A 72,089-nucleotide genomic window follows, 5' to 3' on the forward strand; every position below is an offset into this window, starting at 1 on the left:
CCTCACTTTTAATGGATATTGCAATGAATTGATTTCGACATCCCAGAGAAGACGGTACAAACTTTCATATGCTCAGCAAGTAAAGCACTCGTGGTGCCCTAAGTAAAAGTCAACTCTTGCCAATAAGCTGCTTGTGACACTGTTTCTTCTTACCTTCTCGTTGTGTTGCGCAGTTCGAATACACAGGCGTTCATCCATTCATCCATTTACATGATCGATGCCGCAATAAAGGGGTTCTTCAACAAAAAATCAGCTACATTGTTGTTAGCATGATCCTAATCATATGATTGGATGGACAACATGTCAGTTCACATTGCAAAAACATTGATTGGTTGGAGGACGGCTCCCGGAAGTGGTCATAATTACCATGTATGTCTATTGAAGAGGGTAAGGCCTACGAGCCTCCAAGGTTTTGTATTTTAATCAACTAGCCCATGTCAACTCAAGTTTTTTTATTTGGGTTTTTCAGCTCATAGATATTGTTGTAATTTTTTTGTCACTCAAATATCACATGAATACACATTACAAATGGCAAAATGTATGCAATTGCAAGGACATTTTCATGAAAACTGCTAAAGTTTCTTTGAACCCCATCACAAAATGTGTAGAATTGCAGGAAATCAACTTTAAACCTGCAAAATTCTCTCCACCATCAAGAAGGGTGTGAACAGTTGGTGTCATGAACAGTGCTTGTGCCCATAGAAATAGATGTGCGTCATTTATCAGGATTCTGTTTTTCATCTGCCTCCTGAGGGATGCTGCTGCCTTTCTCTCCATGGTTTGATGATTCATTGGTCATTAAACAGTGGCCAGAACAGTGCTAACTAAAATAACTACAATAAGGTCCCTTTCATAATAAAGGTGATGATGGTGGCTATATTTCTCCATGAAATGATTGCATACAGAAAATATTGGACGTTTGGAAGGCATCTGCTGTAACAGGAATAAAACTATAAATTGTATGTCAGTCAAGACCATAGATGTGTTCGAATACCCATACAATATACTAAAAAATACTCAATTATATATTACATACTATATACTATTAGTTCATTTTTGTATAATGTAAATTAACGGTATCCTTTCAGTTGAGTGTACAAGCGCTTCATCTGTCTACTGGAAGTTGATGCTGTTGCTATGCAACCACGAGCTTGGTAGCATAACAAATGACTAGCAAGGCATTTTACAACTTTATTAACAATGTCCATTGAGAATGCATAACGACTATACCACTTTAAGAATGATGTGAATTTCAATGTATTAGTAGCTACATAACATTAGATAACTAGCTAACATACCGGTACATACTGCTATAATGATATGTTATGCGGTTTGTAAGGATAGCGTAGCTAACAAATTGTGTAACATAAAACATGTAACATAACTCATTTGAAAAGTCATTACTTTATTACACTGCTCAACATTTTCTTAACATTTATCATAATTGGTTAAAGCAATACATTTGTATCCGCTCTCGTCGGACTTCGGCTGCATATTTTCCACCATTTTTCTCAAATCAAATCCACGGCCATTTTCTGAATAATTGCATTATGGGGCCTAAAAGCATGGAAGTCGAGTCCACTGCTTGTCCCATAAGCATACTACATGTTCAATTTCCATCAAAAATAGTATGGTTAGTATGAGTATTCAAACACAACTTATGACTTTCTCTGTCATACCTTAGCAGGTGGCAAGCGTCCTTAGTTGAGAGAGCGAGAGAGAGAGAATCTTACACTGCCTCTGTGTGGTCATATTGTGTAATTACATGAGAGGTGACAGGGTCCCTATCTGCCTTCAAATGCATTCAATTCAATATGATACACATGAGGAAACCATTATAAACAACTATTGATTCATTTCCCTGCGACAGACCAGCATCCTGTCCTGTGGTTGTACTTGAACATCAAGCTGCATAATGCTACAGAAACAGGAGATAGGCTTACTACTTATTAAATTAAACTAAACTCATACTTACAGTGTTATTTTGAGCATTTGATATTGTTCTTGAACCCTATCGAAACTACATTTAATCACTACTTCCCAGATGGAAAAGCTGCCTCATATATTGGGACAATATGAGCTACTTTAGTCATCTTTAATATAAAAGGGGGAAATCCTAGACATTGTCTGTCACGGCTGGCTGAAGGACTGGACCAAGGTGCAGTAATTTATTTAAAAATGACGCCGACAAAACACGTGAAGCTATGTGCCCTGAACAAAATCAAAATGAACTTCCCACAAAACAGGTGGGGGAAAAGGGTACCTAAGTATGGTTCTCAATCAGAGACAACGATAGACAACTGTCCCTGATTGAGAACCATACCAGGCCAAGACATAGAAATACAAAACATAGAAAAAAGGACATAGAATGCCCACCCTAGTCACACCCTGGTCTAACCAAAATAGAGAATAAAAAGCCTCTCTATGGCCAAGGCGTGACATTGTCTTCAGTTATGATACCAACATCTTTAACCCCTCCAGGTTTGATGTTTTAACATTAACAACAGCAGCTTGAGACACATTGAGAGTTGAATCATTACAAAGATGGAGAATACCCAGCTAGCATATTTGGTTCCTTGGCAAATGTGCGCAACCGCAACATTCAAACGAGGCTACAAAGAAAAGTACTGGGACTGTGTTGACTTCAAAATCGGGGATGTGAGCTAGGTTTCTCTTCAAGCGTCGATCGACATGGTAATGGCTCTATAGTATTGGAGAAAAGTTGAAAAAACGGACCCTCCGTTACATCGTGACGCGTCATCCCGTAACGTACAGCACACATAAAGCAACTATTTCTGTCTTACAATCTCACTAGCACTTCTCTCATCCTTTAGAAACAAGAAATGGACAGTGACGGGGGTAAGGGGGGGATACATAGTCATTTTTTGCGTCATCAAAGCATGCGACCATCATTCTAAAAGCCTCTATTTACTTCTAAAATCACGTTTGCTCCGCCCTAAAAACCTGATTCAAATTCGACACAAACCTTCAAATAGGTATGTAAATGACACATTATATAAACTCTTTATAGTGTTTTATTTACATTTTAGAGGCAATAATAATAATAATATATGCCATTTAGCAGACGCTTTTATCCAAAGCGACTTACAGTCATGTGTGCATACATTCTACGTATGGGTGGTCCCGGGAATCGAACCCACTACCCTGGCGTTACAAGCGCCATGCTCTACCAACTGTGCTACAGAAGGACAATAAGGTGATAAGTTGGACAGATCAAGTGAAAAAAAGCTATTTTCCCACGCGACATCTCTCCTTCTCACTATCACGCATTAGTTTCACTACCCGCCATTTAAAAAAAAGACCCGACAGAAACGGGCAGCGTTTAGGTCATGTCATTTATTTTGTGTGTGTGCGTGTGCGTGTGTGTGTGTTTGTTGACAAAGCCTACAAGACAGGTAGCTGTCACGTTCTGACCTTTATTTCCTTTGTTTTGTATTTATTTAGTATGGTCAGGGCGTGAGTTGGGTGGGCAGTCTATGTTTGTTTTTCTATGATTTGGGTATTTCTATGTTTCGGCCTAGTATGGTTCTCAATCAGAGGCAGGTGTCATTAGTTGTCTCTGATTGAGAATCATACTTAGGTAGCCTGGGTCGCACTGTTTGTTTGTGGGTGATTGTCTATGTTGATGGCTTGTTTCAGCGCAGCTCACATTAGCTTCACGGTTGTTATTTTGTTTACTGTTTTTGTATAGTGTTTCAGTGTTCAGTTCTTTCTTTAATTAAACATTCAACATGAACACATATCACGCTGCATATTGGTCCTCCGATCCTTCTTGCCTCTCCTCTTCAGATGAAGAGGAGGACGACCGTGACAGAATCACCCACCCACCAAGGACCGAGCGGCGTGGTAAAGGACAGCGAGGACAGCAGCAGCAGCATCAACAACAGAGGCCAGCATCACAGGACTCCTGGACATGGGAGGAGATAGTGAATGGAGAGGGACCCTGGGCACAGGCTGGGGAATATCGCTGCCCCAAAGCAGAGCTGGAGGCAGCGAAAGCTGAGCGGCGGCGATATGAGGAGGCAGCACGGCAGCGCGACAGGTACGAGAGGCAGCCCCAAAAATGTTTTGGGGGGTGGCAGAAGAGGTGTGGTACTAAGCCAGGTAGCAGACCTGAGCTCACTCCTCGTGCTTATTATAAGCAGTGCATGACTGGTCAGGCACCGTGTTATGCGGTTAAGCGCACGGTGTCGCCAGTACGTGCCCAAAGCCCGGTGCGCTATAGGGCAGCCCCCCGAAAGTGCCATGCGAGTGTGGGCATCGAGCCAGGGCGTATGGTGCCTGCTCAGCGGGTCTGGTCGCCGGTACGCAGTTTTGGTCCAGGGTATCCTGCACCGGCTCTGCATGCTGTGTCTCCGGGGCGCTGGGAGGGTGCAGTGTGTCCTCTGCCTGCGCTCCGCTCGTGCTGGGCAAATGTGGGAGTGGAGCCTAAGGGAGAGGTGCGCGTAGTAAGCACTAGATCTCCCGTGCTTACCCACAGCCCGGTTCAACTTGTGCCTGCAATCAGGAGGGTCCGGGCTAGAGTAGTTGTCCAGCCTGGGGAAGTAGTGCCAAGGCTGCGCACCAGAGCTCCAGTGCTCCCCCACAGCCCAGTCCTTCAGGCTCCTCCTAACACCAAGCCTCCTGAAGGTCTCCTCAGCAGCGCCGGACAGGCGGGACCACCTGCAGGGAGGAGACAGAGAGACAGCCTGGTGCGTGGGGCTGCCACAGGAACCACCAGGCTGTCTCTCTGTCTCCTCCCTGCAGGTGGTCCCGCCTGTCCGGCGCTGCTGCCGGAGTCTCCCGCCTGTCCGGCGCTGCTGCCAGAGCCCCTCTGCCTCGAGCTTCTGCCCCTCTGTCCAGAGCTTCTGCCCCTCTGTCCAGAGCTTCTGCCCCTCTGTCCAGTGAGGTCATTGAGAAGTGTGGCCATGGTTAGTAAGAGACAATGGTGAAGTGGGGTCCGCGTCCCGCACCAGAGCCGCCACCGCGGACAGACGCCCACACAGACCCTCCCCTATAGGTTAAGGTTTTGCAGCCGGAGTCCGCACCTTTGGGAGAGGGGGGGTACTGTCACGTTCTGACCTTTATTTCCTTTGTTTTGTATTTATTTAGTATGGTCAGGGCGTGAGTTGGGTGTGCAGTCTGTTTGTTTTTCTATGATTTGGGTATTTCTATGTTTCGGCCTAGTATGGTTCTCAATCAGAGGCAGGTGGCATTAGTTGTCTCTGATTGAGAATCATACTTAGGTAGCCTGGGTTGCACTGTTTGTTTGTGGGTGATTGTCTATGTTGATGGCTTGTTTCAGCGCAGCTCACATTAGCTTCACGGTTGTTATTTTGTTTACTGTTTTTGTATAGTGATTCAGTGTTCAGTTCCTCCTTTAATTAAACATTCAACATGAACACATATCACGCTGCATATTGGTCCTCCGATCCTTCTCGCCTCTCCTCTTCAGATGAAGAGGAGGACGACCGTGACAGTAGCTTGTTAATGCCAACTGATATATTTAGCTTTATTTAGGTTTAGTTGTCTTAACAAAATGTTTGTTTGTTTTCAGGATGACATCTTCATCCCTGAAAATGTTTTCATCCTGGAGGAGAAATGTGTAATCCATGTTATTTCTAAGGCTATTGTTAGTTTCAAGTATATGCAGTGAATCTTGAATATAACTATAGCCTAATAGTTGCTTTCATTTTTTTCTACCAACAGGAAAGAACGGTTAGTACCGCATGCCAAACTGACCCCTGGGTGCCAGAGTGTTCCTGTGCTGCGGTGGAGAAGAGGTCCACCGAGACCATCACTAAAGAGCTCAGTGCCCAGCTAGATTGTGCTCACGACCATCAGTATACATCCAAGGCCTGCCCCTATACGCCACAGATGGAGCTGACAGAGAGTGAGATCAGTGAAGACCATAAAAGATTACTTTGAGGGAGCGGGCTGGTATTCCCGAAAATGGAGAAGAAACAGGCCATTCAACAGCGAATTGAAAGATACACCCATCCATAAAGGGAATCTGAGTGGAATTGTTTTTCCACCAATTGTATTTTTATACCCGTTTCAACCTTGTCCCCGTCCTGCTGTTTCGACTCTCTCTCTCTCGCTCTCTCTCAACCTATGAATGCTCAGCTATGAAAAGCCAACTGACATTTGCTCCTGAGGTGTTGAACTGTTGCACCCTCTGTGCTGGATACTGTCTGAGTGATGGGACATTTTTATAGTATCTGTAACATATTTTGGTGTGTTTAATCTCCATTTTAACTTCTTAAAGTGGCAATCAGCAGTATAAACAATAACAAAGTGCCTCCCTGCTCGTCTTTTGGTAAAAATCTGAGGGATTGAGAAATGTAACCACTCTCAATTTCATTGACAGCGCTATAGATGCAAGGACTGACCATGTACACAGTTCGCTTTGGATAAAGGCGTCTGCGAAATGGCGTATGTTATTAAAGTCTACTTTGATGAACAGCCAAAAAGCACATGAAATCTGATATTTTAAGCCACATTCCAAGTCTGATACAAATCTGATTCCCGGCCACGTGACCTACATCTGAACGGTCAAATCTGATTTATTTGTCCTCAAGAAGTGTTTTTTTTTACGGTTATTTGTCATATCTTGTTGCTCACTGGCTACCGTGTTCACAGTATGGCAAGAACATGTGGTAGCTTAATAGCTTGTTGATTGTTTACAAAGAAATGAGATCAACGTGCTAGAACGCTAAATGGCTGTTGAATGCTGTGGTTAGCCAAACATTATTTGTTTTGAAAGTTGGATCATCTTGTTCTTTGTGGCTTTAAAAGTGTTTTTACATAATTTTCTACATTAAAAAGCAACTGGGAAACATCCATGGCAGGCATTGCTGTCACCTTAGCTCGCTACATAACTTCTGAGCAATTGGAAGCACGAGCCTACACCACTGCGCACACACGTTGTTACTATGATAACGAGTTTAGCCATGTCAGCAAATGACTCTCTGAACAGACACACCTGATTTGGTGACTGGTAACTTTCTGTTTGTACAGTCAGTAGTCCAAAACTGATTTGAAAAACAAAACTGATTTGAGCATTAAGGCTTGCAGTGTGTACAAGTCTTAAGAGCTTTTCACACCTTGATTGTACAATATTTGCCAATTATTCTTGAAAAAATGATTCAAGGTCTATTGAGTTGGTTGTTAATCATTGCTAGACAGCCATTTTCAAGTCGAGCCAATGTTGTCTTGGTAAGCAACTCCAGTGTATATTTGGCCTTATGTTTTAGGTTATTGTCCTGCTGAAAGATGAATTTGTCTCCCAGTGTCTGTTGGAAAGCAGACTGAAATAAGTTTCCCTCCAGGATGTTGCCTGTGCTTAGCTCTATTCAATGTCTTTTTATCCCTCAAATAACTCTGTAGTCCTTGCTGATGACAAGCATACCCATAACATGATGCTGCCACCACCATGCTTGTGTTGGATTTGCCCCAAACATAACGCTTTGTATTCAGGACAAAAAATTAATTTCTTAGCCACATTTTTTGCATTATTACTTTTTGCCTTATTGGAAACAGGATGCATGTTTTGGAATATTTTTCTTCTGCACAGGCTTCCTTCTTTCACTGTAATTTATGTTAGAAGTAACTACAAGTAACTACAATGTTGTTGGCAAATGAGTTAGGAAGGGCGTCTGTATCGTTGTAGTGACTGGATGTATTGATACACCATCCAAAGTGTAATTAATAACTGCAACATTACTCAAAGGGATATTCAATGTCTCCCTTTTCTTTTACCCATCCACCAACACGTGCCCTTCTTTGCGAACCATTGGAAAATCTCCCTGGTGTTTGTGGATGAATCTGTGCTTGAAGTTCACTGCTCGACTGAGGGACCTTACATATAATTGTGTGTGGGGGAGTACAGAGATGGGGTAGTCATTTTTTTAAAATCATGTTAAACACTATTATTGCACAGAGAGTGAGTCTATGTAACTTATATATATATATTTGTCACTTAGCAGACACTCGTATCCAGAGCAACTAGGGTTAAGTGCCTTGCTGCTCAAGGGCACATTGGCAGACTTTTCACCTAGTCAGCCCGGCGATTCAAAACAGCGACCTTATAGTTAGTGACCCCAAGCTCTGAACCACTAGGCTAACTGCCACCCCGCAAGTATGATGTGACTTTTTAAGCACATTTTCACTCCTGAACTTATTTAGGAGTGCCGTAACAAAAGGCTTGAATACTTATTGACTCAAGACACTGCAGCATTTCAAAAAAAAAGTCAAGGGTGTGAATACTTTCTGAAGGCACTGTATGTTGTTATAATAAATATTATTAATCTAACTCAAATCTCCTTTTCATGAACAAGAAAAGGACTGAAAGTGTTACCTTGTGCCCCAATCTCCCCCATCTACCTCCCCTATCTACCTCTCCGTCTACCTCTCCGTCTACCTCTCCGTCTACCTCTCCATCTACCTCTCCATCTTTCTCTTTCTACTTCTATCTATCCAACTCTTCAATGGAATTTAGGTTATTCTCTGTCTCTTACCAGGGTGTCTGTGGCTTTGGCCTACATCCATAAAATGCCGATCAGGATTGCTGTTTGCATTGCATGGAACCCCATCATGAATTAATCCAGTCGTCATGGAAAATTAGATCGCTGTTGGAGTGTGAAGATCTCTCTAACGTAAATAAATCATCTGTAGGCCTATAATAAATACATTCCATAGAAAGACATAATAAAAAAGTATATTCAATTAAAACTGCTATTTTGAACAATATATTTTTCCTACCATCTCCTGTCCACTGGACATTGTGTTTTTTGTTTAGGCCTGCTTTCTGCCACTTTTGTGGGAAATATGGCCAAGATGAATTGCCTTGCTTTGATTGAACTTGGCTTTGGCTTGAGGTCTGTCTCGCCCATCTCGGCCACCAGAGGGCGGATGTGGTCTCTTGAATGTGCAGGGCATGAGTGAATAACGGCCATGCTTGTTGGAGCCAGACAGACGCTCAAAACTTCTACATCAGGACCAGCCGGTGGACGGATTTTTGGATACGCTTCTGAAACTATTTGTGAATACATTTAGGCTTTTATGGAGTGATCCCTTATAAACAAGCTCAACAATTTCAGAATATTTACGTACTTTGCTCTGAACGTTCTATCAAGGTAAAATGACTCCGCTTTTTGCTTTGTTCGTACTTTTCCTGAGGGCTGCGGAGCCCCGACATGTCGGCTCTGGTTACACGGCGCTGAGGAGCCAGGACAGGGACGGGTCAGCACGTGTATTAACCACGGGGAACGGAGAGTCAGACACTGGGGTGAATCTGAATCAGATTGGAGGAGGACATATCGAATCTCTGTTGCAGGAACCAGACGCAAACCCAAAGAGAATCCCCCGGGGCGCCAAGGATGGGAGCTCGAGAAACCGGGACCAGCAGTCTCCCCACAGCTACCGACACCCCAGACCGTATGACCCGGACGGCTACTTTACCACGCCCAAGAATGCACACCTGGCCAATAGCACCGCAGACAGAGATTCCAAGGGTTCGGTGCTGCTACACAACCCACTCTACCCGGTAACTGACAGCTCCTACCGGGCTTACGCAGTGATGCTGCTGGCGCTCATCCTATTCGCTATGGGCATCATCGGTAACCTCGCGCTCATGTGTATCGTTTGGCACAACTATTACCTGAAGAGCGCGTGGAACTGCATCCTGGCCAGCCTTGCGTTCTGGGACTTCCTCGTGCTCTTTTTCTGCATGCCGGTGGTCGTCTTCAACGAGCTCACCAAGAGACGGTTGCTAGGCGACCTGTCATGTCGGATTGTGCCTTACATGGAGGTAAAAAAAAGTTCACATTGAACGTCCACGTACGTGAGGACCTTTCAGCCGTGTGCGTTCACAAGCGCAAAGAGATGCAACTGTTGCGTCATGCGCAGGTGCCCGTTATTTCTGCATAGGATCTAGCTCTCCTCGTTCTCCCATTATTGAACAGTAGGGCTAGGCCAGTCATACACACAAGTGTTCATACTTTTGTATAAATACAAATGATTATACCTAGGTACACATGTGATAGGCAGCAAATATATAAATGAAGAGATACAAGGAACTCTTATTGTAAAAGGTCTTATCTTATTATTTATATATATGGGTGATCGGCTACTATTCACATATTTTTGTGTATGAATACTCCCCGTGTTAGTGCCATCTGTGCTGAAATTATCCCCTTTTAGGGTTGATGGTGCTAGCCCAAGTCTGGCTGTTCTATTTGTCTGGGTATTTATATATTTCAAACACAAACTATACTTAATCACTATAATGTGTATGTTTTATAGTTGTAATTACACTATGTGCACCACTGCCCATGTATATAGCTGTCTTCAGACCAGTCTGCCAGACCCCTCTGTGTTGTGGTAGTTAGCCCATTGTTATGCTAACAAGTGCCCCACGCTAATAGTCTGGTGGGGTGTGCTTAACTAATTGAGGTTGTTAGGAGCTCTATCGAGGAGGGGATCTGGGTCAGACAGGACGCTCTGATGTTAGTCTATATGCTCTTTTTAACCAAGCCTACGACATTTGCATATTCCTGGGGCATCTATTCGGGGCAGTAGTGCTTCCCCCGGTGTTTTCTTTAGCGGGTTGGAGAAGCCTCAGAATCAGCATCAAGACCTGCCAAATGAACATCTTGTATTGAAACCAGTGTCACTCCATCTATCCCATTCACTCTCCCTCTCCTTTCCACTGTCCTCTTCTCTCCTCTCCTGCCCTCCACCCCTCTCTCCCATCTTCACTTTCTCTGCCTGTTTCGCCTCCCTCTCTACACCTCTCCCCCCTCTTCTTCCTTGTTTCTCCCTCTGTCCTTCTCCTACCCCTCTCCTTCCAGGTGACCTCCCTGGGAGTAGCCACATTCAGCCTGTGTGCATTGACCATCGACCGGTTCCACGCAGCGACCAGCCCCCAGCCCCAGGCCCCGCGGGTGGAGCCCTGCCAGTCCATCCTGGCCAAGCTGTCTGTGGTCTGGATCGGCTCCATGGTCCTGGCTGCTCCAGAGCTGCTGCTGTGGCAGCTCACCCAGGAGGTCTCCGTCCAGCCAGGGGGCTTCGTGGTGGACCTGTGTATCCGGAGGCCCTCCCTCAGCCTGCCCGAGTCGGTCTACTCGCTGGTGCTGACCTACCACGAGGCCCGCATGTGGTGGTGCTTCGGCTGCTACTTCTGCCTGCCGCTCCTCTTCACCCTCGCCTGTCAGCTGGTGACGAGACACGTTGTCGCTGAAGAGGCACGGAGGAAACAGGGGACAACCACAGTGGTAGGAGGAAAAAGAGTACGCCCTTCCTCCTCCTCCACCTCTTCTTCATCGTCGTCCTCCTCCGCTCCTAAGAAGCAGCAGCAGCAGCTGAAGAGAGAGCGTAGGTTGAGTTCTACGGTCGTGGCTTTGGCCGTCGTTTACGCCGCGTGTAACCTCCCCGAGAATGTCTGTAGCATCGCCCTGGCCTACATCGCCAACCCCGTCTCCACGACAACTGAGGCCCTGCTGGCTCTGATTGGCCAGTTCCTGTTGTTTGTCCGTTGCTCGGTGACACCGGTGTTGTTCCTGTGTCTGTGTCGTTCACTGGGCCAGGCCTTCATGGACTGTTGTTGTTGCTGCTGTGAGGAGTGTCTACCAGACGGAGCCTCTTCATCATTGTCTTCCTCGACTACCGCCACAGCGGCCTCCCTCTCCTCTCCGTCATCACTCTCTCCGTCGTCCACCAAGGAGGAGAAGCTGACGATTGTGTCTGGGACCACACCAGCCATCTTCTATGACAAGGCCAAAGACAGCTCCTCTCTCATGGTCATCGGAACACCCTGCTGAGATCCTCTCCCTGACCAGCCAGGAGTCACTTCATTGGAGCACAAAGTGACCAAGCTACCCTTAGACCTCCAGACCTCCAGCTCTCTTACCCCAACCTCTCTCGGCCCACGGTGGCTGTGCTGGGCATTGAACTGAATGAAGATAAAGGATCTCTATGATGCTCTGTCTTTAGAGAGTGACTTATTTGACCTTTATTTACCCAAGAAGACTATTGAGATGAAAGGTAGACTCGACACTGTTGACATCATCATGCATAGGGGGCGACTTCCTGCTTAAAGCCCACTTTTTATGAGTTTACGGTCATTGGTTTTGAGAGAATTATGGTTATGACTACTTGAGGAACTCTTGACTAGGGCTTTGGTTGTCTTCAATCCCTCCCAGCCGCGAGATAAGTTATGAAGATAACTTAAACATTATGACACGAGACAACATATCAATTGTAGTGGTGGAGCTGAAAGCTAGAAGAGAGCTGAATCAACTGCCATAAACTTTTCTCAGCTTTTTTAAAACTAGTTTTCTATACTCTCTTATAATAAAAAAGAACACCAACAAAGACATTCCATTATCCTTACAAAAAAAAGAAAACAATTATCTTAGCTGTGAATAATGGTCTGGATTCTTGGTGTATTTTTTTTTTTTTTTTAACTTCCTGAGTTTGTATTAGTGGAGATTAACAACAGAAAGAGCCTTTGAGGGATCCTCTGACTGTGTCCGTGGGGTACATGTTCCCTCTCTAACCTCCTTCTAACCCCCCTGCACTCCATCTCACAGTGATCTACAAGGGAAGGAATGTGGTAGAATGGTACCCGTCAAACATCAGTCATAACACCCACTACTGCTGGTGACACACTGTTTACACGTGGTGTAAATATTCATTGACCTTGCCGTTAGCTCGGTAACTAACAACCAGTACAGTGTAGTCGTCTAGGATCTCTCCAGAGCAATGTGACAGTGGGCGCAAATCAATGGTCTGGTGTGTTAAGAATTGTTCCAGTAATGTTTGTTGGTGTTGCTCAGGGTTGTCTCATCGTTTTGCCCGTCAAAACACCATGCTGCTGAGCATCTTCTGCAGAGCTACGAACATTGCTCAGGGCCCCTATCCTCCAAGCGTCTCAGTATAGGAATGCTGATCTAGGATCAGTTTTGCCTTTTGGATCAAACTTGAATATTATTATATGGACAGATCCTTTATCAGCACTCCTACTCATGAGAGGCTTTGTTGACACAGCGCCCAGATTTTACACCACGTCTATTCTACAGATAAACCTTATTATTATTATTAAAAGCGATTAGTGTAACCACTAGTCCACACAATGGCTCCTGTGTCAATATGTTGATATACTGTAAGTCGAGATAGAACCTAACCAATCCCTATCAAAATGGTGAATCTGTGTAGAGTACAATCTGACTGATACAATGCTGATATCTATTGTGGTTTGCTGTCATGTGACACAATACTGGAATTTCGACCTGCTCAGATTGCAGGACCCAATGAACAATATTTTAGTGTCCATGTTTCAGTGTATTTCAGTCTACATATGTGTACAATCTGGAAAACTTTCACTCCTCAAAAAGAGATCAGTCAAATCATATGAATGTAGTAACAAGTTATCAATAAATCCATTGTTTTTCTTTGGAATTAGTTTATATTCTCTTATATTGTGAATTTACTGCAATTATGTCTGATTTGAATCTAACATAGTTTATCTGAGGTAGTATTTAGTCGCGGGTGTTTTGTATGTTTTTTTATTCAGTGCTCAATAAATAGTGAAACAGTGTCTGTGGTCTTGTTTTTACTGGCACGGAAGTCATGGCTGAGGGAAAGCATCTATCAGAGCATGAACAAGTCACTGTCAATTTAAAGAGACCACCACGTCTGCCCACACACACACATGCACGCACACACATGCACACACACGGACGCATACACACACAAGTACACACATTCTCTGTCACAGACACATATCCTCATCCATCATCCCTCTCACACACACACACACACACACACTAACAGCACAGAGGACATTGACAGTGAGGATTCTTCGGCTGGTCGACCCTGTCTTATGTGTTGCGTCTCGGCTCCCTGAGCTGAAATATTTGTCCTCCCACTTAGTTCTGCCTGGGACTGAGAGGGGGGGGACTCTCATAAGGAGAGCATTGTTCCTCAGCCCTCTCCCCAGTCCCAGTCCCCTCACTGCATATCAATGTCCAACCACCGGGGGAGTTGCCAAGCTACCGTCACATTGAAGTTCCCCTCGCAGTCACCAAACAGAACCAAGAGAGGGAGACGAGGGGAGAGAGGGAAGAATGAGGGAAAAAGGGGGCACTAGGCGACCAAAACAACCCGCATTTTCCCAAACCCTTCAGTTGCCCTGTGGTTCCCATGACGACGAATGAGGGGCCTTTTTTGGTCTGGTCTCTTGTTTGTTCGGGCCAGACGTTACGTTTTTTGCTGCGCATGGAATTCTCCTCTGTCTACCAAGCCACCATTGAGTGTCTGAGGCTGCATAATGGGAAGGTTCATTAAAATGAGAGGCCTTATCGCTCTCTCGGACTGCTTACTTTTCTCATCAGACAAGGTTTTCAAACCTGATCTGCATCCGAGATGAAGCGAGGTGGGGCTGAATTGACTCTTGAAGTAGGCTAAGGTGACAAAGTGCAGCAATGAAAGCCAGGATGAGGAGGGCACAGTTGACACATAGTATTGGAACTGTGACCCACATAACGCGGTCGGAGTGTTTTGGTGACACACCAAGTGAACAGGTTCTAGCCAGTTAGGAACCAGTCTGGGTGAGAAACAGCTTGGGAAGCACTTGAGTGGACAACAACATGGATATGGTTTCTCCTAGCTCTCCAATAGGTCAGAGTAGAGAATCCACCATAAAGCTTTGATCTAATCGGTGCTTTCACATTAGCAAGGGTATGAACGAAGAGCATGGTTTCAGTACAGACTTCTGAATAGGGATTGGTCTAATGGGACAGGACAGGTGAACGCAGTATGGTGGGGTGCCAACTGTGAATGGACATTCACCTGTCCAGCTCGTTCTCGTCAGTGCAGATTAAGGAAAGGAGATTAGGAGAGGGAGACGGTTTTTGACCATTGAGAGGCAGCCAGTGTCTAAAATGTGCCGCCTGTGTTGAGAAAGGCCACAGATACCCACTGCATCGCAGTAAAGCTCATTCTCAGCTGTGAAGGGAAATCTTGTGATTGAGACAAGTTCAGTGACACAAGCTGTCTATGAAATGAAAGAGGGATCTTTGTTGGGGCACACAAGCAAATCTTATTCATGGTTATATACAGATGCACATGTCCATTCATTCACAGTCGTACACATATGCGAATGCATTTTGGGAATTTATGTCCTTTTATTCATTGACGGTTAGAGAAAGGATGGGAGAAAATAGAGAAGAGCGAGAAAAATATGTGTGTGGGTGTGTGTTCTCAGCCTCCCCATGTGTGTACTGACCGTGTTAAGGCCCTCTGTTTGTCTTGTTCCCTTCTTGCTCAGCAGGCTCCGATCACACCACAATCTACACGTTGTCACGGCTACTGCCTAGCAGCCAGCTCTGGAACATTGGAGAATGCAAACAGAACCGTTTTTTGTGGGGGTCCAGCGCTCCGCAGGCCCATAGGCTAGAACCCTGCAGAGAACCCTGGGCCCAGTTCCCAGAGAGGGCAGAGGTTCTGGACCTCTCAGTCTCCATGTGTTCCTTTTGTCAGCAGAACACAGAACCGGCTCAGTCCGCTCTGGATTGTCACTGCTGGGGGTGGAACCGGACCGGAGTCGGGACAGCAGGGGGGTGGACTATGTGTGTGACTGGGGTTGTTTTTCAATCAGGACTGGTACCAGTGACAGACCACCACAGGACACTTCCTCTGTGAGGGTGTTTGGCTTTGGTTTTAAAGGAACATGGGAAAAATAAATAAGCTCTAAAGACATCACCTTTTTATCCCGGCTGAAACAGTGCTTTCACTGGCTCTATTTACTGGTTCACAGCTTTACATAGTCAGGCAGGCCCTGGAAAACCAACATCTATTGAAAGACAGTCCAACTAGCAGGTCTTTTGAGATAAGACTGTTGTAGATGAAATGGTGAGCGTTCTGTGCAAGTGACTTGTTTTCTTTGCTAAGTGCAAGGCGTCTCATCAGCACCCATCTGTCGGACATTTGTAATCTGGTTGTCCCTTCATTCTCTTGTTCGTTTTCCACTGCCAAACAGGCTGGAGCCATCAACACTACTTAATGAGTTTAACTCTTTCCCGAGTTACACCGAGTCTATTTTGCATGTGAATATGAGAGAGGGAGAGAGAAAGAGAGAGGGAGAGAGACAACAACAAAAAAACAAGTTCAAGGATGAGAAGAGAAAGGTCCACCCGTGTTATTACTTTTCCCAGGCCGCTCTGGTTCAGAGGGTTTGGGTTAAATGCGGAAGACTGACTAGGTATCCCCTTTCCCTCCCCCAGAAAGACACCCCTTTCCATCTGAAACCTGATCCTATACCGCCTCTTGCTGGGTCTACTTGGGAATGACATCTATTATGCAGTGAAATAACGGTTCTCGTCTGTGCAACACATAATGATCTGGACAAATAAAGAAGTGTTCTCATCTGTGTTGAACTGTACTTACCATGGAAAAACCATTCCAACAATGAAACTCCAGATTCATTTGTAGACAGTGCCGCATTCCAAAAATAGTGACCAATAGTTTTATTATGTAAGCAAACACACAGTACCGGTCAAAAGTTTGGACACACTGACTCATACAAGGGTTTTTCTTTATTTAGATTATTTTCTGCATTGTAGAATAATAGTGAAGTCATCAGAACTATGAAATAACACATATCAAATCATGTGGTAACCAAAAAAGTGTTAAACAAATCCAAATAGATTTTATTTCTTCAAAGTAGCCACCCTTTGCCTTGATGACAGCTTTCCACACTCTTGCCATTCTCTCAACCAGCTTCATGAGGTAGTCACCTCGCATGCATTTCAATTAACAGGTGTGCCATGTTAAAAGTTAATTTGTGGATTTTTTTTCCAAATCAGTTGTGTTGTGGCAAGGAATGGGTGGTATAGGTATATAGAAAATAGTTTTTTTTAAATAAAGAAAAACCCTTGAATGAGTAGGTGTGTCCAAACTTTTGACTGGTACTGTATATAATAAATTACAGTCATACAATGAAACTCACAGAAGAAAGAAAATCCATAAATTGGGTTTACAGAGTGGGACAGTTTTATTTTATTCTTCATCTCAAGATAACAATAGCGACACATACAGAGTGGTCACTGACAGGACAGAAAATGAAGATACATTAATTAAAGTCACGTGGGGTCCTCGTGATGACAGAGACCCCTGGACTTTGTTTCGTCCCACCTCGTCGACCACATCAACTGAAATCCAAAAAAATAGTTCAAAAGAAGAAATTGCAAAGATCAGACGTTGTTTTTTGTTGTTGTTGTACATTCACACTGTGACCTTTAGTTCAACTGGCTAACCATGTCGCTTCTCCGTGGGAGCTCCACCAACAGCAGGTTGGGAGGTTTGATTCAAGAGTTTTGTGGATCACTCTCTTCCTTATGCTGGGATCATGGAGCAGAGATTGGTTTACTGTAGTTCACTGCAAAGAGGTTCATGAACCATGATGGAAATATTTCAATATGTGCCAATATGAAACTATATATTTAATATGTTCATGTGGCCTTATTGGTCTTTCATTAGGCAATTGGTCAGCCTGGTTTCATGTATTTTATGTATGAATACAGCAGGTAGCCTAGTAGTTAAGAGCACTGGGCCAGTAACCGAAAGGTTGTTTGTTCGAATCCCCGAGCCGACTAAGTGAAAAATCAGTCAATGTGCCCTAAGTTCTCCTGGAAGTCACTCTGGATAATGTATTAAGAGAGCGAGGAAACTTAACAGTTTTGAGCTTCTCAACTACAGCTGCATTTCAGAACTGAGAATGGCGCACCATAGTAGTTCAGGAGGTACTAACCACTGGGAACGACGCACCACCCACTCATCCAAAATCACACATTCGCTCACAGCAGACAGAGACAAGCCATCACCCCCCCCATCCCCCACCCCATAAGAATGACATACACTTTATCACAATGCATTCAGAAGACTGCTACAAGGATAACATCCTGGCTCTCATAACAGCTCGTTACGGCTGCAGACAGCCGCTGTAGGAAAAGTGTGTATAGTTTTGTATTAAAAGAATAGCCATATTCATCAGGCCTGATATTCAGGAGAGTTGTTTTGGTTGAAAGTCGCTATGTACAAGATCCTATCTGAAAGGATTAAAAACAACTAGTACATAGAGCTCCGTTTCTTAGTGCTGATTCCTTTTCATCAGGAATGTGTATATTCTCCCAAAAGGCATGAAACTGAAACAAAAATGATTTTTTTTTTACATTTAAAATTTTAAAAATAAAATAAAGGCTGAGATAATTCCAGCAGACAGTCATGATGTGAGTTCTCTCTGTTTCACTGTACTCTGAACCTGGTCCCCGATCGGTTTGCGCTTTTGCCAACTCCATTGTCAATCGAAACATTACATGACAATTCCGTAAGGAAACAGACTGGCACCAGACTTCTCTGAACCCACACACATAAAACCCAACACAACCAGGCCTGTTCAGCATAAGGTGAGAGACTCCTATTCTCAGGCATAGAAACCAAGACGAAGAGGTACTGTCACTGTTAACCAATAACCCTGAAACACATCACTGTCAGTCACTGTAGCCAGGTGCATCGTGGAACAAATTACACCTTTCACTTCATTTTCGAGACAAGACCATTTTTACTTTGTGTTAAAACAAGCCAATTCACCCGTGGTACATTTCGTCAGGTACAAACGTCCAACGTCAAATAACGACTAGCAACCTTAAACAGGTATTAAGCCTATGGAGAGGCGTTGAAGTGAAGAACGGGACCGGGGATGCATCTCAATAAAAAGGGACTTCCTCGGCTCAACTCCTCGGCTCAACCTGAAATAATCTGGACAGAGAGGACGTGTGAAAGCAATATGGTGGATGGATGCCTATTTTAACCAGTCTCGTTCTTTCATATCTGTGTGAATGTAGGAAAGGGGAAAAGGGGGGAGGAAGCAACAGTAGACTACTAGTATGCAACCTATAGCTACAGTACAGTACAGTACAGTACATGGCACTAAACTAAAGGCGGAGCTGAAACCTCCACATCCAACAGGGAGGAACTGTTAGTGGAGGCAATGGCTATATTTATATTCAGGGAGTGAATAATCAGACAAAAACCCACTGGAAACAAAATATACAAGTTGGATATTGCGTGCTTTACATCCTTTCTGTGCTCTATGAGATGTTTTTAAAGAGCATACTGCTGATTTTAGTATTGAATTGTTGTATTGCGTCTTTTTTTTCGTGGTTATGTTCAAAGTTAAGACATGAAAAGAAAACCTAAACACTAAGAGTCAAATATGGCCTTATAAACATGTTATACGAGATGGCAAGTACTGTAGCATTCATCACAATTCATGGACATGTGGTTTAGTGAGATACATGTCGGACGGAAAAGCGTGTGAATGTCAATGCATGCTAATGTGAGGTGACATAGGAATAGCCCATTCAAAATGTTGCTAAGTAACATTAGGGATAGCTAGCTAAAGTGTCTGGTTGCAATAGTTACACTTTACTTGATCTCTCCATCTGACCTCTCCAACTCATCAGTTGCCATCAGCAGACATGACTTATGACAGTGTCACGTAGGACTTTTAAAAAGGAGGGTTCAAGTCAAATGTTGCAAACTGATATTGGTGAGAATATGTACAACTCAAAGCAGGGTCCAAATCTACCCCAAATAACACGATATCAAATCTTATATTACATTGTTTTGCATTTGGAATTGGAACAGACTTTGACTGTGATATGAGAAAAGCTGTTTGAAAAGCAGCACTAAGGTGAACATGTTTGCTTAAGACCATCACATTGGTTTACTTATTGTCAAGGATATCGAACCTGTGTGAAACTTTATTGATTTATGTTGCATCAACATGGAACAATTTCCTGTAATGTCATATATATATATATATATATCAGTTTTGCTAACTTGTGAGCTGACCTATGTATTAAACTTATGTATCCTTCAGATTGTAGTGAAATGCTTTACCTTTCAGTTAGGTTAAACATGCAAGAGAAAGGCGTAATGACTGTGTCCAATAAATCTCAACAAATAATTGGTCAGAGCTGATCACCTGATCAGGTTAAGAGCCAAAATGGCCACCATGTTGCTATGGGAACAGCTGTGAAGCTACAGGTTAGTCGACAGAATGAGTGAGTGTCTGTGTGAGTAGTTTTAACTTTGAATGACAGGCTAACATGATTAATTTGAGCAAGTGAAAATAGATTACCTCATTGACCAAAATCTCATCCAATCAGACCCACACTGTACAAGTATATATATATATATATATATATATATATAAAAAAACGAAATAAACAACAGTCAATGCAAACAATACCTACTCAGTGGGTGACTGTCAAGAGTCAACATTATCCAACCTGAAGTACACAGTGTAAAAAAATGCATACCAAAACAATTCAAACAGTGCAAATCATAATTTTTCACACTCTTTTACAAGAACAGAATCAGGTAGGGGGGGGGAGGGGGGCGGGTGTTTTTAAAGAGTAAGATGTAGGGATCTCAGATAGCTAAAAAAAAAAAAAAATTAAAAAAGGAAGGTGACCTGAAGATGACAGGACTGCCCCTTCTCTTAGCCTCTACTCATTCCATGTACGCAGATCCGAGAAGAAGCATTGTGGTGATGGCTCCATATTCGGCCATATTGCTCACACCTATCCAATCCTCTCAGATCTGTGTATACCAAGAGGGTAGGAGTGAAACGAAGGGACTAGAAATGGATCAGAGCGATGAGAGAAGAGAGGAGCGGAAGGAAAGGAGGGGGAGAGGAGAGAGCAGATGAGAAGGAGGGGTACGGTTGGTCTTGGAGTTGTGGTCCTGCAGGGGGGAGGAGGAGGAGGGGTCATCCAGTAAGTTGAGGCCTCATGTTGTTGTCCTCCTGGTTCTGGAATGCTGGATCAGCCACTGTAGTGTGATATCTGCCAGAAGATAGAAACACAAAATGGTTTTGTTTGTTTCAATTACTCCCAACGACACAAAAAGTATAAAAAGGTATAGTTATCAGGCCATTATTATGGAATTACATAACATTAAAAAGGGAAAGGGGATACCTAGTCAGTTGTACAACTGAAAACCCAACCCCTCGGAATAATTTAACCCAACTCCTCGGAATCATTTTACCCAACCCCTCGGAATCATTTAACCCAACCCCTCGGAATCATTTAACCCAACCACTCGGAATCATTTAACCCAACCCCTCGGAATCATTTAACCCAACCCCTCGGAATCATTTAACCCAACCCCTCGGAATCATTTAACCCAACCACTCGGAATCATTTAACCCAACCCCTCGGAATCATTTAACCCAACCCCTCGGAATCATTTAACCCAACCCCTCGGAATCATTTAACCATTTGTTTTCTTACCAATGTTGTCTTTTTCCTTGCAGGAGATTGAGTAACAGCAGATCTCTCTGTCCTGGATGGCTGACAGGTTCCTGTGTGAGGGCAATGTTAAAGAGAGAACATTTAAATTACCCAGACAAAGACACACACCGACAGACACATAGACAGACAGACAAGACACACAGACACACATAAGACACACACACAGACACAGACACACACATACAGACAGACGCATAGACAGGCACAGACACACACAGACAAGGACAAACACAGACAGAGACCCACACAGTAGATTGTGAAAATCATGCTAAAGGAAAAGGCAGAGCTCCCATACTCACATCCTTTCAATCAGCTCCTTCTCATCCAAGGCACCCGTAATATCTCTTTTGTTCCCCAAAACCAGTACCTGAGAGTCAACGGAAATGACATGAGTGATTTTGCCTGTGCCAACGCACCTGCTTTTAGGCTTTTCTTCTGCAAACCCAATGCCATTTAACAATAGAATCCACAGGCTTTATAACACTGTTACTAGAGCTGTGTAGTCCACTTGGAGCTGTGAACAACATTTCACAGGCTAACGCTGTAACACAGTAACTAGAGCTCATTCCAAATAACAGTTGGAAGCCAATATCTGCTAGTGGAGAAACAAAGGCAGCTAAAGAGAATTGGTGTGAGTGGGGGAATAGCTAGCTAGTGTCAGAACAACGTTATCCATCCCTCTCTCATTTAAAATGGCTGACAGCCACACTCCCCACGGCTTTAAATAAACATGTCCTCACCCCAGTCAGCAGCATGCGTGATGTGACTTGTGTCATCCATCCCTGTGTTCTAGGCCCCTATCGGCATGTCTATGAGAGCAGTGATGTGTTTAAAGATGACCCGATACTAACAATACTCTGAGAATCACTTGCCATCCTGTCTGGATCTCACTGCACTGCCCAGGTCTGCTAATGGTCCCCCCACAGTCAATACATGTCCGGCCCCAGACAGAGACACACAATCCCCTCCCTCTGTCCTTCCCCCACCTCCACCCCTCCCTACCTCCAGCACTGCTACAGCACTAGCCTTGGAGATGCTAGTAAATCTGCAATGCTCAACCACCACCCAGTTGTTCGCTCTGTCCATTCGTCGCTCTCCCCCGTCTCTCTTAAACCTCTACCCTTTCTCTTCCTCTCCTACCCCCGCCCCTCGACTTGTGTACAGCTCAGGTCAAGGTGAGCCTCTGCCGCCCAATACCTCCATACTCCACGACGCCTACACTCATCTTGACCTCTTCAGTAACATCGACACACCAATACCAATATCATATTTTAGTAAAAGGCTGTACTCACTGGGATCCCCTGTAGCTGGGGTTTGTCTAGGAGGTTGTGTAGTTCATTCTTCGAGGCCTCAATCTTCTCTGGGTCTGCAGCATCGACCATGTAACTGAGAGAGGAGAGAGATTCAGCATTACGTATTACTGCATGTGAAAGGTAAAAAGGGTACATGGATCTCTGATGAGGGTGTGTGTGTGCGTGTGTGTGTGTGTGTGTGTATACTCACACAATGGCACTGACTCCTCTGCAGTATCTCTCCCACATGCTCCGGAATCGAGGCTGACCCCCGATATCCCACAGCTGGGGAACAATGGAATGTAAGTGTACAAAACACACACGCGCACAGACTCGCTCTCAGTCTCACGTAACCTGACGCGTAATACACACTATCAGCATGAGCACCAAGGACAAGTCCAGCTCATCATCAAAACATTGCCTGTGTTCTCGTCATCAGGTCTGACGCTCTGACCTTAATGGTGACGTTGCCCTTGGTGATCTTCCTCATGTTGAAGCCCACTGTAGGGATCATGTCCTCACTGAACTGTCCTGACTGGAGGGACGGGGGGGGTGGGGAGAGACAGACAGACGGAGAGAGCGACCGTTAGACACGCAGTACCGTTCAGCAGACACATTCATCATTATTATGAGCCATATTGGACGATGATGCGTAACTCAGAGACATGACCGCAAGTCACCTGATCCCAACGGCCAGCAGCACTTTCATCACACTCCCCAAGGCTACGTCATCAGATGCATCCTGGGAGGTGTGTATGAAGAAGAGTAAATAGGGTTCCTGTACCATACACACTCAGGTCTCAGTGCACAGTGGATAGGCCTATGTACTTTGTTTCTCACCTGACAGCAAGGTGGTAGCGTGTTTCATGAAGCAGGATCAATGAGTTATCTAGCCACCTTTGGATAAAACGAAATAGGCCTCAGTTTCTATTTTATACTAAAGGGAACATTATCAAATGAGGTAGTAATACCAATGATTCTGTCAATAAGTGTTTCTATAAAAGGGGCAAAAGTGCGGTTCAAGCAAGCGACAAAAAAAAGCAGTCCGCCCACCACAGATTTGGGGCTGAAGAAATGTAGCCAGTCTCAAATTCATACAGAGCTCTGGATGCAAGGACTGGCCACGCATGAGATCAAAGTCATAGCTTTAAACATACGTTGAGGCGCTACAGTTCACATACAGAGGAGGAAAAAAAATGACATTTAAAAAAAAGAGGGGGTACGACAGTTGAACTAATCTCACGAGGAATTCAGAAGTTATATTCATCAAGAATCAAGACGGATATTGAGTTGTTTCAGACTACCGCTGTGAGAGTAAGTGGACGAGAACTCACTGAAATAGTAGACAGGTTCCACGCTGAAACATTGGGTCAAATTCACGCTAGGTGTTACTGTGTCCCGACAGGAAGACAAGGCTATTAGGACTTTAAAAGATTGACATTTCAGGCGCAGGGTTTAAGTTGATTCTAGAAGCTGATGTCAGATCAGTTTTGCATTCCCCCTTATGTTAAAAGGGGCAACCATTGGTTGAAACTGTAACAAAGAGCCTCCCCGCCTCTTTCGATAAAAAGATGAGGGAAGGGGCTGGAGAAATGTAACGACTCTCAAATTCATAGATAGAACTATGGGTGCAAGGACCGACCATCCATGATATCAAAGTGATAGATTAAACCATGTTTTGAGGCTATATAGTGGTTGTTTACATTTACTTTGTTTACAAATAAAGGTTAAACAAGCGCATATATATATATATATACACACACATTTTCATACGGGTTTCTGATGGGGTACGACAGTTGAACAAAGCTTATGAGGCATTTATAAGTTATATTCTTCAAGAATCAATGAGTACATATCATTCGTTTACAATTCCAAAAATGGATGTAGCAACTGCAGATTGCTCCTTAAGGTTAGGAATGGGGAGGGAAAGTGGATGTTTGATCTGGACCTAGGAGAAACTCCACCTCGGAGCTGACATTTCTGACGAGTCATTAAATCTACAGAATGCTGACACCAGAGCTCAGCCTAGACAACACAACTTTCAGGAAAATGTCACGAGTTCAGCTGAAAATGACTAAAACATACCCAGTGCTAGTGTCGTGTTAATCTCCAGGTCTAAATCAGTTTACAAATATAAACCCAATAGTGAAAGAGTAAAATGCATTACGAAACTCAAGAAGAAAGCATTCATCTTGTACCGTCGGAGTGCTGCTCCTGTACTCTCTCTGACGAATAACATTTGAGTTGAGAGCAACACAGGAAGCAGAGGGAACGGCTGCCCATTAAATGAACAACTTAAAGAGCATCCACAGCGGTTGTCCTTGTGCCATCATTACAAAACAAGCTTATTCCACACCACCACCTGATGCACTTTGTTCATGAAGTCAGTTCGGTTGAGGCAAGGTTAAATAAAGTATACTAAGTAAAAGTAGGACACTAGGCCACAAAGCCATCTCTCTACTTGATATCAATATTACACTTTCACTCTATAGGGTCCTGAGACAAGTGTAATTTCCGTCGTCCCGGGGGCGAGGTGTTGACCTGATTATGCTGTAGAGGTGTCTCAGACAAGACTAATGCAACCTGGAACTATATTTCAGCCAGACTGACACATTACTAGCAAAGACCTGTTCGGCCAAGGGAATAAGTCTCTCACAGACTTTCAGAGGCAGGCAGGGGGTTCATACACTTGTGTGTAGGCCTATCTGAACTGTGTGTAGCCCGTTTGTGTAGTTCAAATAAGAAAGAGCCCCACGATCAATTGGGATCAATGGACACAAATGTGGCGAGCGTTGCCTGTTGTGTATTTCCTAATGCAAACGCTGCGTATGTCCCAATGCAAAGATTGTGAGCTCAAAGTTTGACCAAAATCCCTAAGATTAAGATGTAAACTTCCATAACAGTCCAAATGAAATAGCAAAACTACAGAAATCACTTTTTTGCAAAGGGCAAACATTCCTGGATATAGAAACCCCAAACAGGGAGCCTATGTAAAAAGGTCAATAGGATTTGCCTACAGCCAAGCCTACTGTTTTTATCATGGAGTGACTTCATATCAACTTGGGAGGAAATAAGCGAGGCCTTTGTTCCTCCTTCATAACCACTGAACAACATCTGACCTAAATATTGGAGAGGATCCCAGAGTAGGTAGCCTAGTGGTTAGAGCGCTGGGCCAGTAACGGAAAGATCGCTAGATCGAAGCCCCGAGGTGACAAGGTAAAAATCTGTCCTTCTGCCCATGAAAAGGCAGTTAAACCACTGCCTCTAAGTTGCAACAATAGACAGTGCTTAAACGAATTGTCTTTTTCTTCTAGGCCGTCATTGTGAATAAGAATTTGATCTTAACTGACTTGCCTAGTTAAATAATAAAAATCTAAAAAATCTCTCAGTGGATGCCAGAGCAGCCATTAGATTTTTTTCCAGGAGAAAACTGTAAAGGAGGGCCATTGTCCTCACAATATTGTATCAACGTCACATGGAACTCATTGTTAAGTCAGATGCCATTTAAGCATAATGTCACTCCCTGTCTACAGATGATGATATAATTGGGGTCCTGAGTTTTCCCCTGACTGCATGACCTGACCAGGAAAGGAATTAGGCCTTGAGGTTGTCCTGGTCAGGTCACATGGACTAAGGGCCCTAGAAAAGACTAAGGGCCCTAGAAAAGACTAAGGGCCCTAGCTATAATTGATTGCATTTAGCTCTGTCGGTCCCAGTCTGCTATATGGGGGGGTAATCTCACCTAATTTATCCCATCTTACATGAAAACATATTTGTACATAACTCAAATTTGATTAGTTACGTACACATTGTGCAGATGTTATCGCAGGTGCAGTGAAATACTGATGTGTCTAGCTCTATTGCAGTAATACCTAATAATACACACAAATCCAAAAAAGAAAATAATTAAGACATTTCAGAACACGCAATGTCAGAGTCATGGAATAAATCTATATGTATATGATGGTGTGTATAGACATTATGGACAGTATATGAATAGAAAAGGTGTGTACAGCAGCTACAGCTGAAGTCGGAAGTTTACGTGCACTGAGGTTGGAGTCATTAAAACTTGTTTTTCAACCACTCCACAAATGTCTTTTGCCGTGAAGCACGGGGGTGGCGGCATCATGTTGTGGGGGTGCGTTGCTGCAGGAGGGACTGGTGCACTTCACAAAATAGATGGCATCATGAAGAAGCAAAATCATGTGGATATATTGAAGCAACATCTCATGGCAAACTGGCTTAAGGACAACAAAGTCAAGGTGTTGGAGTGGCCATCACAAAGCCCTGACCTCAGTCCTATAGAACATTTGTGGGCAGAACTGAGAAAGCGTGTGTGAGCAAAGAGGCTTACAAACCTGACTCAGTTACACCAGCTCTGTCAGGAGGAATGGGCCAAAATTCACCCAACTTATTGTGTGAAGCTTGTGGAAGGCAACCCGAAACGTTTGACCTAAGTTAAACAATTTAAAGGCAATGCTACCAAATACTAATTGAGTGTATGTAAACTCTACTATTATTCTGACATTTCAAATTCTTTAAAAAAAAAGTGGTGATCCTAACTGACCTAAGACAGGGAATTTTTACTAGGATTAAATGTCAGGAATTGTGAAATGTATTAGGCTAAGGTGTATGTAAACTTCCCACTTCAACTGTATATAGGATGAGCCTCGACTAGAATACAGTATGTCCGTATGAAGTGGGTAAAACAGTATGTAAACATTATTAGTGACCAGTGTTCAATGACTTTGTACTGTACATAAGGCAGCAGTCTCTAAGGTGCAGGGTAGAGTACCGGGTGGTAGCCGGCTAGTAACAGTGACTAAATTCAGGACAGGTTACTGGGCGGAGGCTAGTGGTGACTAACAGACTGATGGCCTGGAGATAGAGATTGAAAAACAGTTTCTTCGGTCCCAGCTGTCTCCGCCTTCTAGATGGTAGCGGTGTGAACAGGCCATGGCTCAGGTGGCTGTAGATGCCTTCCTATGACAGCGGGTGCTGTAGATGTCTTAGAGGGGAGGCAGCGTGCCCCAGGTACTGCGTTGGGCTGACTGCACCACTCTCTGGAGAGCCCTACAGGATGCCCGGCAGGATGCTCTCAATGGTACATCGGTAGAAGTTTGTGAGGGTCTTAGTACCTTCTTCACCGCACTGTCTGTGAGGATGGACCCATTTTAGGTTGTCCGTGATGTGCACGCAGAGGAACATGAAGTGCTTCATCCTCTCCACTGCGGCCCCGTTGATGTGGATGGGGGAGTGCTCTCTCTGCTGTCTACCGAAGTCTACGATCAGCTCCTTTGTTTTGTTGACGTTGAGGGAGATGTTATTTATTTTTCCCGACACCACTCTGCCAGGGCCCTCACCTCCTCCCTGTAGGCCGTCTCGTCGCTGTTGGTAATCAGGCCTACTACTGCTGTTGTCTGCGAACTTGGTGAATGAGTTGGAGACGTGCATGGCCACACTTTCTTGGGTACAGTAACAACGGTGGACACCTTGAAGCAAGTGGAGAAAACAGACGGGGATAGGGAGAGATTGAATATGTCAATAAACACTCCAGCCAGCTGGACTGCACATGCTCTGAGGACGCGGCTAGGGATGCTATCTGGATCGGCAGCCTTGCGAATGTTATCCTGTTTAAATGTCTTACTCACGTCGCCCACGGAGAACGTGAGCTCAAGGTCTTTGTGAGTGGTGGTGGCTCGCGACGGCGGCACTGTGTTTTCCTCGAAGTGGGCGAAGGTGTTTAGCTTGTCCGGGAGCAAGGCCTCCGTGTCCAAGACGTGGCTGGTATTCCCTTTATAATCTGTGATTTTCTGGAGTCCCTGCCCCATAGGTCTTGAGTCTTAGACATTGAATTGCAAATACACTTTGTCCCTGCACTAATGCTTTGTCTGTTTGATTGCCTTACGGAGGTCATAGCAGCTCGGTTTGTACACATCCATGTTCCCAGTCACCTTGCCATGGTTAAATGTGGTGGTTTGTGCTTTCACTTTTGCGCGAATGCTGCCATCTATGCACAGTTTTTGGTTTGGATAAGTTCTAATCGTCACAGTGGGAATAACATCCTCTATGCACTTCCTGATGAACCCAGTCACAGAGTCAGTGTATACGAAAATACTATTCTTGGAGGCAACCCGGAAAATATCCCAGTTTGTGTGATCAAAACAATCTAGAAGCATACATTCTGATTGATTAGACCAAAGATTTCTGTCTATAGGAGGGGAGGGGCCGAATGCATATACACAGCTGTGACGATGACCGAAGAGAATTACCTCTGGAAGTAATGCGGTCTGCATTTGATGGTAAGGTATTCCAGATTGGGAGAAAAGAAATAGACTTGAGCTCCTTTACGTTACCACAATCACACCATGAGTAGTTAATCATGAAATATACGCCTCCACCTTTCTTTTCCCCAGATAGTTCTTTCTTCCTGTCCGCATGATGTAGGGGGAACCCTGTTGGCTCTATGGGCAGGGACAGTATATCCGAAGAGCCATGATTCCGTAAAACAAAGTATGTATCTGATGTCTCTCCTGAAGGAGATCCTCGCCCGGAGCTCGGCTATTTTATTGTCCAGGGACTGAATATTAGCGAGTAATATAGTCGGAAGCGGTGGATGGTATGTATGCATCCTGAGTGAGACTTAAAGCCCACTCCATATTTGTCTTTTCCATCAACGAGCAGCCCCTGGGATGAGAGAAATTACCTCAGGGGTACAAACAAAAGATCCAATTCAGGAAAGTCTCATTTCTGATCGAAATGCTGGTGAGTGACTGCCGATCTAATATACAAAAGTTATTTTTGGCTGTATGTAATAATGCAAGAAACATTCTGCACCAATAATGTAAGAAATAAATAACACCCAAAAAATAAATGGTCCTTCTGTAGCTCAGTTGGTAGAGCATGGCGCTTGTAACGCCAGGGTAGTGGGTTCGATCCCCGGGACCACCCATACGTAGAATGTATGCACACATGACTGTAAGTCGCTTTGGATAAAAGCGTCTGCTAAATGGCATATATATATATAAATACTGCAAAGTTGGCTAGGAACTAAGAACAGGGCGCCCATGTCTGTCGGCGCCATCTTGTTACATAGCCCATAGCCTAGCCTACAGATCTGTACTTGGATTCTTAGTACGAGTGGGATATGGCTTCAATGCTTTCACAACAACCTGGACATAGAAATGTAATGTCTAGAACTGATATGATTCCCTCTGTCTTAAAATGGAACAGAACGCCATGTATGCTCTATACATTACATCTCTATCTGAAAGTGTCACCCCAAAATGTTAGAAAACTACACCAATAAAAATACACTTCCCTACTAAGTGATCATACTGCAGTCACCCATAACCTGTCTATACTGATCAGAGCATGGCTGAGTTTAGACTCTGGTCCTTCAGTTGTGCAATAAAAGCAGACAGATAAAAGGACACTTAACTGGGACTGTTATGAGACACAAAACTGCCAGATGGGAGGATCTGACAAACCAGGATGAGTCACTAAGTCACCATCTTCCCAAGTCCCTGTCTAGCACTCAGTGGGGAGCCAGGGCCAGAGCTGACAGCCTTCTGATTCTCACTCCTCCAATAAGACAGGACGACCCCACTCACTGCCACCTGTGGCAGCTCAACAGATACACCACAAGGATCAGGAAGTTGGGAATTGGACGGTCTGTGAAACCAGACGGATGTGGCCTGGGGGATGGGCACAGGGCCGGGAATGGGCTGAGTATGGGGCAGAAAATGGGGATGTGATGGTGCTGGGGAAAATCGGCTGAGGCTGGACTTGGAGCTGTGAATGGGGCAGCGGAATGAGCCGAGGCTGGGGCCGGGTAATCGGCTGTGGCTAGCCGAGCCTGGGGATGGGCTGGAGCAGGGGATAAGGATTGGGCTCAGGATGGGTAGGAGCAAGGGCAGGGTCTGAGGCAGGGCCTGGGTAGCCTCATAAGGCTGATTACTGCATATCCGTGCAGTGAACATTCATGTAAACTCGCAAGATCAGGCAGCTCGCTAGGCTAGGGGACGTAGATAGGGCTGGGAGATTGGGCTCAGCTGGAGCAGGCAGATGCAAGGAGGTAAAATCCAGGTTTAATTTATGCGCTCTGTGACATATGACATTCTTCTGCACAGCCTGGTTTTGTGTGTGTTCGCAGAGGGGATACTCATCAGCACTGGTAGAGGGGTGAACACACACCTACAGTATTAACACACATTTGAATAAAGATAGGCCAATCATGTCCTCTTCATACAAAAATACCTGTAGAATGTACAAACCATTATACACCCATTGACATACCACACTTGCAAGGATATCACTACAATCACACACTGGCTGGTGAGAGGCTTGATACAGTGTTGCAGTGGAGCAGGTGAAAGGGTTGTTGTTGTTGTTGCCACAAAGTAGAAGCAAATAAGGAGTGGGTGATACAATGAATACAGTCAGAGTGGAGGCTAATATCGAATGTACAGCCCAACTGTGACCTACTGGCTGTATGTCAGAGAGATACACTATTTTAGGGCCTGGTGTAGCCTGCAGTGTGTAAAAGTACTTCAACCTATGTAGGCCTATGCCTGGGTCATTTCTGGTCCTATTCTTGGCCTTTTCTAGTTCCTTGTCATAGATCCATGTAAGCAGTATCAGCATCCGAATCCAAGACCTTGGTTTGGACATTCCTGGGCGGATTTAGCCCCAGCACATTTTACTGCACATAATTATCTAGGTTGTGTGTAACATATACACTCTGGTGTACAATGAAATAACCGTGCACCATTTCAAGGTTGTAAATGCAGTCTCCATCCTTCAATAAATTATATACGCCAATTAATTATAGCATATCGTCAATTACATCAATTACATCTAGACATTATTCACACACACACAGAGTCTATTCGTTTCTAGCCAGGACGAAAAGGTCCGGATTACGAATAATACTGCGACACTGTACCAATTGAAAGGAGGAGCAGCGGTTCAATCACGAGACCGCTACTTTGTGCAAAGGTCTGTTCCCATCGTAATCGGTGCACACACACAGACGGAGCGAGTAAACTGAGAAATTACCGCTATTACGTTGACGAAGGTGGTTTTCCCCGAATACTGCAGACCAACCAGTGTCAACTCCATCTCCTCCTTCCAAAATAGCTGTTTAAACCAGTCCAACAGCTTGTTAAAAAGGGCTATCATCTTGAGAGAGTGGCTAGGGTAGCAAAATATCAACTGACTGGATGTCTTCGCCGCCGCCGCTATCAGATGGGAGGAATGCGAAGATGTGACCCGTTTCAGTCCTCAAGGGTCGCAATATAAACGGCGGTGTTTTGATTAGACGCCTTACAGAATGTTAATTGTTTTTAAAGCCTCTTATTTTCTTGCGGTCATTATTGCTTTTTCCCCCTTCGTTCCTTCCTAATCGGGTGGGGTTTTAGGTCCATGCACAGCTGATCCACGAAACAAAGCGCGGAAAGGGGCGCTTTGATAAAAGGAGCAAGTATGAGTAGCTGCAGTTGCGATCACTGACGGGTGTAAAACCGATTCACTCTGGAAAGTGCGCTCTCTACCGGTTGATAAGATATATTACACTAAATATAACATTTTGTGGCCAGGCAGATTCGTCTATTTAATTATTTTATGCATGTAAAACAAATACTGCCAATACAAGACAAACAAGAGTAAGAATATACGTTAGTTTTAATCCATACAATTGTACTAATTATATTATATTTAAACATCAATCTTTAGTTTTGCTACTCGAATCTGATGTTGACACTCTCAACTTGAATCTGTAAAACCGGGAAGTCAAGTGACATCGCAAATTCTCAAGCACCAAGAAAAGTGGGGAAAGGTTGGTTGGTCGACACGAAGCTAAATATGAGCAAGACATAGTGGACCTGTAATTGCACATTAACCGTGAATTACGGTGAGTTTGTGGTCACTGTTTGACAAATTATATTTACTTGATCTTATAAAATATAGCTACACCTGTTAGCTAGCTAGTAACCCTAGCAGAGACTCATTTTCGTAAATATCTGACCCTAGCCACTTAGCTCGCTTTATTTCTTCACCCCACTGCTGCAACTGACACTAATTTCTGGATTCACTGGGGCTCCCGAGTGGCGCAGTGGTCTAAGGCACTGTATCACAGTGTTAGAAGCGTCTCTACAGACCCTGGGTCGATTCCTGGCTGTATCACTAGCGGCCGTGATTGGTATTCCCATAGGGTGGCGCACAATTGGCCCTGCGGCGTTAGGGTTTGGCCAGGGTAGGCCGTCATTGTAAATAAGAATGTGTTCTTAACTGACTTGCCTAGTTTAAAGGTTCAATTTATGTGCACGTGACAATAATGTCAACAAACAATTGAGAGGTTGAAAACGTTGGGACAACATCTAAGCAGGCAGAGGCATATGTCCTTAACATAAAACTACAAATGTACAGAACGCGTCGACCAAGTTCAACTCGGTGTCAATCTAACCATTTTTTGTTGTTATTGCTTACAGTTCATGTGGGCCTCTGAATGCTTGTGTTGACATTGACAATGTGTATGTTTTTGACCACAGTCCAAGGCCAAGTTCCGCTATATCATCTGGATTGTTTGTGTAACTTCTGTCTGGGGCTTTGGAAGTGCTGTTTTTCCCAACCTCCGAGGGAATATGAGTTACACAGCAACAAACCGAAGACTAGAGGCACTGTCCCTTCTAAAATAACTGTTGACTAGATTCATTTGGACCACGTTTGTCATGGGCACCACCCTGAGTGAGCCTTGCATCTACGACAAGCTGTCAGAGAGCATCGATATTCTCCGCCAGTCTGGGTATCGCTATGGCATGTCAGAGAGGGAGATCGAGAAGTTTATCAAACAAGTCCTGGAGACCAACGAGCCTCGAAGAGACCCGCCACAATTCCCTATCCTTCGAGCCACTATCAAGGTAAGATGTGCACACACACACACGTGGTGGCCACAGATCATATATCAAGCAATGGGACTTTCGATGTCCAACAGCTATCAACATATCAAAAGCACATTGCAGGGATTGACATTAAGGTTTGAAAGGCACTCGCCCATTGGGCAAGTAAGGAGCATTTTTTTGGGTTGCTGGAAGATTATGATCACTTGCCTGAAAATGTAAAGTGGCTATTCACCTACACACGGGAGGACCCAGCAAGACCAGACTACTGGAATTCTTTGCATTTTGGTTATCAGTCCAAAACTCACCTGCCCAAGGTTGAAACCTCAGAGCAGGCTCAATTTGCAGGTCTACTCAGGTCACTTGCCCCGGTAATTAGACAACCCTTAATGTCAATCTCTGCATTGATCAACCATCCTCTCACTTGTCCTCATCTCCTTACTGTAGTTTGTGGTAGCGGTAGGCTTTCTGTTGGTGGTGGTGCTGGCCTTCACCTACCCCCAGACTCGGCCCCAGCTAGGTGTGATGTACACGGGGGGACACAACTGGTCCTCCCCCCTCAGCCACGTCAGACTACTAGCTCTGCCCATCTCCAAGAAGTACAACCTGCAAGGTACAGCTACTGAGGGAAAAGACCTATGTTAGACACTAGTTGTTCACTATAGTTGGATCTTTGTTCCTAGCCAGTGTGTGTGTAATAACAGCTTCCGGACTGTCTCTCTCCTGTAGGTTTCCATGACTGGTGGAGTGTGGGGGCTCTGCGGCAGGGCCTGGTCAACTGTTCTGGCTGTGCAGAGGTCTCCTCTGTGCTGGAGGTCCCCGAGACCCTCGGAGAGTCTGCAGCCATGCGCAGGGGGCCACAACCTGTGCTGCTTAAGGTACGACCACCACTGCAAGTAAGAATTTCAAGTAAGCATTTCGTTGGATGATGTATACCATGCGTGTCCCGTACATACTGAATGGCTAATAAAACTTGAAACACTAACACCATACAAATGTACTCAAATATACATTTTAGTTCAACAGGAAAACAGCAATATCACTGAAAGGAAATGTTTTTGTTAGACTGAAAATCTTAGTTCGACTGGAAAAACAACAATGTACCTGAAAGTGAGTGTCCAGTCTGCTTATTGTTTACAGGTCCATCACAGCATAAAGCATATACATATTGTGCTAGTTCATTTAGCTAACATCGGCTGTCTTTTCTGCCCTGTGCCCGACGTATGTCCCCTGTCTTTATGCAGGGTGGGGAGTATCTGTGCATGCAGAGGCAGCAGCTAGAGGAGCTCTACTCCGCCCACTCTGGCTCCATGAGTATACTAGTGGAGAAAGACAACTTACTGTCACATGACGAGGGTTTTCCACAGGGCCCAGCAAACTTCACCCTGCTCTGGTACACACACACTTACACGCACACACTAATGCATATATGCTGCTCTTTAATTATTTGTTACTTTATTTTTGTAGGTATTTGTCTTAACTGCATTGTTGGTTAAGGGCTTGTGAGTAAGCATTTCACTGTAAGGCCTGTTGTATTCGGCGCATGTGACAAATAAAATGTGATATAGATACAAACACACACACTTGCGTGCAGATATGCACATGCACACACAGAGAATCCCAACCACACCCACAAATGCATATGATTTAGTAAACAGGTCTCAAGGAAGGAAGAAAAGAAGGATGCATTTGTCAGTGTCCTCCCCTTCTTTCTCTAGGAGGTTTACATCTGTGGCCAGAGAGAAGGTGTTAAGGTGGCTGTTCCCCAAGGCTGAGCTATGTCCCCTACTGGACAGCGCCGGAACAACATTGCAGCGTTGCCTGGTCACGCATAGTGCCAACTCTCAGAGCAGAGTGAGTCTGGCCTCTAACGAAGTCCAAATAGACAAGCATGTACGGTGCCTTCGGGAAAGTATTCAGACCCCTTGACTTTTTCCACATTTTGTTATTACTAAAATGGATTAAAAATTCAAATAAAAAACAATCCTCAGCAATGTACACACAGTACCCCATAATGTCAAAGCGAATACAGGTTTTTAGATTTTTTGCAAATGTATAAAAAATAAAATAAACAGTTACCTTATTTACACTAGACCCTTTACTATGAGGCTCGAAATTGAGCTCAGATGCATCCTGTTCCCATTGATCATCCTTGATGTTTCTACAACTTGGAGTCCACCTGCGGTAAATTCAATTAATTGGACATGATTTGGAAAGGCACGTACCTGTCTATATAAGGTCCAACAGTTGACAGTGCATGTCAGAGCAAAAATCAAGTCACGAGGTCAAAAAAATGGTACGTAGGACTTTGAGACAGGATTGTTTGAAGGCACAGATCTGGGGAAGTTTGAAACCACCAAGACTCCGAGAGCTGGCCGCCAGGACAAACTGAGTAATCGGAGTGTGGACTAGATATAGTCCTTGGTTCACTCCAGACCTGTCTGCCCTTGACCAACACAAAAACATCCTGTGGCATTCTGCATTAGCATCGAATAGCCCCCATGATATGCAACTTTTCAGGGAAGTTAGGAACAAATATACACAGGCAGTTAGGAAAGCTAAGGCAAGAAATTTGCATCCTGTAGTACTAACTCAAAAAAGTTCTAGGACACTAAAGTCCATGGAGGATAAGAGCACCTCCTCCCAACTGCCCACTGCTCTGAGGCTAGGAAACACTCACCACCGATAAATCCACTATAATTGGGAATTTCTCTACGGCTGGCCATGCTTTCCAGCTGGCTACCCCAACCCCGGTCAACTGCTCGGCACCCTCCTCAGTAATCCGCCAAATCCCCCCACCATTTCTCCTTTACCCAAATCCAGATAGCTGATGTTCTGAAAGAGCTGCAGAATCTGGACCCCTACAAATTAGCCGGGCTAAACAATCTGGACCCTCTCTTTCTAAAATTATCTGCCGAAATTGTTGCAACCCCTATTACTAGCCTGTTCAACCTCTTTCGTATTGTTTGAGATTCCCAAAGATTGAAAGCTGCCGCAGTCAACCCCCTCTTCACACTCTAAACCCAAACTGCTATAGACATATATCTATCCTACCATGTCTTTCTAAGGTATTCGAAAGCCAAGTTAACAAGCAGATTACCGACCATTTCGAATCCCACCGTACCTTCTCCGCTATGCAATCTGGTTTTAGAGCTGGTCATGGGTGCACCTCAGCCATGCTCAATGTCCTAAACGACATCATAACCGCCATCGATAAGAGACATTAATGTGCAGCTGTATCCATCGACCTGGCCAAGGCTTTCGACTCTGTCAATCACCACATTCTTATTGGAAGACTTGGCAGCCTTGGTTTCTCAAATGATTGCCTCGCCTGGTTTACCAACTACTTATCTGATAGAGTTAAATCGGAAGGCCTTTTGTCTGGACCTCTGGCAGTCTTTATGGGGGTGCCACAGGGTTTAATCCTCGGGTCGACTCTCTTCTCTGTATACATCAATGATGTTGCTCTTGCTGCTGGTGATTCTCTACTCCACCTCTACGCAGATGACTCCATTCTGTATACTTTTCGCCCTTCTTTAGACACTGTTAATTAACTAACCTCCAGACGAGTTTCAATGCCATACAACTCTCCTTCCGTGGCCTCCAACTGCTCTTAAACGCAAGTAAAACTAAATGCATGCTATTCAACCGATCCCTGCCCGCACCTGCTCACCCGTCCAACATCACTACTCTGGACGGCTCTGACTTAGAATACGTGGACAACTACAAATACCTAGGTGTCTGGTTAGACCGTAAACTCTCCTTCCAGACTCACATTAAGCATCTCCAATCCAAAATGTATTCTAGAATTGGCTTCCTATATCGCAACAAAGCATCCTTCATTTATGCTGCCAAACATACCCTCGTAAAACTGACCAACCTACCGATCCTTGACTTCGGTGATGTCATCTATAAAATAGCCTCCAACACTCTACTCAACAAACTGGATGCAGTCTATCACAGTGCCATCCGTTTTGTCCCCATACACTACCCACCATTGCGACCTGTTCGCTCTCGTTGGTTGGCCCTCGCCTCATACTCGTCACCAAACCCACTGGCTACAGGTTATCTTCAAGTCTCTGCTAGGTAAAGCCCCACCTTATCTCAGCTCACTGGTCACCATAGCAGCACCCACTCGTAGCATATGCTCCAGCAGGTATATCTCACTGGTCACCCCCAAAGCCAATTCCTCCTTTGGTCGTCTTTCCTTCCAGTTCTCTGCCACCAATGACTGGAACGAACTGCAAAAATCTCTCAAGCTGGAGACTCATATCGCCCTCACTAGCTTTAAGCATCAGCTGTCAGAGCAGCTCACAGATCACTGCACCTGTACATAGCCCATCTGTAAACTGCCCATCTATCTACCTACCTCATCCCCATACTGTATTTGTTTATTTATCTTGCTCCTTTGCACCGCAGTATCTCTACTTGCACATTCATCTTCTCCACATCTACCATTCCAGTGTTTAATTGCTATATTGTAATTACTTCGCCAACATGGCCTATTTATTGCCTTAACTCTCTTAACTTACCTCATTTGCATTCACTGTATATAGACTTCTTGTTTTATTTTGTTCAACTGTATTATTGACGATGTTTTGTTTATTCCATGTGTAACTCTGTTTTTGTATGTGTCGAATTGCTATGCTTTATCTTGGCCAGGTCGCAGTGGCAAATGAGAACTTGTTCTAGCCTACCTGGTTAAATAAAGGTGTGGGGTGTGGGGGCTTTTGTCAGGGAGGTGACCAAGAACCAGATACCAGATGGCCACTGACAGAGCTCCAGAGTTCCTCTGTGGAGATGGGAGAACCTTCCATAAGGACAACCATCTCTGCAGCACTCCACCAATCAGGCCTTTATTGTAGAGTGGCCAGACGGAAGCCACTCCTCAGTAAAAGACCCATGACAGCCCAGTTGGAGTTTGCCAAAAGGTACCAAAAGACTCTCACCATAAGAAACAAGATTCTCTGTTCTGATTAAACCAAGATTGAACTATTTCGCCTGAATGCCAAGCATCACGTCTGGTGGAAACATGGCACCATTCCTGCGGTGAAGCGTGGTGGTGGCAGAATCATGCTGAGGTGATGATTTTCAGAAACAGGGACTGGGAGACTTGTCAGGATCAAGGAAAAGATGAACAGAGCAAAGTACAGAGAGCTCCTTGATGAAAACCTGCTCCAGAGCGCTCAGGACCTCAGACTGGGGCGAAGGTTTAACTTCCAACAGGACAACGACCCTAAGCACACAGCCCACACAACGCAGGAGTGGATTCGGGACAAGTCTCTGAATGTCCTTGAGTGGCCCAGCCAGAGCCCGGACTTGAACCCGATCGAACATCTCTGGAGGAACCTGAATAGCTGTGCAGCAACGTTCCCCATCTAACCTGACAGAGCTTGAGAGGATCTGCAGAGAAGAATGGGAGAAACTCCCCAAATACAGGTGTGCCAAGCTTGTAGCATCATACCCAAGAAGACTCAATTCTGTAATGGCTGCCAAAACTGCTTCAACAAAGTCTGGATAGTTATGTAAATGTGATATTTCAGGTTTTGTTTTTATTAGCAAATACATTTTAGAATTGGGCTGTAAACGTAACAAAATGTTGAAAAAGTCAAGGGGTCTGAATGCTTTCCGAAGGCACTGTATGTTTGTTGTTATGGTGTTTGTCTTGATTCAGCTGTGTGCTGTTAGTGGTATTGTGCGTGTGTGTTTCAGGGGGTGCGAGTGCTGGGCTGGCTGGTGGTAGGAGAGGGCCTGCCCACAGTTAGAGTGCTCCCGGTCCACCACTGTCAGAAACACTGCAGCTCCTTCAACCTCTGGCTGGGACCTGGAGATATGGGTGAGAAGAACACACACACACACTGCAAGTATACTGTGTAATATTGTAAGTATACTGTAACCATTATTAGTTAATTATTTGAATTGTGTCTTTGTGCTAGGCAGTAACCAAAGCCTGATTTAGACCTATACAAATTTCCATTTTAGTTTGACCTCATTGTGACCTTTGTGCTTTGACCCTGCCAGTGTACGCTGACCCGCTTTACTGGCAGATGGAGCTGTTTCCCGGTCGAGACCAAAACATAGTTTGTGACGGCTCCACTTTCTGAGGGAGGAGAGGAACAACCGAATGGGAGGAAGACTGAGGGAGAGAGTGAAGGGTTCTGTCTTACAGAACTCTTGAAACTCCATTCCGGTCTTGACATCTGCATACTGGCTGAGAATATCACTTCCTGTAGAGTCCGAGTGTGATTGGACCTTTTAACCGTCCCTTGCAGGCTAGTCCCGCCCTCCTCTAGGTATGGGAAAGCACACTCACCACAGGCACAATATAGACTGAAGAAATCTGAACACCTATCATCTCCCCTACCCTTCTCTGGCCTAATACCAAACTCCTTTCTAGCCCCTACTTGTGCCTCTTTGTTGATAACCCTTCGCAGATCTAAGACAACTGGATGGTTGTAAGCAGGGAGCGACCACTCTCAGGCTTGGAGGTGTGTGTCTCGATGAGGAAGAGGCTGGAATGTTCTCAAACTCGGACCGTTTGCCTCAGAAGAAAAATGGAGAGAGTGACTGATTTTAATTTTTTTGAACATCAGAAGTAGTTGTCTCTGTTTTGTTCAGTTGGAATGTTCAAGATTGTTTTGGTTATGTTTTTTAGTTGTGATCAAATCACACCGCCACAACAGGAAAAATGGGACAGTTTTGTGGCGCTGCCCTCCCTTCATCTACTCACTCTTATACCGGACCGTATTCATCACCTAAGTTCAACATGTCGCTGCTAGTGTAACAATGACAGTTGGTTAGGAGGATGTATGAAATTGATTTGTCAGTTTAGGGAATTGCATTTGATTACTGAAAGTGCAGATATTGTATTTAATATATAGTTGATAAGTGCTTGTGCCATAATTTCAGAAAGACTGAAATGCTATTTCACTAACTGTTTTTCTTTTGTCACTGCTTTTTCCCCTGTCATCCAGTCTCCCGCGTGAGCACTAACAAGCCAGAGTTTGTTTTAGTGATGTCAGTGTTTGATGTTTTGTCACTAACGCTATAGTCCCAGTCAGTATTAGATAAGCGGCAGGGCCGCAACGTTTTATGGGGAAAACAGCCTGTAGTTACCTAGGTTACCCCATTGGTTCACAGCCAAAACATTTTCAAATGCAATTTTCTTGTTGTTTCAACATTGCTTGCCTTCTCACTACTTAGGAAAAAAACAAATATTCTAGGGCTTCCCTCATGCACCTTTACATGATGGTGCTAGCAGCTGAGTGAATGCTACCGGCTACCGACCGGAGCATTAATTAAGCTAGCCAAGGCAAACAAACACAAAACAAACAAAAACAGTAGTGAGTGGCGTTACAAACGGACTATACTAAACAAGTTAAATGTCTTACCTATGATTAAATGTTTTCCACACACAGCTACCTTTTAGCCTACTTAGACACCAGGTCCCCGCATCTCCCACGCCGAGAATAGCCACAGGGCTCTTCTCGCAGGCTCCATTTCCCTGTGTGGGAGCATTTGGAACTGCTGGTCGTGATTTTTGACCTGGTTACATGTACATTGAACAACACAGCAGATTTTCTCCATGTTTTGTTATTTCTGTTTACCAAAAAATTGATGAGTTGGCTCTTTTACACTGGGGGTCAATGGGAAATACGTTTTGTTTTCCCCAATTTGTGGGCATGGTTGAGGGGAATTCCTTATTATTATGTGAATAGCGACATGGAATATCGATGTTCAGAGATTTGATCCGGTTCTATTGTCAACATAGTGTTTATAGCGTTTTAATCTCTCAGAATTCACCATTGTCACATTATGTATGGCCTTATTGTTAAGCTATATTTTAACATTTTAAATTAATCTGTTTTCCTGTTGGAGCTGCCTTCTTTTATCATTATTTATTGTTTCAAGTTCAAATGATGTCCATGTACTGGAACCTAAGTGGAACCTAAGTGGTTGTTATTGTTCATCTCTTCATGACTGTGGATGTATTGGCATGTACTACTGCCATATTGCATAATACATACTATGAATGCATCTGTTATTTTGGTAGTACACATGTTTAATTCCCTCCTTTGTATTAACTCTGAGGATAGTGACAAAAATAGTCTATTGAAGAAGTTCGATTATTTTTTAATTTATTTTACCAAATCTTTAAAAAAATATTTAAATGGCATGTTAGAAGGGTCCAGACATTTTCTTTGATATTTCACTTGTTTTTGAGGAACTTATCCAAAATATAATATTAAGTTGCTGAGACAATTTCATGTGTACATCTAAAGGGGTAAGTTTCTGGGGTAAGTTTCTCAAAAACAAGTGAAATAGCAAAAAAGTTTCTGGACCCTTCCATAACATGCCATTTATATCCATCCACCCATCAAAGTTCTCTGGGTGGATATAAATTAGAATCCACACAAAGTGGCTCTCGGTTTCTCTCTCCTGTCTGAAACCCAGTTGGGTGGGTGAGATATCTTTACCATTACATCTTCTTTGACACTCAAAATATAGTTGTGGTTCAAGGCCCTCGGTTTTGACCAACCAATATCACCTCCTTCCTAAACCTGACACATTTCCCTTGAGTTCAAGCTTGTCTTTTTCATAACGCGCCTTTCTTATAGTGCACTGTATGTCATTGCATATATTATCCTATCTACAGATTGTATGCCAGATAATGTGATAGAACCAAATATTTTTGGGGTCCAGTAACCAGAGACTTTTATAATAGGTTATATCACATTATCTGGCATACTATCTGTAGCTAATATTCTCCCTGTTTTATTTTATTTTTCTGTTAGCAAGCTCAAGGCTACTTAATTTGGTGTCCTTCAAGCAGTCCACTGTGGGTTCTTTGTATTGAAAACGGGGCGATGTATATCACTGGCTTTAAATGTGATTACTTTGGTGAAAGTGGCAATTCAACCTTTTCTTATTGGCTTTGAACAATAGTTTTGTATGATCAAATTGCAATGTGAGTCAAGAATTGGACACTTGTTTTGGTTGTGTGTGTGCTTAATAGGTGTCATGGAAATCAACACTTTAGTTTGACTATTGTATTTTTGATATCCCTTTAAATCATGATGTTATAAAATGTGCAATCTCCATGTTGGATCTTAAAATCAGAGAGCATTATATCAAATAGTTTGATTTCATGCACTCCTGTGTCGTCTCTGGCTTCGTTAATGTGATGCCAAGCTATTATCAAATCGATTGTGATTGAATTAAGCCACTCGTTAATAACCTGGGGCACCACGGAAGAGTTAGTTTATATAGAGTGGCTATCTCCCAAATCCATTCTTAAATAGTGGCAGGTAGCGAAGTGGTTAAGAGTGTTGGGCCAGTAACCAAAAGGTTGCTAGATCGAATCCCTGAGCTGACAAGGTATAAATCTGTCATTCTGCCCCTGAACAAGGCTGTTAACCCACTGTTCCTAGGCCATCATTGTAAATAAGAATTTGTTCTTAACTGACTTGCCTAGTTAAATAAAGGTTAAATCATTTTTTTTAAATACATTATATTTTATATCAATAGCAGTCAGTCATTAATTACTATTTACATAATATCAGTCTCATCTGAAAGTTGTAAAATTCTTGGTTATCTACGAACCCAGCCTTTACTATGAATCATCCATCCACATTTGCGCAATTATTTACTAACTAATTAAACAATTACAGAATATACAATACATAATAACATTATACAGTAAATACCATCCCTAGTGGACTAAACAAAAACAGTTTGGTTATAACACGATAGATTCAGAGATAATAAAGGAAGTACAGAAGGAAGACTAAGGAATGGGTCACTATCGGACATGGGAAGCTATTCTCACAAATACCTATGCCACTAATGATCGCTCGTTCGGAGAAAGGTAATGCATTGTATTTATGTGAAGCTGCCTTTGATAGTTGAGCTGGTGTGAGGCTTTGGTTTGCCCAGTTGATGTCGCCATTGTCCTTTGTTGATTCTTCTGGGTCAATGTTCTTACTAGATTTTCTACCTTTCCAGCTGCAGTCTGTTAGGTTGCAATCTAGGACTTACTTCTTGAGTGATCAATAGTTCAGAGTTCGGGAGGTAGGAGTATTTGGCGGGAGAGTCCCTTTGTCTTACTGTGACACTCCATACTGTATGTTGCAAGGGAGAAGAGGGCCTCTGCCAGGAATTTATGGAGCTGTTGCAAAAACTGCCCCCTCCTAAGGAGGGGGGGTCACTTCAATTCAATTCAAGAGGGCTAGCGTCATGACATCTGTCAGACGCTGAATGTTAGGATAATATTTATAAATAAATGTGTTTCCGGTCTACTGTGAGTGAGGTTGCTTGTCAGGTATGTTCATTTTATTTCACCTTTTATTTATCCAGGTAGGCCAGTTGAGAACAAGTTCTCATTTACAACTGTGATCTGGCCAAGATAAAGCAAAGCAGTGTGACACAAACACAGAGTTACGCATGGGATAAACAAACATACAGTCAATAACACGTTAGAAAAATCTATATGCAGTGTGTGCAAATGTAGTAAGATTTAGGGAGGTAAGGCAATAAATAGGCCATAGTGGCAAAATAATTACAATTTAGCATTAACACTGGAGTGATAGATGTGCAGAAAATGAATGTGCAAGTAGAGATACTGGGGTGCAAAGGAGCAAACAAGAATAATATGGGGATGAGGTAGTTGGGTTGTTTACAGATGGGCTGTGTATGTAACAGTATACTTTTAAACCGTCCCCTCGCCCATACCCGGGCGCGAACCAGGGACCTTCTGCACACAACGACAACAGTCACCCTCGAAGCATCGTTACCCATCGCTCCACAAAAGCCGCGGCCCTTGCAGAGCAAGGGGAATTACTACTTCAAGGTCTCAGAGCAAGTGACGTAACCGATTGAAACGCTATTTAGCGCACACCGCTAACTAAGCTAGCCGTTTCACATCCGTTACATGTACAGGTGCAATGATCGGTAAGCTGCTCTGACAGCTGATGCTTAAAGTTAGTGAGGGTGATGTAAGTCTCCAACTTCAGTGATTTTTGCAATTTGTTCCAGTCATTGGCAGCAGAAAACTGGATGGAAAGGCATCCAAAGGAGGAGTTGGCTTTGGGAATGACAAGTAAAATATACCTGCTGGAGCGCGTGCTACGGGTGGGTGCTGCTATGGTGATCAGTGAGCTGAGATAAAGCGGGGATTTACCTAGCAAAGACTTATAGATGACCTGGAGCCAGTGGGTTTTGCGACGAATATGAATCGAGGGCCAGCCAACGAGAGCATACAGGTCGCAATGGTGGGTGGTATATGGGGCTTTGGTGACTAAACTGATGGCACTGTGATAGACGGCATCCAATTTGCTGAGTAGAGTGTTTGAGGCTATTTTGTAAATGACATCGCTAAAGTCGAAGATCGGTAGGATAGTCAGTTTTACGAGGGTATGTTTGGCAGCATGAGTGAAGGAGGCTTTGTTGCGAAATAGGAAGCTGATTCTACATTTAATTTTGGATTGGAAATGTGAGATGCTTAATGTGAGTCTGTAAGTAGAGTTTACAGTCTAACCAGACACCTAGGTATTTGTAGTTGTCCACATATTCTAAGTCAGAACCGTCCAGAGTAGTGATGCAAGACGTGCGGGCAGCGATCGGTTGAATAGCATGCATTTAGTTTTACTTGCACTTAAGAGCAGTTGGAGGCCACGGAAGGAGTGTTGTATGGCATCGAAGCTCGTTTGGAGGTTTGTTAACAGTGCCCAAAGAAGGGCCAGAAGTATACAGAATGGTGTCGTCTGCGTAGAGGTAGATCAGAGAATCACCAGTAGCAAGAGTGACATCATTGATGTATACAGAGAAAATAGCCCCAGAATTGAACCCTGTGGCACCCCCATAGAGACTGACAGAAGTCCGGACAACAGTGAACTCTATCTGAGAAGTAGTTGGTGAACCAGGTGAGGCATTAATTTGAGAAACCAAGGCTGTTGAGTCTGCCAATAAGAATGCGGTGATTGACAGGGTTGAAAGCCTTGGCCAGGTCGATGAATACGGCTGCACAGTATCGTATCGTCTTTTATCGATGGCGGTTACGATATCGTTTAGGACCTTGAGCGTGGCTGAGGTGCACCCATGACCAGCTCGGAAACCAGATTGCATAGCGGAGAAGGTACGGTGGGATTCGAAATGGTCGGTGATCTGTTAACTTGGCTTCCAAAGACTTTAGAAACGCAGGATGGATATAGGTCTGTAACAGTTTGGGTCTAGAGTGTCTCCCCCTTTGAAGAGGGGTATGACCATGGCAGCTTTCCAATCTTTAGGAATCTCAGACGATGTGAAAGAGCGTTTGAACAAGTTGGTAATAAGGGTTGCAACAATTTCGGCAGATAATTTTAGAACGAGAGGGTCCAGATTGTCTAGCCCTGATTTGTAGGGGTCCAGATTCTGTAGCTCTTTCAGAACATGAACAATCTGTATTTGGGTGAAGGAGAAATGGGGGAGGCTTGGGCAAGTTGCTGTGGGGGTCAGCATGGCCAGCCGCTTGTTGAAAATGCTTATTGAAAATCTTGATTATCGTAGATTTATCGGTGATGACAGTGTTTCCTAGCCTCAGTGCAGTGGGCAGCTGGGAGGAGGTGCTCTTATTCTCCATGGACTTTAGTGTCCCAGAACATTTTGGAGTTTGCTACAGGATGCAAATTTCTGTTTGAAAAAGCTAGCCTTTGCTTTTCTATGCATACTAGAATCATTCAGGGATTTTTCCTATATAGCTACATATTTTCCAGAAATAAGTGTGATTATTTTTACACACGGATCTAAATATGTAATTGATGGTCAACTCCAGTCCTCGAGGGTCTGATTGGTGTCATACTTTTGCCCCAGCCCCAGCTAACACACCTGACTTCAATAATCAACAACAAAAAAATATATATATAATTCCCATAAAACCTAGCGGTCAAACAGGGAGATGGGTCCTATAGTTTTTCTACCATTCATTTTTCCCATAAGGGTTTTTAGAAACACTTGAAAATAAGGGCTGTGTTTCATGTAGGCTTAGCCTGGCGTGACGTTACTTAGCTGCAAGTAAGCATTTCGTTGGACGATGTATACCATGCGTATCCCGTACACATGACTAATACAACTTCAAACTGAAACTAATCATGATCTTCAGTTTAGAATGTAATTTGTTTAATATGCTGTGTTTGCTACAGATGGGGAAAAAGTGAGACACCTCTCACGCCCCCGAAGACTGAAGTTGCCCGTCCTTGAAATGCACTACATGACCAAAAGTATGTGGACATCTGCTTGTCAAACATCTCATTCCAAAATCATGGGCATTAATATGGAGTTGGCCCACCTTTTGCTGCTATAACAGCCTCCACTCTGGGAAGGCTTTCCACTACATGTTGAGACATTTCTGCAGGGACTTGCTTCCATTCAGCCACAACAGCGTTTAGTGAGGTCGGGCACACAAAGTCGCCCGGGGCAGAAATGTCACAAACTGACTTGTTGGAAAATGTGGCATTCAATGATTGTGCCACGTTGAAAGTCACGGAGTTGATCCTTAAAAACATATATAGAACCAGTCCTTCCCACCCCTGTATCAACCCCTAGCCTATCCAGTGGCGACCCATCATTCAGGGCAGAGCCCCACCTGTTGGTTTTTTTGGGGGGTGGCTTTCCTGTTTTGCATGTTATTTTGGCATTAATATGTGTAACATATCAAACGATATATATCATTGAGTTAATAAAGCCGTGTACAAACATCGTTTATTTTTTGGCAGCTCCTAAATGCAGGTGTGTCAGCCAAGCTCAGTGCTTTCTATGGTGGTTGGACAAGCCAGCAGAAAATACGGAGCGTTGAGCTGTGATTGGCTCAATTTTCTGTCAATCATGGGTACTTTACGTCACTGACAAATGTAAGAGGAGACATTGAAAGTTCTAGCCCTTCAGCTGCTGCCACAGAAGTGCCCATCCAAGAAGGCCACAGATAAAATGTCAAATCACGTTATATCTACAGTAGCTTTGATTGAACTGATCATGTCAACGTCATACTTTAAAAATCTTAGCTAGCAGTCATCATGAATCAAATCGACAATCTACTGGGAAATCCTTTTTAATCATTGTCATATGAAGATAAATTATAGATAAAACGCATCGGTGGACAAACATAACACAAGTTGGAAAATTGCAAATTCAATAAGTGGTTTGGAAGGAATCAGTGACAGTGGCTGTGTGGTCCCAAATCTGGGATTAAGGGGCTCTTTTCCAAGTTTAAAATGATGAGGACCGCCGCACCATCTTCCTGTTCAAATGAGCAAAGCACAACAATGTGAGTCCAAAAATGTACTGTATTTCGGCTTCATAAATGCTGTAACATGCAAGGGAGATATGTATACTGTAGCTGAGAAAGTAATACTAAGTGAATGTTGTGGAGTAAGGTGTTAGTAGTCCATGTGCCTCACCCCAGTAATTTGGTCTATTTACCCCTCATAATTTCACCCACTGTTCTGACTGTTCTACTGTAGACCATAACCTGTTTTAGAGAAATGTAATCATTGAATATTGTAAGAGCTTTCATTGTCTGCTTATATGCCCCATTTATTTATCCTACATGTCTAACTTGGTGTACAGGGAGAGCACTGTAAGAACGCCCATGTTCTGAATTCTGTCGCTGTACATTTCAAAAGTGTTAAACAAATAGTTATATTGACTAACAGACAGTTATATTGCCTGTCCTAGCTCACTCATTGTCTTAAACCAAATTACAGATTGCCTCTTATCTGCTTGTCGTCCCCTTATGCTATAGTTTGTACATCTCAATTGTCATTAGAAACCACATTTGTGCAGTATTCAGAAGTTTGGATGACTGAGGTGCCCAAAGTAAACCGCCTTTTACTCAGGTCTAGAAGCTAGGATATGCATACAATTGGTAGTATTGAATAGAAAACACTCTAAAGTTTCCAAAACTGTTAAAATAATCTGTCTGTGAGTTAGGGCTTCCAGTAGATGTCAACAGTCTTTAGAAAAAGTTTCAGGCTTATTTTTTGAAAAATGAACTATAATTTGTAGTTTTTCTAGGTGGCTCCCATTTTGACTGTAATATTGTTGCACGTGTTTATTTACATATTAGGGTACCTGAGGATTGATTAGAAACGTTATTTGACTTGTTTGAAAAGGTTTATTGGTCACTTTTGAGATTCATTTGTATGCATTTTGAATGATGGAAATCGGTGGATTACTGAATCAAGCGTGCCAACTAAACTGACTTTTTTGGGATATAAAGGACTTTATCGAACAAAGGGACCATTTGTTATGTAGCTGGGACCCTTGGGATTGCAGACGGAGGAAGATCTTCAAAGGGAAGTTATTTATTTTATAGCTATTTCTGACTTTTGTGACATCTCTGCTTGTTTGGAAAATGTTTGTAATGCTATTGTATGAGGGGCGCTGTCCTCAGATAATCGCATGGTATGCTTTCGCCGTAAAGCCTTTTTGAAATCTAACAAAGAGGCTGGATTAACAAGACGTTAAGCTTTTAAACTATGTAAGACACTTGTATTTTCATGAATGTTTAATATTTTGAATTTGGTGCTCTGCAATTTCACCGGATGTTGTCGAGGTGGGGCGTTAGTGGCACGCCTATCCCAAAGAGGGTGTTTAAGCAAGCTGAATGAACTGTTTCGCTGCCAGACAACGCTACACTGATAGCCAGGTGTAGCAGTGGTAAGATGTTGGGACAGCTTTATGTAGGCCCTAACCGTTTGTGGGCACCGTTTGTCACTGTTATATAGTGCAATTAGTATATTGTTTAGTGTTGTGTAGTGGCATTGCTGGCATGCATTCCACTTTCCTTTTTTTCTTCGCCCCACCAAGATTTACATGCTAAAATCGCCACTGAGCCTATCAAGTCACCATAACAACAGATTATAGATCAGTGTTGTGACCCAACTCATTTTCATTACATTCAGGTACCCTGGTGCTTATTTGGTGCCTAGCGTTCTGCTGCAGGTGAGCATCCCAGCTTGCGTTGCAACTTGTCAAGCCGAGGGAGAGATGGGATAGGAAAATGGAAGAGGGAAATAAAGAAGGGCTTGTGAATTTCTGGATTTCTTTTGAGTTTGAGGTAAAATATTAAGATAAAGAAAACGCTTTGTTAGGGATCGATTATCGGTGTTTCCGACGGGAGTAACCATGTTGCGTCACAAATGTCTGATTCGAGCTCAAAGGTGTTGTAATGGCCTGGTTGTATTTAGACTTTTGTGCGCGCTTTCGTTACAGTAGTTAGCTACATGTCAAAAGACATTGCAAATGTAGTCAAGGTTAGGGGGCTAGCAATTCAACGATTGCTGATGTCATTGGTGTTATGTGATTTTTAACTAGTTGTAACAACAACGGTGAAGCAAATGTGCTTCTTGAAGCTAGCCATAGCATCAATAGTCTGCCAGTTGCTAGCTAGGTAAACTTGCCATTCAGTGTAATGATTACTTTAGCTTACTTACTTGTTAACGAGCTACTTAGTTGTCACTCGACCCCTAGTTTGTGAACCAGTTTAAATTGACTATTTTGAGTCCACATCCCTTCTTGACAAGCTACCTTTTATACTTCATGGCATATTGTTACACCTACTATAATGTACAACAAATATTATTCCCAATAATTTACTAAAATGAAAGATAGCTGTGTGGCCTGACCAGTTCTGCTGCAGAATAATTCATTCAGCCATTCGCAAACCTATCCCTCATTTACCAAAAGAACCCATCTAAACCGATACAGTGACAACCTGGAAATGATGGCACAGTGACAACCGGATGGAAATGCACCCAATGATGGCATACTGCTTATGCCATAAACCCTTGTGTCAACATGAGCAGATAGCTATGTCCATTAACAGTAAAATATTTGTCTGCCCTCCCCATATCCTGGAAACACGACCTTGAATTTCATTGAATTCTACATTGGACATAAATGAGCGATTGTATCAGGACAGCTTTCTCTCAGGACATAAACATCTATTTTAACTTACTTTACCAGTTGTCTGTGTGGTAAGTCCTTTGAAGGTAGGAATGACAATATATCCACAGGAAAGTATATTTACGTAAACATTTCAAAGCACTGTTAGTGCCTATAGTGCATAAGATAAATACATAAAGTATATCATACAGTACATTCAAAGTAGACCTCTTGACTTTTTGTTACGTTACAGCCTTATTCTAAAATTGATTACATTTATTGTTTTTCTTATCAATCTCCACACAATACCTCATAATGACAAAGCGAAAACAGGTTTTCATTTTGTTTTGCAAATGTATAAAAATAAAAACAGAACTACCTTATTTCTATAGTCTTCAGACCCTTTGCTATGAGACTCAAAATTGAGCTCAGGTGCGTCTTGTTTCCATTGATCATCCTTGAGATGTTTCTACAACTTCATTGGAGTCCACCTGTGGCAAATTCATTTGATTGGACATGATTTGGAAAGGCACACACCTGTCTATATAAGGTCCCACTGTTGACAGTGCATGTCAGCAACAAAAAAAAACAAGCCATGAGGTCAAGAGAATTGTGTCGAGGCACAGATCTGGGAAAGGGTACTAAAACATTTCTGAAGCATTGAAGGTCCCCAAGAACAGTGGCCTCCATCATTCTTAAATGGAAGAAGTCTGGAACCAACAACACTCTTCCTAGAGCTGGCTGCCTGGCCAAACTGAGAAATTGGGGGAGGGCATTGGCCAGGGAGCTGACCAAGAACCCGATGGTGACTTTGACAGAGCTCCAGAGTTCCTCTGTGGAGATGGGAGAACCTTCAATAAGGACAACCATCTCTGCAGCACTACACCAATCAGGCTTTTGTGATAGAGTGGCCAGACGGAAGCCACTCCTCAGTGAAAGACCCATGACAGCCCGGTTGAAGTTTGCCAAAAGGCACCTAAAGGACTCTGACCATGAGAAACAAGATTCTCTGGTCTGATGAAACCAAGGTTGAAATCTTTGGCTTGAATGCCAAGTGTCATGTTCGAAGGAAACCTGGCACCATCCCTAAAGGGAAGCATGGTGGCAGCATCATGCTGTGGGGATATTTTGCTGTGACTGGGAGACAAGTTATGATCGAGTGAAAGATGAACGGAGCAAAGTACAGAGAGATCTTTGATGAAAACCTGCTCTAGAGCGCTCAGGACCTCAGACTGGGGTGAAGGTTCACCTTCCAACAGGACAACGACCCTAAGCACACAGCCAAGACAATAAAGGAGTGGCTTCAGGACAAGTCCCGGACTTGAACCCGATCGAACATCTCTAGAAAGACCTGAAAATAGCTGTGCAGCGACCACTCCCCATCCATCCGACAGAGCTTGAGGATCTACTCAGAAGAATGGGAGAAACTCCCCAAATACAGGTGTGCCAAGCTTGTAATGTCAAACCCAAGAAAACTCGAGGTTGAAATTGCTGCCAAAGGTGCTTCAACATAGTACTGAGTAAAGGGCCTGAATACTTAAGTGAATGTAATATTTCGTTTTTCATTTTAATACATGTGCAAAAAATTCTAAACCTGTTTTTGCTTTTGTCATTATGTGGTATTGTGTGTAGATGAGGGGGGGGGGACAATTGAATCCATTTTAGAATAAGGCTGTAACGTAACAAAATGTGGGAAAAGTAAAGGGGTCTGAATACTTTCTGAATGCATGATACATATACTCGCGTACATGTTGAGCTTGTGCACGTGTTTAAATGGTTCTGCTTGTGCTTCGGGTGCTAGAGATACTTTCCTGTGGTTATGTTGTTTCACATGCCTGCCTGCAGAAGGACTATCCACACGGACTACCAGTGAAGTTTTATTCAACATTCTGGCTTGTAGAGGTCCAAACGCTCATTTCTACCCGACGTTGAATCCAATGCAGTTTAACGTCGGATCTCCTCTCCCCATAGACTCATCTTGAACCTAACCTAGGTGCATTCACATAATGCAAATATTATAGAATATGGTATATTCAGTGGTTGAGAGTCCAGGACAGCCACAGATTGTTAATACCCGTCACTCAATACCTTTTCTCTTCTCTGATGTATCAAGCCACCACACACAACTCCTAGGTCATCATCAGTGCAATAATGTCACATCAGCTGACCTAGGTTATCTATCCTTGTTACAGAGCAAGATGTTAGGACAATGGCCACATAAATATGAACAATGTAATACAGTATTACACAGGATTGTTGGGGCGGTACTACAGCCTATATCCACCAGGTCACTGTACAGCAGAAAGGTCATTCTACACCCTCAGAACCACATATCTGCTGGAAGGTTTGTGAATAACCTTGTCTGTGTTCTCTGTGAGACCATGTCGCTCCTGATGCTGGCTGTTCTCCTGTCCTCTCTCCAGAGCCCCTGGCCTTTGAGGACGGCCAGGCAGTTCAGCTTCGAGGACGGGACCACCGCACACATCCACCACACACCCAAAGGTATATTAACATCAAACCTGGGCCAGGTTAGGCTTGGTGAAAGCAATAGTTGTTGTCACCTTGTTTTCTTTGGTCCAGTCCCTCACACATCAGTTAGTATTACTTCTCAAAAGGATGGAAGGAAAGGGATCTCAAACATCCTCTAACCCCTGCAGATTGGTATGACCCCAGTGCTGTGGAAGCAGTGCAGCTGGACGATGGCAGCACAGCGTACATCCACCACCCCTTAGGCTTGCAGTTTGGCAGCACAATCCTGACTGCAGCTGTATAACGTCTTGAGGATCTGAGGGGCTATGCCAAATTTCTTCAGTTGCCGAAAGGTTGAAGAGGCGCCCCTGTTTACTGTAGTCCACAATCACCTCCTTGGTTTTGCTGACATTTAGGAAGAGGCTGTTGTCCTGGCACCACTCTTCCAGGGCTCTAACCTCCTCCCTGTGGTCTGTCTCGTCGTCGGCAATCAGGCCCACCAACTTCGTGACGTCGTGGGTGTACAGTGAGTACAGGAGGGGGCTGAGCACACATCCTTGAGGGGCCCCTGTGTGAGGGTCAGTAGGGGTCAGTGTGGCAGCAGTGTTGTTGCCTTCCCTCACCAGCTGGGGTCTGCCCGTCAGGAAGTCCAGGATCCAGTTGCAGAGGGAGGTGTTCAGACCCTGGGCCTGAGCTTAATGAGCTTGAAGGGGACTATGGTGTTGAAAGCTCAGCTGTAGTCAATGAACAGCAATCTCACATAGGTATTCCTCATGTCCAGATGGGATAGAGCCGAGTGCAGCGCAATGACGATTGCGTCGTGCGTGGATCTATTGGAGTGGTATGCACATTGTAGTGGGTCCAGTGTGTCAGTTAAGGTGGAGCTGATGTGGTCCTTGAATAGCTTCTCAAAGCACTTCACGATGACAGAAGTCAGTGCTATAGGGCGATAGTCATTTAGGCAAGTTACCTTTGTTTGCTTGGAGACCGGAACAATGGCGGACATCATGAAGCATGTGGGGATTACAGACTGGGGCGGGAAGAGGTTGAGTATGTCCGTAAACACTCCAGCCCGCTGGTCTGTGGCATGCTCTGAGGACGCCGCCTGGGATACCGTCTGGGCCGGCTGCCTTGCGAGTATTCACACACAGTCTTACTCACGTTGGCCATAGAGATCGAGAGCACACAGTCCCTCCTCCGAGAGCACTGGGGGCCCTCCTAGGAGGATCGGTATTGTTTACCTCTGAGTCAGCAGAAAAAGTGTTTTAGCTGGTCTGGGAGCAGGGCATCAGTGTTTGCCACACAGCTGGCTTTCCCTTTATAAGCCATAATCGTTTGTCGTCCTTTCCACATGCGTCGCCACCTCAAGATACCAAACACCACACACTTGTTACCACGTGACAAGATGTGAATGTTATACTAACGTTGCCCCCTGTCTTGTCAGGTGCATGAGCAGGCTCACACAGCTGTCCGGCCATACAGGTGTGACGTGTTGACGTGTGGAAAGGCGTTCGCCACAGGTTACGGGCTGAAGTGTCACCTTGCGAACACACACTGGAGAGAAACCACACAAGTGTCCTGAAAACGTATGCTTCAAGGCCTTCAAAACCTCCGAGGACCTCCAGAAACACGTCCGCACACACACAGTTAGCAGGACACACACACAGGTAGCAGGACACACACACACCCTGCATCTTGGGGCGGCAGGGTAGCCTAGTGGTTAGAGCATTGTAACCGAAAGGTTGCAAGTTCAAATCCCCGAGCTGACAAGGTACAAAATCTGTCGTTCCGCCCCTGAACAGGCAGTTAACCCACTGTTCCTAGGCCGTCATTGAAAATAAGAATTTGTAACCGACTTGCCTAGTAAAATAAAGGTAAAATTTAAAAATTAAAATTTAAAAAATAAAATCTTTCCCCCACCACTTCTTTCCTCAGTCCCCCCTCTTTTTCAGTCACTTTCTCTTTCCATCAGTCTTCTCATATCTCTGTACTTCTACACTGTGTGTAGAAAACATTAGGAATGCCTGCTCTTTCGGTAACATAGACTGGCCAGGTGAATCCAGGTGAAAGCTATGATCTCTTACTGATGTCACCTGTCATATCCACTTCAATCAGTGTAGATGAAGGAGAGGAGACCGGTTAAATAATTATTTTTTTAGCCTTGAAACATAAATTGTGTATGTGTGCCATTCAGAGCAAGACAAAATATCTAAGTGCCTTTGAACAGGGTCTGGTAATAGGTGCCAGGCGCATCGGTTTGAGTGTGTCAAGAACTGCAGCGCTGCTGGGTTTTTCAGGCTCAACAGTTTACCGTGTGTATCAAGAATGGTCCACCACCCACCCAAATGACATCTAGCCAACAACAGCCAGTGGTCGAAAATGGGTCATTGATGAAAGAGGACAAAGGAGGCTGACACAAATTGTGCAGAGCAACAGACGGGCTACAGTTCATCAACTGACAGTCCAGTACAACATTGGTGCCCAAAGACCCATCAAATAAATGCACAACTCGTTGTAGCTTGACACGAATGGGGTATGGCAGTCGATGACCTGAGTTTCACTTCCTTCAGCAAAAAAAAATAATAAAAAAATGTGGTTTCAATGAGCTAAGGAACGAAAACACTGGACACTGGAGAATTAGAAAAACATTGCCTGGTCTGATGAATTCCGGTTCCTGCTGTTTCATGCTGATGGGAGGGCTAGGGTATGGCGAAAACCACGAGTCCTTGCATATATGTTATGCTGCGTGTCATGATTGCAGGCTAGTGATGATGGTGTGGGGTGTGTTTTCATGGCACACGTTTGGGCCCCTTGATAAAAGTGAAGCCCCCGTATATCTGAACATCATTTCCAATCAGGTGCATCCCTTCATGGCGGCAGTGTATCTATCTGCAAATTGAGTTTTTCAGCAGGATAATGCCCCATGCCACAAGGCTAGGATTGTCCAGGAATGGTTCCACGAACATGACAGCCAACTTGACACAACTGTGGGAAGCATTGGAGTCAATATGGGCCAGCATCCCTGTGGAACACTTCCGACACCTTGTAGAGTCCATGTACTGACAGATTGAGTCTGTTCTGAGGACAAAAGGGGGGTTGCAACTCAATATTAGGAAGTTGTTCCTAATGTTTTGTACACCTCAGCGTAGACCTCTTACGCTCCCTCTCACTTTCTCTCTCTCGCTTTCTCCTTTTTGTCTTTCCCTCCTTGTTTCCTTCCCTCTTGTTCGATGGGACACTATTAAAGTGCCCGTTCAAGGGCTGTACGTGCTCTTCCCCCATATCTTTCTTTCCTTCTCTCAATCTCTTCCCCTGACATTTTGTCTATCTCTCTGTCAGGTGAGAAGCCATTTAAGTGTCCGTTTGAGGGCTGTGGTCGTTCCTTCACCACCTCGAACATCAGGAAGGTCCACATCAGAACACACACAGGAGAACGCCCCTACATGTGACCTGTACCCTCCTGTGGACGAAGCTTTGCCAGTGCCACCAACTACAAGAACCACATGAGAATACACACGGGTAGGACGCACCCCAAGATAAAACACACACACACAACTAATACTACATGAGAATACACACGGGGCGCTTTTACATGACTGTTTAGTTAGATACTTCACATGAAATAAGTACTCCTCTTTCTCTCTCTCCCCTGCTCCCTCCCTCTTTCTATCTCCCTCTCTCTCCTCTAGGAGAGAAGCCCTACCTGTGTACAGTACCTGGCTGTGGGAAGCGATTTACAGAGTACTCCAGCCTGTACAAGCACCATGTGGTTCACACACACTGCAAACCTTACACCTGCAACCACTCTACACTGGTTATGCACAAATGCATCACGCACAGACTTTGAGGCCACAGGGGACAAGGAAGGTATGTAGAGACACACACACACACACTCTTATAATAAACACCAGCTGTGAACTCATTTCCTCTTGAAGATCTTAACAGTATTCAATGCGTTGAGGGAGTTCTGTTAACCTGAGCCGCGGTGCAACGGTCCATGGCCCGTGACGTGAGCGGAGAAAAGCGGTGAGGGAGGATCTCCCTTCTCAAATTGAACAATAATCAGCTCCGCTCGGTCATGTTGTCAACAAGGCAGCATGGTGCGTCGTCCAGAAACATACAATCTATTATGTGAGAACACAATCCTACTCATTACTCCACGTGCTCCATCTAGTCTAGGCTACGTCACTTTTGTTTTAAGCCGACTTTGCCGCAGGCTTTGAACGGGGCACCTGGCTCATGACCGGGAGGCTGCCTACTTCCAAAACAAATGCAATCACTTTTAACACGGTGCTAACTCCTCTCACTGGAGTAACCCGGGCCAGATAATCTAATCCCCTCATTCGTTAATGCCCCGCCTCTCCGTTTTCTCTTTTGCAAAAGCGATGAACGACCATTCACAGGTCTCCTTCCTGGAAGGGGCGGAGCAGAAAGAGGAAGGGTCGGATTCCCAAGACGTCATTGGCTCTCAGGTAGTCCAACTTTCCTATCTAGTGATTCCACTTGTGTGATATGGAAAGAAAAGGGCATACATTTTCCATTCCCATTCTTTTGATAGCCGCGTGCTCAGTTCTAGTACATGCTGTCACCACAGTCCCAAGCTGTTCTGTTTCTCCGAACTTGAGTGTATTATAAAAACAGTTGGTTCTCTTCTGGCAGGTGGGTCTGTCGGAAGAGGACCTACCGGCGCTTAGCACGGCTATCACCATGGTAATGCGGGACGGCACAACCATCTCTCTGCCGATCCAGCAGACGGACACGACCGCCATGGGACACCGCCACATTACCATGGTTACAGGGGAGGCCAAGGCGCTGCAGCAGGTAGGTTACACGCACGTACTCCTTAGCCCACACTAGGCTAAATGCATGAAGCAGTATTTGCTCTTGCATGTCAATGTTTGTGCTGTAAAGTGGATCATCATGTTTCTGGTGGTTTGTCTTTCCTCTCCAGGTTGCCATAGTGACTTCGGAGGGTGTTATGACAGGCAGCTCACTACCAGCAGGTGTGTGTGTGTGTGTGTGTGTGTGTGTGTGTGTGTGTGTGTGTGTGTGTGTGTGTGTGTGTGTGTGTGTGTGTGTGTGTGTGTGTGTGTGTGTGTGTGTGTGTGTGTGTGTGTGTGTGTGTGTGTGTGTGTGTGTGTGTGGAGGAGAAACAGACATTGGAGGAGGCCATCAGCATGGCGACAGCTGTCATCCAGCAGGGAGGGATGGTTCAGGACGTGGACACCTCAGAGGGGGGCTGGTGAGACACACCTACCCCCAAACAGCACCTTTCCCTGGGTACGACACGGAGCCAGCTCCAGAGCACTCCTGGAGCCCAGCCTCCTGTCACAAACACAGTGTGCGGATCTCAGAACTAATCAGAGAGAGAGAATCCGAGGGCCCGTTGTCATGGAGACTGGGTTAGAATGTTCAGATGTGAGCATGAGCAGATCAGTGTGTGTTTGTTTAACCACAATACAGTAGCATACTCATGCTTCTGAGAAGCTGCAGCTCCACGAAAGCTAGCTAAAGTTCAGATTTCACCTCCAATCTTTGTAACCACAATACAATAATCATGATACAATAACTTTTGGTTTTGTTTTGCAACACTGACTGCAATGATTTTTCCAGGGCCAGTACTGTGTACTTTTACACATCAAGCTCTAAAACGTGGAAGTTTTGGTTTGGAGAACACTCTCAAACAGATGGATTCTTTCACTGATGAATCTGCTCTGAGTGATGCTGTCGGTCTCAGGAGCTAAAAGTTGCCTTGTCTAAATCGTTGAAGAAATGAACAAAATCACAGAGTCCAATATGATATCATGCTGTGCTGTATATCTGGACCTGTGCTGAGGTATAAATTTGTCAATAAATAGTTATTGTGTGTGTGTGTTTGTGGTTCGACCAGACAATTTATCTGGGCATTATCTTTTCACCACCAGGGGTCAGACTCGCACCTAGAATACCCTGAACAATTACCATGTTTTGGAGGAAGTCCTTGATTCAGACAATTGCTGAATCGAAAAGTTTCTTGACTTCATAAACTGCAGGGAAAAAGTACAGGAAGGGGCTAATTTCTGCTAATTCTTTCCTAAATGTTACACTTTCCTTTGGGAAATACTTTTTCTGCGAATAGATTTTTTGAGTTGTCCTTTCAGAAAGAAAAGATTCTTGTCTTTGATTATCTTTACTGACTTGAGTCTCCCCTAATGTGAAGTTTTGTTTGAGGCATCGTGTACATGTTAAACACAAGACAAAAGCAGTAACACACCGTAAAACATCATAGTACAAACTGCATCTTAAATGTATGTAAATCTAGCCTTCTGCTTATCCTACTGTTAAGTGGTATGGGTAAAGGAAACGATAGACATGAGTCTTTGAAAAGAGTCTGTGGCTCTATTCAATGATTGTTCATGTTGTAATGAAACAACTCCAATCATGACAACAAAAAGTGGGTGGAAAAATCAACTTTGGGATCAAAATAGATAAAGAGAGAAGACAAAACATGAGGTCTCCATTGGATCTTTGCATTCCACCGCCAGCTGTATCCACCTTTCATTTGTTATGAGTTGCCAATGTTGCGGCCACACCCACCCTGCATCCTGCCTGCCTCACACAAAAGGGGATGGCCAAGCAACACCCCAGCCCTCTCTCCCCTCCCCAGGATCAGTGCATTCCAGCCCAGCCACGTACCAACCAGTCCGCTCTTTATCACGACACTCATGGTGGTAGTAGTTGTGGAGTTCGGTGGGTGTGGCTTCACCTATATCCAGATAAGACTCACAGTCAAGGACCTGTGTTTACATCTAATGAAAGACGTCCAGGGGAATATGATAATAAACACTGGGGCTAGAGAAAGGGCTCCTTGAAGAGTTGATTGTCCAGGCCAGGAAAGAGAAGAACTAAACACACAGAGGTATGGTGATCTGGCTCTCATCGCTGTTCACAAGGAGGGCCTTTATCTACACCAGCTCCCACCAGGCAGAACACACTACACACGAAACCCTTCCTCCTCCCCTCTCCACCCCTTCTTTCTTTCCTCTGCTTAGTCGCTCTGTTCTCCCTCGACAACAGCACCTGATTGGCTGGGTGGCTGTGACATCACGCCTCATCGAGACCAACAGCTGCAGCAAGGAAGGGACGGGGGAGGTTGAGAGAGCAGTGGCGAAGGAGTGGAAGTGAAGCGAGAGTGAAAGAGTGAGAAACAGAGTAACTATAGAGATTTGAGAAAGAACAACAGAGGAGAGGAAGAAAGAAAGACGTAAGAGGAGTTAGGAGAAATATAGAGCAGAGCCAGAAAGAGGAGAGCTTTGGACAACCTGCGTTTCCTCTCTATTGTGGTCCACCCAGCTCTCCGTGCTCCCTCGCTTTCCGTGTTTATTGTGTTTACTGACACTTGTGTTAGAGCGGCCTTGGCTACATCCTGTCTCGGATAGGAGAATAGAGCCTACGCCTAGCACCAACACACACATACTAACCCTGAAGCCTAGCACCAACACACACATACTAACCCTGAAGCCTAGCACCAACACACACATACTAACTAACCCTGAGGCCTAGCACCAACACACACATACTAACCCTGAAGCCCAGCACCAACACACACATACTAACCCTGAGGCCTAGCACCAACACACACATACTAACCCTGAAGCCCAGCACCAACACACACATACTAACCCTGAAGCCTAGCACCAACACACACATACTAACCCTGAAGCCTAGCACCAACACACACATACTAACCCTGAGGCCTAGCACCAACATACACATACTAACCCTGAAGCCCAGCACCAACACACACATACTAACCCTGAGGCCTAGCACCAACACACACATACTAACCCTGAAGCCTAGCACCAACACACACATACTAACCCTGAGGCCTAGCACCAACACACACATACTAACCCTGAAGCCCAGCACCAACACACACATACTAACCCTGAGGCCTAGCACCAACACACACATACTAACCCTGAAGCCCAGCACCAACACACATACTAACCCTGAGGCCTAGCACCAACACACACATACTAACCCTGAAGCCCAGCACCAACACACATACTAACCCTGAAGCCCAGCACCAACACACATACTAACCCTGAGGCCTAGCACCAACACACACATACTAACCCTGAAGCCCAGCACCAACACACACATACTAACCCTGAAGCCTAGCACCAACACACACATACTAACCCTGAAGCCTAGCACCAACACACACATACTAACCCTGAGGCCTAGCACCAACATACACATACTAACCCTGAAGCCCAGCACCAACACACACATACTAACCCTGAGGCCTAGCACCAACACACACATACTAACCCTGAAGCCTAGCACCAACACACACATACTAACCCTGAGGCCTAGCACCAACACACACATACTAACCCTGAAGCCCAGCACCAACACACATACTAACCCTGAGGCCTAGCACCAACACACACATACTAACCCTGAAGCCCAGCACCAACACACATACTAACCCTGAAGCCCAGCACCAACACACATACTAACCCTGAGGCCTAGCACCAACACACACATACTAACCCTGAAGCCCAGCACCAACACACATACTAACCCTGAGGCCTAGCACCAACACACACATACTAACCCTGAAGCCCAGCACCAACACACATACTAACCCTGAGGCCTAGCACCAACATACACATACTAACCCTGAGGCCTAGCACCAACACACACATACTAACCCTGAAGCCCAGCACCAACACACATACTAACTCTGAAGCCTAGCACCAACATACACATACTAACCCTGAAGCCTAGCACCAACACACACATACTAACCCTGAAGCCTAGCACCAACACACACATACTAACCCTGAAGTCTAGCACCAACACACACATACTAACCCTGAGGCCTAGCACCAACACACACATACTAACCCTGAAGCCCAGCACCAACACACATACTAACCCTGAAGCCCAGCACCAACATACATACTAACCCTGAAGCCCAGCACCAACACACATACTAACCCTGAAGCCCAGCACCAACACACATACTAACCCTGAAGCCCAGCACCAACACACATACTAACCCTGAAGCCTAGCACCAACATACACATACTAACCCTGAAGCCTAGCACCAACACACACATACTAACCCTGAGGCCTAGCACCAACATACACATACTAACCCTGATGCCCAGCACCAACACACACGTACTAACCCTGAAGCCCAGCACCAACACACATACTAACCCTGAGGCCTAGCACCAACACACACATACTAACCCTGAAGCCCAGCACCAACACACATACTAACCCTGAGGCCTAGCACCAACATACACATACTAACCCTGAGGCCTAGCACCAACACACACATACTAACCCTGAAGCCCAGCACCAACACACATACTAACTCTGAAGCCTAGCACCAACATACACATACTAACCCTGAAGCCTAGCACCAACACACACATACTAACCCTGAAGCCTAGCACCAACACACACATACTAACCCTGAAGTCTAGCACCAACACACACATACTAACCCTGAGGCCTAGCACCAACACACACATACTAACCCTGAAGCCCAGCACCAACACACATACTAACCCTGAAGCCCAGCACCAACATACATACTAACCCTGAAGCACAGCACCAACACACATACTAACCCTGAAGCCCAGCACCAACACACATACTAACCCTGAAGCCCAGCACCAACACACATACTAACCCTGAAGCCTAGCACCAACATACACATACTAACCCTGAAGCCTAGCACCAACACACACATACTAACCCTGAGGCCTAGCACCAACATACACATACTAACCCTGAGGCCCAGCACCAACACACACGTACTAACCCTGAAGCCCAGCACCAACACACATACTAACCCTGAGGCCTAGCACCAACACACACATACTAACCCTGAGGCCTAGCACCAACACACACATACTAACCCTGAAGCCTAGCACCAACACATACTCAAGTCTCAGTCTCTCACACTTTCCCACACACAAAGTCCCCGAAACCTAGCACTCAGCAAACCCCCCTCGTCGCCTGTAATCATATCCTCTTCAGCTAAATGATGCCAGACCACTGTTTCCTAAAGACTCACTGGTGGGTTGGGGAGGATTCCCTTTGGGTTACAATTTCAGACTACTTTTAGACCTGACTAAACATTGGTTTTGTTGACTTGGTGGCCCAAAAGCTTGAGATGGGTCTCAGCACAAAACAATGTGCTCTCCATTGAGCTGGGTGAAGTTAGAAGACTTCTTATCAGTCTTGCTGGGGGCCGATAGGGTGGCTGGCTCTAGCCATAACTAAAACAACAGACCTCTCCTGTGGTATAATCAGCCATTATCTTGGTTTACTAATCTGATGAACAGAGACATTCTCTGGAACTGGCTTCCTGCCACAGGTAATCACAATACAATGCACCCTGGGAAGGAGGTCAAGTTACAACCTGTAACCAACAGGAGTGGCCCTCTGATGTTGATCTGAATAATATGAACAGGGCCGGTTTAATGCAGGAGCTTACCGAGGCTGAATTCCCTAGGCCCGGGCCTATGGGGGACCCAAGAGGCAGCAAGAAAAGTAATACAAAAATACATATATACAGTATATACTGTATTAGATATGAAGTATATATTTTTTATTTCTTTACAGCAACAGCAAACCACAGGAGGATTCAGGAGCCTGCTCTCAATGAGTGTAGACAGCCTGCTGCCACTGCTCTGCTAATCATCAGATGGGAGAGGAGAGGAGGTAAGGAGCCCACGTCGGTAACTGTGGGACCCTGCCATGATTGGGTAACTGATTCATCAAAATAAACTAAATAAATAGCATAATAAATACATGTGACAGGTCAATTGTGAGTCAGGGGCCCAAGAGGCAAAACATTTAGAGAAAAGAACATTTAGCCCCTCTCAATGTTCAAAATACACCAGGGAGCATAATTTAGCCACGGAGGACAAGTCGTTTTTTTTAAATGAACTTGATTTTTAAAAATGTCACAAGCGCTAACATGTAACTGCCAAAATAAAGGAAACACCAACATAAAGGCCACCACAAGCTGCCAGAACAGCTTTAATGTGCCTTGGCATAGATTCTACAAGTGGACCTAAACCATGCCAGGAAAATAAACCCACACACAATAACATAAACTTTGTGTCCCTCATTTACTCAAGTGTTTCCTTTATTTTGGCAGTAACCGGTTGCTTACAGTCTGGAAGGCTGTAATTTGGGCAGCAAGCGCGCCGAACATACAGCTTCTTGCGGTGTGGCCGTAGACATATACTGAGCAAAAATATAAAATCAACATGTAAGGTATTGGCCCGATGTTTGAAATCATCTGAAATAAAAGATCACAGAAATGTTCCAAATGCACAAAAAGAGTATTTGTCAATTTAAAAAATGTATAAATTGTTTACATCCTTGTTATTGAGCATTTCTCCTTTGCCAAGATAATAGGTGTGGTAGGTGTGGTAAATCAATAATTTAATTAAACAGCATGATCATTACACAGGTGACCTTGTGCCGGGGACAATAAAAGGCCACTCTAGAATCTTCAGTTTTGTCACACAACACAATGCCACAGGTGTCTCTGTTTTGAGGGAGAGTGCAATTGGCATGCTGACTGCAGGAATTGCCAGAGAATTACATGTTCATTTTTCTACTATAAGCCGCTTCCAATGTGCTTTAGAGAATTTGGCAGTACGTCCAACCGGCCTCACAACCGCAGACCAGGTGTAACCAGGACCTCCACATCCGTCTTCTTTACCCGCGGGATCATCTGAGACCAGCTACCCGGACAACCAAAGAATTTCTGCACAAACTGTCAGAAACCGTCTCAGGGAAGCTCATCTGCATGCTCGTCGTCCTCACCATGGCTTCATTGGGGGCAAATGCTCACCTTTGATGGCCACTGGCACGCTGAAGAAGTGTGCTCTTCACGGATGAATCCCGGTTTCAACTGTAGGTTGGGAACAGAGTGTCCCATGGTGGCGGTGGGGTTATGGTATGGACAGGCATAAGCCACGGACAACAAACACAGTTGCGTTTTATCGATGGCAATTTGAATGCACAGAGATACTGTGGTGAGATCCTGAAGCCCATTGTCATGCCATTCATCCGCCGCCATCACCTCATGTTTCAACATGATCAGGCACGGCCCCATGTTGCAAGGATCTGCACACAATACCACAGGACACAACCAACAGCCTGAAAAAAAACAAAGTTCAAGGGTCTATGATTTCTTAATCCAGCCCTGGATAGGAATCTGTGTGTTGGAATGACACACACTGACACGTGCAAGATCTCTCATTTACTCGCGCACACGCATGCTGACACACACACACACACACACACACACCCACACAATTCATTTTTAGAAAAGGCCTATCCCCTAGTCCTATAGGCGTACTCACACACCCATGCATTCTTCTCATAGTATGGAAAGGACAACCTAGTCCTTAGGGCTACTTCTTTATGACTGACTAGTCAAGGCAAGTCGATGCAAATTCAATGCAAAACATGGGTCCTAATAAACTACTGTTGGTCAAGCTGATGGTTCGTCATGCTACCTCATTTACCCCACATCATGACCTCTATTGTCTGTGAACTTGTCCTCTGGGTGTTTACACACACATACTCTTTAGAGCAGTTTTACTGTTGTTTTGGGTCACCCCAGAGGTCTGGTTCTGATCCTATCACCCAGACCTGTTTAGCTGAGAACAGCTCAGGGGGGGGGAGTTTGCCTGGCTACCCAAACTCCTTGCTCCGGCCAAACGCTACATCACGCCCACGGACGTTAGTGTCTGGATCCGAGTACCTCCCCGAAGATTTCGAGAACACAAACACATTCTGACTGGTCCCAAAAAACCGATGGGTAGGGCCAGAGCCAGAACACAGGTGGGTAAAAGTGCCATTTTGAAAACTCTGACGGGTTACAGATGTTCCTGTTGCTGACGACTTTGATTTGTTCAACACCCCTAATTTTAACGATGGCCGTCTCAGACTGAAGTATGTGGAGAACATAGAGCAGCGTAATTCTTCAGTTCTATCAGGGCCAGTGAGGAGAGGAGGGCGTGGGTGTGGAGGCAGGGCCAGTGATAAGGCCCACTTTTAAGCAGTGTTTGTTTTTCAAACCCTCAACATGCCTGTTTTCCAGAAGGTTCCTAGAAATGTTTTAGGTTCCCTATCCCCCTGTCCTCCTCTCTATCAACAACGGAGACAATCTCTTCCGCCACACACAAGTACACGCACAGACACAAAACACACACAGACAGACATCAAGCAGTGGGCTGACCCATCAGTGAATGGTCAAAGTACCCAGCATGCTTTGCAAGTGTTTGTTTTAACATTTCCATTTTGGTCATTCAGCAGACGCTCATGTCCAGAGCGACTTACAGTCAATGTGTTAAACTGAGGTCTATAAACAACAACATATCACAGTCATAGCAAGAAAAGACAAATCTGTAACCTTGACTGAGAATATTATTGTATTTAATTGTAAATTGCCACCTCTTTCCTTGATGAATGTGATATAATGCTTACTTCATAAAAAATGTATGTGCAATTTAAATTTTGCCATTGATTCAATAACTACGAAGTACGTATTTTCAATGTCCGGAAAATATGTATTTTTGGCGTCTGAAAAATATAGGTCTCTGGATAGTTTTCCGTATGCAGTGAAGTGTACAAAACATTAGGAACACCTGCTCTTTCCATGACATGGACTGACCAGGTGGATCCAGGTGAAAGCTATGATCCCTTATTGATGTCACTTGTTGAATCCACTTAAATCAGTGTTGATGAAGGAGAGGAAACGGGTTCAAGAAGGATTTTTAAGCCTTGAGACATGGATCGTGTAAAATATTGAAGTGCCTTTGAATGGGGTATGGTAGTAGGTGCCCGGTGCACTGGTTTGATTCTGTCTAGAACAGCAATGCTATTGGGCTTTTCACGCTCAACAGTTTCCCATGTGTATCAAGTGGGGGTTGTTTTGGGATGGGAGATCAGGGGGGACCTGGGAGTTTGTTATGGGGGAAGTCTGGGGGAGGGGCTGGAGAGGATATGGCTGCAGTCTGGGAGGGGGTGGGCCACAAGCCCCTGTGTGTGTGTGTGTGTGTGTGTGTGTGTGTGTGTGTGTGTGTGTGTGTGTGTGTGTGTGTGTGTGTGTGTGTGTGTGTGTGTGTGTGTGTGTGTGTGTGTGTGTGTGCGTGCGTGCGTGCGTGCGTGCGTGCGTGCGTGGATTTATTCAGACAGCTGCCCCTGGATTGGGTCGAGTTCACGGCATCCACAGGGAACAATTTAGGCTTTGTGAGGTGAGGGGGCTGGGGGGAGTGTTGGTGGGGAATTCAGGGGTTGAGAAAGAAGAGGGGGACACGGTCAGAGGGAGAGTTGGTAAACAGCTGCTAAAAGACTCACGGCACCCATAAAACTCACCCTGTCCTTTTAAAGTCGCACCTTTGCAGCTTTACTGTGACCTATTTACCTATTCACTGGAGTTTAGTGCTGTTTGACTAGTGTTTCCCTGTTCTAATGAGATTGATTTTAAAGACACAGGTAGCTGCTAGGGTCACACCCCCATGAAACTAACAAGAGACCATGGGTGTGTTCAGTGGGGTGAAAAGTTCTGTTCATATCTGTTCTGCACAATAGATATCTATATGAACGTCCGGCAATATGAGAGGAACAGTCCAACATGTTTACCACTGAGACTCATAGAGAATCAACAATCAGAACTAGCAGGGACAGAGCTAACGGTAATGTATTTTGATTCATATTCCAACCAACTCATTAACTCGATACTCATTATCATCACTTAGAGAATCAAAGACGAAACAAATGTCTGATCTAATCTGCGGCTGTTTGTATGTTTGTAGTCTGGGTTGGGTTTTGTGAGACGAGTGATATAACATCAATTCTCTGATAGAGAAGAAACATAGAGGTTTAGAGAAAACAACGAACAATCGAGTTATGCTCCCACACTTTTGTTAAGGTCATTAGTCTGAGGTAAAATTACAGCACAAAGATTTAAAAAAAAAAAAAAAAAAAAAAAAAAACATGGGTCATCACTAGACAGATGGGAGAGAATTGTGGAGGTACTGTGGCTTTGTGTCCTATAAGTGTTTGGTTCTTTCCAGTAAAACTCCAATAGAAACAATAAAAAACTTCCATAAAAGTTCAAACCTGCATTTTTACAGTTAACAACCCCCAGCTTCCCTCCATAGGGACTTCCCCCAGTTAGCAGCACAGCTACGTCTCAGTTCCCTTCCGCTATTTTGATAATGGGCTACATGACAACAGTGGTGTAAAGTAAAAATATTTTGAAGCATTACTTAAGTAGTTTTTTTAGGGGTATCTGTACTTTACTATTTATGTTTTTGACAACTTTTACTCCACCACAATCCTAAAGAAAAGAATGTACGTTTTACTCCATACATTTTCCCTGACACCCAGAGGTACTCTTTACATTTTGAATGCTTAGTAGGACAGGAAAATGGTCCAATCACGCACTCGTCAAGAGAACATCCCTGGTTGGTCATCCCTACTGCCTCTGATCTGGCGGACTCATTAAACAAAAAAGCTTTGTTTGTAAATTATGTCCGAGTGTTGGAGTATGCCCCATGGCTCTGTGTAAATAAATGTAAAATCCCGCTGTCTGATTTGCTTAATATAAAGAATTTGAAATGATTTAAAGCACTTACTTTTACTTTTGATACTCAAGTATATTTAAAACCAAATTCTTTTAGAATTTTTCTCAAGTAGTATTATGTAGCATTATACAGGGTGACTCACTTTTATTTGAGTCATTTTCTATAAAGCTATCTTTACTTTTACTCAAGTATGACAATTGGGTACTTTTTCCAGCACTGCAGGAGAAATGAGACAGGTGGGCGAAAGAAAGAACACACAGACAGAGACGGTAGGGTTTCACATAGTGAGTGGGAGAGGATAGGAGAATAGAGAATGAAAATTAGAAGGTTATTGAGTGGTACCTCTAGTATGCTTCTCTCACACATAGCAGAATAGACAGGGTCTCTTGTAACGTATTGGGCCGGGAGGTCAACCAGTAAATACACTGTGTCGAGAATCATCTTTCACACTGACATCAAATGGTCTCTGAGGAGATGGGCCACCGAGGAATCTCTCATACTCTATCTTCCACTTCAGCCAGTGGCCTCCTAACAGTTTCTGTTGTGATGGTCTGGGGGGGGAGCAAGGCCAAGGCAATGGGATGTGGGTGCGTGTGTTTTGTGTGCAGAATGGGGAATGAAGCCTGAGCTGAGACACTGGCAGCCTCAGGACAGGGAAGGGTAGCATGGAGGTGAATGGGAGAGATGAATGAGAAAGAGAGAGAGAGAAAAAAAGCTTTGAGATCCTATAGCTTAGGGATTCTAAATGAATCTTTTTTTTCATGGGGGAACCCAAATACATGTGGGGACTGCTCTGTCAAAGACCCTATTGAATCTCTATTTCCCTGGAGTAAGAAGAGACACACTAGCAGTACTGTTTACCATCTCTCTACTTCTATAAGTGACTTTCAACGGCACTGTGGCACGAAGAAGCAGTTTCACTTTGTTGTGGGAATGAAGTGAGTCTCACAGAGAAACAGAGACACAGACAGGGAGATAGAAATAGAGACAGAGACATAGACAGTGAGATAGAAATAGAGACACAGACAGGGAGATAGAAATAGAGACAGAGACAGACAGGGAGATAGAAATAGAGACAGAGACATAGACAGGGAGATAGAGACAGATAGAGAAAGAAGCAAGAACCCTGCGAGGATGCCGCCATCGACCAATGAGAAAGCAGACAGGTCTATACATTTAGTGCTTTATTAAACCCGAATTGTGAATGTTCAGAGTGATTGAAAAGTAAAGGCAATGTTCCCGCTTTAGCAGAGACTGCACTCACGTAAATGCTCAAACGCTTGATAAGAAAGTTTCTATCGAGGAATCAGATTGAATAGAATTCAACGTTTGACTGGCCCCAGCAGCCCCTACAGGTCAGAGATCATCCATTCTTTGTCATTGGGCGCGGAGAGTGAGAGACAGGCTGGGAGAACGAGAGGGGAAAGGAGGGCACGGATCTATTACACACATGACAGGGGAGACTGGGGGTTTGTTTAGGGAATTACCTCAAATGTACACACCCATAATCATGTTATCATGTATATACTGCTATTTATATTGTTTAATTACCATTTTCATTATTTTTATTTCACCAGTCCTGCGTGTTGGAACCCGAACCCTAAGACTTCCACTGTACCCTGCAATCACACTTGCAACCCTGTACATGTGACTGTTAAACCCTCTGAATGTGAATCTGAATCATTCTGGCCAACATACAATAGGAAACAGTGTTACATTCTTGGCAGTTCGACCCCAAAACGTATTTTTTGTATAAAAAAAATTACGTGTGGTTAGGGGGCATTCACAGGTAACTTGAGATGCAGTTTCCTCAATAGAATGTCCTAACAAAGTTAGATAAGGGGGTGGAAGAAAGAGAGGGTGGGAGACAGAGAGAGAGATAGAACTCTACCCATCTTTGTCCCAACTATGGCCTAACACAAACAACAAACTGACTGGAATTATCAAATGAGCACACACATACTGCACTAGTACATAATTCCAATTTGTGTTTACTTTTCAAAATGCGAGTGTTCAGTTGTCATATGAATAGATATTAGACCGGCTGTCAGTTTGAACATTGATGCTCCACATTTATCTTTTTATGGTCTCTCCTATCTGGTGTGTGTTCCAGGAGACTGTACTTATCAGTCTGGCCTGAGAGGCTCTGTCAAAGCCACACACACACACACACACACACACTTATTCCCATGGGGACACAGTATCACTCTGGCCCGAATGTGACAGGCAGACTATTCTCTCTCTGTCTCTTTCACACACACTCAAGCATACACACACGCACACTCAGAGCCCTTTTGACTCTGTCCGGTGTGTTGCAGACAGAGAGCCCCCGCTGAGGTCCACTCTGTCTGTCTCTCTGTAGCAATCAAGAGTACAACGTCACAAACTATTCAGCCTATCTCTAACCTTTACCTTGTACTTCAGGCCGAGTGCAGACAAAGGGAACCATGGTGAACGTCAATCTGCAAACTCAGCACCTGGCAAAAGAGAGACTGCGACGGGTGTTTGTTCAGTTTATGGGCCAGTTTTACAACACAGCAGGCCAAATCCGCAGGCTACTTTAGACAGGGGACACGTTGTTAGGCTGGCGTAAGCACTATTACAGGAGCAAAATGTCCATTATGGCAAGTGTTACATGAAGTACATTTTTGGGTCACTGTGTCACTCTTAACCACCTGTCTACCTCCCAAGGGCCCAAGAGGATCCGGCATCAGGGAAGTAGAATTTCCCTGGCTAGTTACCATAGTTAGCGTTGCATACTGCTATCTTAACTGGGTCTCATTTAGAGTGTGCTTTGCCTGTGTGCTCCTAAGATACGGAGTGGCAGCTTTACACAGTCTTGATTGGGTGACGAAGAGAAGAGACAACCGTGTGATATGTGAGACGTGACCTAAGATTAAGCACAATGATCTACATGTATGTAGGATTGGAGGGTCTCCTTTCCTCTACATTCTAGATCAAGCGAGAAATGTGAATCGTGCGTGTGTGCGTACATGTGATAGGTCTGAATTGAGGTGGAATCCACACTGTTACAACAGACAGAGAATCGTTCCATTTATGTCTCTGACATATCCCTCTGCTTTATCTATGCCTCGCCAATCACACTGTGATGTCAATAAAGTGGCCCCATGTTGAGCCTCGCACCCACACCGTGTTTACACACATCACCTCACCTCCCATTATATCCTCCTTCACACCCTACTTTATGATGACACTCTAGCTGGATCACACACACACCGAGAGCAGACACACGCACACACCAACACGCAGTGGTGTCCTCTAAGCAAAGAACAAAGAACCAACTCAGTAAACAACAACATACACACATTGGTCTACACTGTAGACTCTACAGTGACACAATCCTGAAACGAGCACACAGGTACTAGTCAGACACAAAAAGACAGACAGAGCGACAGAAACAGACAAACTGGGTAATAAACTACACACTCTGTGCTCCGCCCTAACACCTACATCTTGTTTACCCACTTCCAGTTATATCCC

The 72,089-nt window shown here is 44.4% G+C and overlaps 3 protein-coding genes across 4 annotated transcripts; 2 read left to right on the forward strand and 1 right to left on the reverse strand.

Moving 5' to 3' along the window:
* The first annotated feature begins 8,959 nt into the window (after window positions 1–8,959).
* gpr37l1a (G protein-coupled receptor 37 like 1a) lies at window positions 8,960–13,600 on the forward strand. Its single transcript, XM_035778345.2, has 2 exons — window positions 8,960–9,811; window positions 10,854–13,600. The coding sequence occupies exons 1-2, from the start codon at window positions 9,143–9,145 to the stop codon at window positions 11,820–11,822; spliced, it is 1,638 nt and encodes a 545-aa protein (XP_035634238.1). The 5' UTR covers window positions 8,960–9,142; the 3' UTR covers window positions 11,823–13,600.
* A 3,432-nt stretch (window positions 13,601–17,032) lies between these two features.
* On the reverse strand, window positions 17,033–32,280 carry LOC118388834 (ADP-ribosylation factor-like protein 8A). Its single transcript, XM_035778348.2, has 7 exons — window positions 31,736–32,280; window positions 23,130–23,210; window positions 22,887–22,960; window positions 22,676–22,769; window positions 21,683–21,750; window positions 21,363–21,433; window positions 17,033–20,915 (listed from the first exon to the last, which is right to left on the reverse strand). The coding sequence occupies exons 1-7, from the start codon at window positions 31,856–31,858 to the stop codon at window positions 20,860–20,862; spliced, it is 567 nt and encodes a 188-aa protein (XP_035634241.1). The 5' UTR covers window positions 31,859–32,280; the 3' UTR covers window positions 17,033–20,859.
* Window positions 32,281–32,424: 144 nt separating this feature from the next.
* c10h6orf89 (chromosome 10 C6orf89 homolog) lies at window positions 32,425–43,098 on the forward strand. 2 transcript variants are annotated; one of them, XM_035778346.2, is made up of 8 exons: window positions 32,425–32,588; window positions 33,226–33,594; window positions 34,021–34,186; window positions 34,303–34,469; window positions 34,818–34,966; window positions 35,292–35,427; window positions 39,286–39,409; window positions 39,595–43,098. In XM_035778346.2, exons 2-8 carry the CDS (start codon window positions 33,406–33,408, stop codon window positions 39,675–39,677), a joined length of 1,014 nt encoding a protein of 337 aa, XP_035634239.1. In that variant the 5' UTR covers window positions 32,425–32,588; window positions 33,226–33,405; the 3' UTR covers window positions 39,678–43,098. The 2 variants fall into 2 exon arrangements, with proteins under 2 accessions (XP_035634239.1, XP_035634240.1); XM_035778347.2 differs by having other exon boundaries at window positions 32,426–32,588; window positions 34,303–34,451.
* Window positions 43,099–72,089: the final 28,991 nt, after the last annotated feature.

The sequence above is a fragment of the Oncorhynchus keta genome, chromosome 10 (assembly GCF_023373465.1).
Source record: "Oncorhynchus keta strain PuntledgeMale-10-30-2019 chromosome 10, Oket_V2, whole genome shotgun sequence".
Lineage (NCBI taxonomy): Eukaryota > Metazoa > Chordata > Actinopteri > Salmoniformes > Salmonidae > Oncorhynchus > Oncorhynchus keta.

Coding starts and splice junctions, on each gene's coding strand:
- gpr37l1a (XM_035778345.2), top strand. CDS start 9,143: ATGACTCCGCTTTTTGCTTTGTTCGTACTTTTCCTGAGGGCTGCGGAG. Junction 9,812..10,853: donor GGATTGTGCCTTACATGGAG/GTAAAAAAAAGT, acceptor CTCTCCTTCCAG/GTGACCTCCCTGGGAGTAGC.
- LOC118388834 (XM_035778348.2), bottom strand. CDS start 31,858: ATGATAGCCCTTTTTAACAAGCTGTTGGACTGGTTTAAACAGCTATTT. Junction 23,211..31,735: donor CCTTCGTCAACGTAATAGCG/GTAATTTCTCAG, acceptor CCGTCCCTCCAG/TCAGGACAGTTCAGTGAGGA. Junction 21,434..21,682: donor AAGGAGCTGATTGAAAGGAT/GTGAGTATGGGA, acceptor GCCCTCACACAG/GAACCTGTCAGCCATCCAGG.
- c10h6orf89 (XM_035778346.2), top strand. CDS start 33,406: ATGGGCACCACCCTGAGTGAGCCTTGCATCTACGACAAGCTGTCAGAG. Junction 34,187..34,302: donor CAAGAAGTACAACCTGCAAG/GTACAGCTACTG, acceptor TCTCTCCTGTAG/GTTTCCATGACTGGTGGAGT. Junction 35,428..39,285: donor GTGCCAACTCTCAGAGCAGA/GTGAGTCTGGCC, acceptor TGTGTGTTTCAG/GGGGTGCGAGTGCTGGGCTG.